General features: G+C 36.1%; 3 protein-coding genes and 1 long non-coding RNA gene across 6 annotated transcripts; 3 read left to right on the forward strand and 1 right to left on the reverse strand.

The window, feature by feature from the left end:
• Window positions 1-8,354: 8,354 nt before the first annotated feature.
• On the forward strand, window positions 8,355-9,089 carry LOC133285790 (secreted RxLR effector protein 161-like). The gene has a single exon (XM_061483073.1). The coding sequence runs from the start codon at window positions 8,355-8,357 to the stop codon at window positions 9,087-9,089; it is 735 nt and encodes a 244-aa protein (XP_061339057.1).
• A 20,315-nt stretch (window positions 9,090-29,404) lies between these two features.
• Window positions 29,405-36,493, forward strand: LOC133285787 (sialyltransferase-like protein 2). 3 transcript variants are annotated; one of them, XM_061483069.1, is made up of 12 exons: window positions 29,405-29,541; window positions 29,647-29,720; window positions 30,817-30,906; window positions 31,124-31,201; window positions 31,751-31,851; window positions 32,515-32,707; window positions 32,832-32,922; window positions 33,009-33,073; window positions 33,293-33,447; window positions 33,550-33,631; window positions 34,475-34,584; window positions 35,721-36,493. In XM_061483069.1, exons 1-12 carry the CDS (start codon window positions 29,442-29,444, stop codon window positions 35,914-35,916), a joined length of 1,335 nt encoding a protein of 444 aa, XP_061339053.1. In that variant the 5' UTR covers window positions 29,405-29,441; the 3' UTR covers window positions 35,917-36,493. The 3 variants fall into 3 exon arrangements, with proteins under 3 accessions (XP_061339053.1, XP_061339055.1, XP_061339054.1); XM_061483070.1 differs by having other exon boundaries at window positions 29,448-29,541; window positions 29,674-29,720; XM_061483071.1 differs by lacking the exon at window positions 34,475-34,584 and having other exon boundaries at window positions 35,721-35,910.
• A 3,399-nt stretch (window positions 36,494-39,892) lies between these two features.
• On the forward strand, window positions 39,893-41,218 carry LOC133285789 (uncharacterized). The gene has a single exon (XM_061483072.1). It carries the CDS (start codon window positions 40,148-40,150, stop codon window positions 41,039-41,041), a length of 894 nt encoding a protein of 297 aa, XP_061339056.1. The 5' UTR covers window positions 39,893-40,147; the 3' UTR covers window positions 41,042-41,218.
• Window positions 41,219-65,685: 24,467 nt separating this feature from the next.
• LOC133285786 (uncharacterized) lies at window positions 65,686-67,525 on the reverse strand. Its single transcript, XR_009748053.1, has 3 exons — window positions 67,457-67,525; window positions 66,721-66,889; window positions 65,686-65,808 (listed from the first exon to the last, which is right to left on the reverse strand). It is a non-coding gene; the product is annotated as an uncharacterized LOC133285786 (long non-coding RNA).
• Window positions 67,526-67,768: the final 243 nt, after the last annotated feature.

Raw genomic sequence — 67,768 nt, forward strand, 5'->3', positions numbered from 1 at the left:
TTTCATGGAAGAGACTAGGGCTAATACCAGAAACATAAGTGCTTCGATCAGAAATCTGGAGAATCAAATTGGCCAGCTGGCCAAGCAAGTTGCTGATAGAACTCCAGGTAATCCAAGGGAGGATTGTATGTTTGTCACCACTAGAAGTGGTAAAGTGGTAGCAGCTCCAGAAAAGCCGAGAATAAATGTGGAAGCTGAAAAGAAGCTGGATACAGCAGGTGAGCCAGAAAAAGAAAAAGAAATTGAAAAACCTGCTGAAGTGGAAAAGCCAGTTGCAAAGAAGAAGTTTGAACTGAAACCAGAATATGTGAGGGCAATGGCACCTTATCCAGAAAAGGTTTAAGAAAGATGCTCAAAAACAGCATTATGAAAGATTTCTGGATATATTCAAGAAATTGCATATCAACATTCCCTTTGCTGAAGCTCTGGCTTGCATGCCCAATTATGCCAAGTTCATGAAGGACTTGTTATCAAAAAAGCATAAGCTGCAGGTATGCCAAACTGTAACACTCACTGAGGAGTGTAGTGCTATCATACAGAAGAAGTTCCCACCCAAACTCAGTGATCCAGGGAGTTTCAAAATTTCTATTGAAATTGGGGACATAAAAATTGGCAGAGCATTATTCGATCTTGGGGCTAGCATTAATTTGATGCCCCTTTCTGTTTGTAAATCCTTGGGGATCACCGAGTTGAAGCCCACTTTGGCATCTCTTCAACTTGCTGATAAGTCTTTGAGGAAGCCTAATGGTATTATTGAAGATGTTCTTGTAAAGGTTGACAAGTTCATCTTTCCTGCTGATTTTGTAGTGTTGGACATGGAAGGGGGAGCTGAGATGCCTCTTTTGCTGGGTAGACCTTTCTTGACCACTGCTCGGGCCATGATTGATGTTGAAAATGGAAAGCTTGAGTTAAGGATGAATGATGAGACCGTTACCATCAACGTCTTTGATTCTCTAAAACAGTCTTCTCACAAAGACGATTGTTTTCGTCTTGAAGTCTTAAAGGAAAAACGAAGTGTAGCGGATGATGCCAAGGAATATGGTGCCATGAAGGTGGATTTGAAGGAGCTTCCTCAACCTCAAAAAAATGTCTTCTTGGGTAATAAGGAGGCGGTGATTGAAGCACTGAAGGAAGAGGAAACTGCATTGAAAAATAAAGATCCATTTTCCCATACCAACAAAATTCTCAATGAAGATGATGACAAACATGGGAGAAAACCCCAAGGGAAGCGTCATCCTATACGGAAGAAGGTACTGAGAAAGGAGGTGATCAAACTCTTTGATACGCGTTGGAAGAGACACCGGGAGCTGAAGTTTGACAAGAGACACCGAGACTCTATCTCTCAGAAAAACCAAAGCTTCAAAGAATTCTTAACATGGCTTCATGGTTTGGAATAAATCTGGGAATTGTGGTCTCATACACCAAGACATCCAGCACCACCAGATCCTCCATTTGCTGAGTCATCCCACGCTGCTGAGGGGGATGACATGGAGGGTTGAGTATATCTCCTTGCTGACGGAGATTTTGTATATTAGTTTATTTTTCTGTTTCGTATTTTTTTTAGTTGCTTTGTGTTAGTATATTTTTCTCTGATGTTTTAATGTGCGCATTATAGTTTCTTCTATATGCCATTGTTTGTTCCATTGTGCAGGTTTTTCGGCCTTCTTGTGGTTTAATTATTGCTGAGGACAATAATTCTCTAAATCTGAGAATGGTAGGCTTGCATCTTAGAACTGCTGCAATCCTTCTATCAGGGGAGATATTCTAACTCTTTTAAATTTCTTAGTTATTTTTTTTTATAGTATTTTGTGTGTTCTTTATTTTTATTTAAAAAAAATAAAAAAATAGTGATTTGTATTTCAAGCAATTCTCAGGTTTAAATGTGCTTATCTAGTTAATGTGCTTGACTGAATTCTTAGAAAACATGTTTTGTATGAACTTCTGGCATGATATTGTATGGGCATGAGTAGACTTCATGATTGCTCGTTTGTCTGAATTTTGTGATTGAATGATTAATGATGCCTGATGTTTCTTGTAGAAGTCTAGCTTGACATCATAGCTAGTGAGGTTTTGTGCTTAAACACTTATTTTATTCTGAGAGACCTCACTGCGATAGCATTTTAGAACTTGATCTGTTTCTTTGTTATGCATGCATTGGTTGATATGATAAAGGCATTTTGTTCTTGTTAGCTATTGGCCAAAATAACCCACCTGTATCAATTTTTCCATTGCTAGCCCCTTGAGCCTGAACTTAGTTTATTGATAATGACCTGTGGCCTGATTGATGGCTTAGCCTATATCCAAGTGACTTACCTTAATTGAGATTGAATTACTGATGTGTTAAAAATAAAATAAAGAAATTGAGGTAAGCTCCACAAAGGTCAAGTAATTAGGGGAGGTAAAATTTCATCTGTGCCCTTAAAACAAAGGGAGAAAAAGAAAAAAAAGAAAAAGAAAAAGGGTGAATGTAAAGAAAAAGTGGCTGAAAGGAATTAATTCCCGAAATTCTGTGGGAATGTTAGTGGAGCAAAATCATTGAGTTGAATGTGTTAAAAATGAAATAATATCAGTTTTTCAGTCTCAGTGTTGTTTGAGCTACTTTCCATATATTCCTACCCATTAACCCGACCAAGTTACGACCTGTGAAGTCTTTTTGATCAATTGATGCATGTGTTTGATTCTTCATTTTTAAGAATTTTTTAGAAAAATGATCAAGCTTATGGTAATGTTATTGTTGTGATGGATTGAGTGATTGTTAATCCCCCAAACACTTGAGTGCTGAGCGTTATATGTTTATCTTGGTGAGGGGTGTTCAAGCTAGATTCTGATATTTTCATGAGAATAGAAGACATTGTTAGGAGTTCTTTGCATTGATTCATTCATGCTTAGCATAGTGATCTATTGATTGTCTGTGTGATGTTATGTTGGATTAATTAACTGTTTCCGGGAATGAGTCTTGTACATTGCTGGGGACAGCAACGTTTAAATCTGGGAATGATTTGATGTGCCTCTGGCAAATGTGGTTTTTCTGTGTTAAAATTGATAAGAATTGAGTCATATGAGAGCAATTTAAATAAATATTTGCTATTTATATTGATTCTTTCTATGTCAATAATATTCACCTTTTGGTTGTGTTTTTATAGGAAAAAGAGGAGTGAAAATTACAAATTATAAAAATCCTCTTAACGCGACTCCACACACAGGAAAGTTCCATGTTGCATAGTACAAAGTCCAGAGAATTGGCGCAAACTAGCGCCACCATGCCAACCAGCGCCCAAGTGAAGCAAAGTGGCTCCAATTCCACCCAAAAGTGGCGCAAGATGGCGCCAAGAAAGTGGCGCCAAGTGGCGCCCAAAAAGTGGAAGGATGGCGCCAACTGGCGCCATGTTACGAAGATTCGATTCCGACTTTGCAATTTTGCACAGAGGCACGGCGCAAACTGGCGCCGTACCGGCGCCAACTGGTGCCGGTTTGCGGGAAATTATACCTTGCTGTGCGAAGGGTATTTTTAGAAGAAGGAAAAGAGGTTTATAAATATATCCTCTTGACAGAACCCTAAAATATATCGCATTCCATTCAGAAAGAGGCCGACGGCAGAGCTCAGGAGGATTCTTCCACAGTTCTTCTTCTTCATCTATTTAACTTTAATTTTATGCTGTTATTGAATATTGAATTTTTAGCCATGATTATGCTTGGCTAGTTATCTTTTATTGTAGTTAGGGTCACGAGCCCTATGTGAACCCTTGTTACGATGGATTGATTTAGTTTTATTCATTTATATAATTATCTTTGTCTCTATCTTGTGTATATGTTCTATTTTCTTTATTAGAACTGATCAATCTGATAGTTAAGAATAGTTTGAGGGTTAGAACCCTAGATAGGAATATTGGGGTTTTGATCTTGAAAGGGGATAGGATAACAATTGGTATGCATGCTAGGAATAGATGTGTATTTAATTGCGGATGCTTAAATTATTGCGTTCATTGCTTAATACCATGAGGAACATTGCAAGGAATTGGGGTTCCAATTGGGGATTAAAGGGTTAACCTTGCAAGGAATTGAGGGTTAACTAATAAATATTCTTATATAATAATTTATCCGAGTAATTATATGAATAAGTATTGTGAATCAATCCAAAGTAAGAAGTGGGGATCATAAGGTGAGTGCGCTCTAGCTACAATGTTTTTCTCATATTTTTAAAATCAATTCTCATTGTTATTGTTTTATTTCTCTTAAATAAAAATTCAAAAACAAGTCTTTACTTTTATTTCTTATTGTTACTCAAAATCAATTCACAATTTTTCCAAACAACAAACCGATTTTTCCAACTTAATGGGACTGGTTATTGTAGTACTTGGTTTACAATCCCTGTGGAGACGATACTCTACTTACTTTCTATATTACTTGTGCGATCGATACACTTGCCGGTGAGAATCAAGTTTTTGGCGCCGTTGCCGGGGATTGTTAATTCCAATATTATACATAACAGTTGATCTTTGAGATTGGATTTTTATTTTTATTTTATCATGTTTTATCTTGTCCTGTGTTCTGCAGGTGCTACTAACATAATTTTCTGAGTTTTATGCGAGGTAGACTTGCTCCTAAAGACTTTGTATTTGATCCTGAAATTACAAGGATTGAGAGGAGACTGAGAAAAGTTGCCAAGCAGTTAATTTGGGAAGATTTCAATAGAGAACCTGTACAACCAGTACAAGAGATGGCGGGTAACAACAATGCAAATAACCCACATCCACGATTGTTGGACACCATTCTGACTCCGGTGTTCAATAGGCCAAATTCAAGTATAATCAGGCCGACGGTGGAGGCAAACAATTTTGAGCTGAAGCCATCCTTGATTACTTTGGTGGAAAGGGTTCAGTTTTCTGGTGCTGAGGAGGAAGATCCTCATGAGTTCATAGATCGATTTCTGATGATCTGTGACACTACCAAGCACAATGGAGTGTCTGCCAGTGCTATCAGGCTTCGATTATTCCTTTTTGCTGTTAAATGGTCTGCCAGTGCCCTGCCTGACAAAGGTGAACTATGAAAACTGGAGCATCCAAATGAAGGCTCTTCTAAGAGCCTATGACAGTTGGGGGTTAGTATAAAATGGGTTCGTAGAACCTGAAACAACAGAAGGATATTCAACAAATCAACTCAAGCAATTGAGTGCGACGAGAACAAAGGATGCAGCAGCACTCTTTATGATGTTTCAAGCTGTTGAAAAAAGCGGTGGTCTTGAAAAGATTGGAGGCGCAACAACGGCAAAGGAGGCCTGGGACATATTGGAGACGGTCTACCAAGGTGCTGACCGTGTGAAGCAGGTCAGGCTTCAAACTCTTCGAGGAGAGTTGGAGGGGATGAAAATGAAGGAGACCGAAGAAGTGTCGGACTTCATCACCCGGGTTCAGACTGTTGTGAACTAGTTGAAGCGGAATGGAGAGGCGTTGGCCGACTCCAGAGTAGTAGAAAAGATTCTGAGGTCATTGATAGACAATTTCGAGAACGTGGAGTGTGCAATCGAGGAGTCCAAGGACTTGTCTACGCTCTCTGTTGACGAGCTAGCAAGTTCCCTTGAGGCGCATGAACAGCGCAAGAAGAAGAAAAATGAGGAGTCTCTTGAGCAAGCACTCCAGACAAAAGAAACCATTAAGGATGAGAAGGCGCTCTATTCTCAGAACGTCCGAGGTAGAGGTCGTGGACGAGCTGGACGTGGAAATGGCCGAGGTGGTTGTGGCCGAGGTCATGAGGTGAAAAATGAAGAAAGAGTTGAGCCGAGTCAGCAAAACTGGAGAGGAAGAGGACGTGGCCGAGGTGGAAGAGGCCGGTGGTCAAATCAAAGTAATGTAGAGTGTTATAAGTGTGGCAAGTATGGCCATTATTCAAAGGATTGCAACTCGGACAGATGCTACAACTGTGGACGAGTTGGGCATTTCGCTAAGGATTGCCGAGATGAAAGGAGAGTTGACGAGACTTCAAACTTTGTTGCAGAAGGAGAAATAAGAGATGGAGGAGTTCTGATTTTAGCACATGGTGAAACTAGCTCGAAGAGTGAGACAAAGTGGTACTTGGATACTGGTGCCAGTAATCACATGTGTGGTTACAAACATTTGTTCAAAGAATTGAGGACGGTGGAAGCCGGACATGTCTCTTTTGGAGACGCGTCCAAAATTGATGTAAAAGGTCGTGGTACGGTCTGTTTTCTACAAAAGGACGGACGGGTTGGAACGATTCAGGACGTGTATTACGTGCCCGAGCTCAAGAGTAACATATTGAGCATTGGACAACTGATGGAGAAGGGTTACTCGGTTCTAATGACAGACCGAGTTCTACTATTGAAAGATAAGCAAGGGCGGTTGATAGCCCGAGTTCAGATGGAGAAGAATAGGATGTACAAACTGAAAGTGAGGAGCGTGGAGGTCGGCTGTCTGCAAGCCGGGGTAGAAGATAAGATGGATTTGTGGCATAGACGGTTTGGACACCTTCACTATGGTGGTCTGACCAAGATGATGAAGAAGAACATGGTGGTGGGACTGCCAAAGATAAACTCTGAAGGAAAGTTTTGTGAGGACAGCGTATTGGGAAAACATGCAAGGAGCCCATTCCAAAAGACGACGAGATACCCGGCTAAGCAGCCTCTGGAACTTATTCATGCCGACCTGTGTGGACCCATAACTCCGGGGTCCTTCAGTGGAAAAAGGTATTTTGTCTCATTTATTGATGACTTTAGTCGTAAGACTTGGGTTTATTTTCTGAAAGAAAAATCCTAGGTGCTGGATACCTTGAAAAGGTTTAAAGTGATGATTGAAAAACAACTGGAAGATACATCAAATCGGTCCGTTCAGACCGAGGTGGGGAGTATGTGTCAATAGCGTTTAAAAGATATTGTGAAGAACACGGGATAATGCGGTTTCTGACCGCGCCATACTCACCCCAGCAAAATGGAGTAGCTGAGAGGAAGAACCAGACTATCATGGATATGGTCTGATCTATGCTGAAAACAAAGAACATGCCAAAGGAGTTCTGGGGAGAAGCCGTACAGTGTGCAGTGTACATGCAGAACCGATGTGCTCATTCGAGTCTGAATGATAAAATGCCGCAGGAAGCGTGGAGTGGTTTGAAGCCCTCAGTGGGTCATTTTTAAATTTTTGGGAGTGTTGCGTATGCACACATACCGGATCAGTTGAGGATGAAGCTTGAAGACAAAAGTAAGAAGTTTGTATTCATTGGTTATGATGAGAAGACGAAGGGGTACAAGTTGCTGGACCCCGTCAGTAAAAGGGTGTTGGTGAGTCGAGATGTGAAAGTAAATGAGGAAGATGGATGGGACTGGAGTAGTCCATCCGGGGTCAATGTGGAACCCGGACACATATCAATTGAGGTCGGACAACATTCGACCCAGATTCTAGAGAATTCGAATGACTCTGATAGTGATGAAGAGCAAAGACAACTGAGATTGAGAAGCCTACAAGATTTGTATGACTCAACCAATGAAGCACACCTAATATTTCTGTTAGCAGATTCTGAGGAGTTGAGCTTCGAGGAAGCTGTCCGAGATGAGAAATGGCAATCTTCCATGGAGAAGGAAATGAAGGCGATAGAAAATAACAAGACGTGGGAGTTAGCCGAGCTACCAAAGGGAAGTCGGCCAATTGGTGTAAAATGGGTCTACAAGAAGAAAATGAATGCTAAAGGGGAGATAGAGAGATTCAAAGCCCGGCTAGTGGCGAAAGGGTATAAGCAGAAGGCTGGAGTAAACTATGACGAGGTGTTTGCACCCGTAGCAAGAATGGAGACAATACGGCTGCTGATTTCTCAAGCAACCCAATTTGGATGGCCAATCTATCAGATGGATGTGAAATCAACATTTTTAAATGGAGTACTCGAGGAAGAGGTGTATCTCGAACAACCTCCGGGGTTCATGAAAGTCGGAGAAGAAAGAAAAATGTTGAGATTAAAGAAAGCCTTATATGGTTTGAAGCAGGCCCCAAGAGCCTGGAACACGAGGATTGATAATTACTTTAAGAATGATGGATTTGAGCAGTGTCCATATGAACATGCTCTCTATATAAAGAAGAAGAAAGGTAAAATTTTACTTGTTGCCTTATATGTTGATGATTTAATTTTTCTGGGTAATGATAAATGAATGATAAAAGACTTCAAGAAGAGAATGACGGAAGAATTCGAGATGACGGATCTCGGTCTGATGAGATACTTTCTTGGTCTAGAAGTAAGACAACACAAATCCGAAATCTTCATATCTCAAGAAGCCTATGTGAAGGACATTCTGAATAAGTTCAAAATGATAGACTGCAACCCGGTTTCAACGCCAATGGAACCCGGTTTCAACGCCAATGGAACCCGGTTTGAAACTCTCGAAGTATGATGGAGGAGAGAGAGTTGATCCGAGTTACTACCGGAGTCTAGTTGGAAGTTTGAGATATTTGACATGTACGAGGCCGAATCTGTGTATGAGTGTTGGAATAATAAGCCGATTTATGGAAGAGCCGAAGTATACTCATTGGAAGGCGGCAAAGAGAATTCTGAGATATGTGAAGGGAACAATCTCACAAGGACTTCATTACTCGAAGTCGGACAAATACAAACTGACGGGTTATTCAGACAGTGATTGGTGCGGAGATGTTGATGATAGGAAGAGCACGGCTGTCTATGTGTTCTTCATGGGAAACACGGCGTTTACTTGGGTGTCAAAGAAGGAACCCATTGTGACCCTGTCTACATGTGAAGCCGAGTATGTTGCGGCATCTTGGTGTGTTTGCCATGCAATATGGCTGAGGAATTTACTAAGCAAGCTGGAGCAAGAGCAAGTCAGCCCAACCGAGATTCGAGTTGACAACAAGTCCGCGATCGAGTTAGCTAAGAACCCGGTCAATCATGAGCGGAGCAAACATATTGATGTCAAATTTCATTTTATCCAGGATCAAGTTAAAGATGGAAAAGTGAAGCTAAATCATGTTGCAAGCCGAGATCAAGTTGGTGACATCTTTACAAAGCCACTGCCGACATTGCTGTTAGAAAATTGTAAGAAAAAGATGGGCATGAAGGACAGTAGAGATATTAAAGATTAAGGGGGAGTTTTGTTAGGTTAATCTTTAATTTAAATAAAAGAAAATAGAAATATGAAGGGTTTTGTTTTGGTTTATGGTGTGTCCCTAGGCATATGTTAGTTGATAATTAATATGTTTAGATTTCCTATGTTAATTATTATTATTCTTAATCATTTGCTGTTGCTTATAAAAAACACATTGTAACTCTTGAAAATGGGCTTGGTAGAATCAGTAATACAATAGAGATATATACAGAAAATTGTGTGTATATCTTGTTTGTGAGAAAAACACCATTAAGAGAACATGTGAAATATCACGGGAATCTTTATCTTTATAACGTGGCAAAATAGTATATGTTTGCCACATATCGTGCAAACAGTGATTATGAAACATGACATTTTGATCCGTACACAAGCCCCGATTACTTAATAATCCGGAAAACCCTTCCAAGTCCATTACTGTAACATAGTACCTTGTTGGGGCAGCGTCCTTTGCTGCTAAAACTGTAAAAAGGAGGGAAAATAAAAAAGTTCTTCCAAAGGAATCTTTTATTTTATGTGACAGTGTCAATTACAGTTTTGCTGTCAAATAACTCTGCAACTGTCTCCCAAGGTTACAACCGATGGAGTTAATTAATATTATTTGAATAAATTTTGAATAAAAAATAATGATAATTCTTTAAGAAGATATTCTTTTTAAGTTCTACAAAATTGAATCCACCCCCCCCCCCCCCCCCCCCCCCTCTGTTTTAAGTTTGATGTAACTATCATATAATGTTTTAAACATGTTCTTAATTACAAATATTAAACTAAAAAAAAAAATGGGTTATTTTCTGCGCGTACAAGGTATGACAAGTCTGCATCTAAACCCCTTCTGACTTGTATACATAAAGTAACAAGGATGATCAGTTTGACACATGCATGTACTCAATGGTGTAATAAAGAAGGTAGAGAAATATTATTTAGGATTTATTTTGAAGAGCCCAACATAAGAAGGAAGAAAGAAAAAAAAGAAAGATTCCAAATTTGATCATCAGCGTATAAATGACGTTTTTAATATCTATGACTATAGTCATGTACTAGATAACCAAGTTATGTGGCATCCCTGAAATTTAATTTAGACTTGTGGTTTGTCACGTAAATATCCCCATGAGCTTTCTCTTTCCTTTTGTTATGGTACGTATAGTATGCATGACAAATTAAAATCTTAAAGGTGAATCACCATTACTAATGCTACTTTACAAACTTATATAGTCTTTAATTATCAATATTGAGGGTGTGCCTCTGCACCATGAATGTTTGGCAACCCCCTAGCACTTTATGGAGGAAAAAAAGAAAAAAACCCTTTACCGTAGCTTAGTGGGGACTATGAGGGGTTAGGGATGGCGATCGTCTCCTTAAATACTTAAAAACTTTATCTTAAATCCCAATCAGATTTAAGAAAAATAATATAGCATGAGACACCCTCCAGCAGTCAAAAATATCTTCAGTAGTAATATTCCTCAGTACATTTTTTACTAAAAAAGAAAAAAAAAATAATACAATTTATTTTACTTATTCTACCCACTTTTTTTATAGTTATGTCATCTAATTTTTTTTTCTATTTTAGTAAAAGAGTAAATACTACAGAAGTATCAAAGATATGATTCCTGCGGTCAAGTTTAGTCTTCCAATTTTCATTTTTATTATTCTTCATACAAGAAACTTGAAAAATTCTTTAAATATTCTATTACATGCATAACTAGTAATTTTACAAACTCGTGTCAACTTTCTTGATTGCTTCATCGAGTTAGTGAGAAATTAAAGTTACAATCATGATATCGGGTTTGGGGCTATAGCTAATCAAGACAGTTATTTTGGTACATAAGGCTTGTACGTGTTGGGAAACTTGGTTCCCTCAGATCGGCTAAGCAGCCTTTGTGCGGAAGTCAATCAACAAGATCCTGATCTCGGATCTCGACAATACCTCGGCCTGAACTTCACTAGGTCAGGCAGCGTAGCAGAAAAATCAAAACGAAAAACAGGAGAGAGAGAGAGAGAGAGAGAAGAAGAACACAACCAGATTTAACGTGGGAAAACCTTCTCCAATGAAGAAGTAAAAACCCACGGGACCTAGTCCAGATCAGAAATCCACTATGAAAATAATGGTTACAAATAATCAAATACACCAATGTGGTGGTTAACTCAACCTCTCCAACAATGGTGATAATCAAACTACCCTAGAGATGTTTCACTCAAACTCTCTCTAGAGATCTCTCAAATGCAAAGCATAAAACTTTGCTCAAACAATCAAATAATTTTTCTCTCAAATTTGTTCTCTCAAATCTAACCTAGCCTCCACCCTCAACTAATGAGTATATATAGAGGAGATGGACATTAGGGTTAGGGTTTTTAGGAAACCCCTCAAATGGGCTTGGGCTTAGCATTGAAGGAGGAAGCCCAACAAATCTCCCCCTTCGACTTCAATGCGTCGGCTTCAGCATCAATCCAGCTCCTTCACAGCAGTCTTCAAATTTTCTTGCTGGAACCGGCTTTGTCATCATGTCGGATTAATTTTGGTCAGTGTGCACCTTGACGAGTTCGAGCTCACCACCTTCCACCACATCCCGGATCCAGTGATACCTCACATCAATATGCTTAGTGCGGGAGTGATAGGTTGAATTCTTCGTAAGATGGATTGCGCTTTGATTGTCACAACCCAGCTCGTACTTGTCTTGATCATGGCCAAGTTCCATGAGGAACTTCTTCATCCACAGCATCTCTTTTCTTGCCTCAGTAGCGGCAATGTACTCAACCTCAGTTGTTGATAGTGCAACACATTTCTGAAGTCTTGATTGCCAAGAGACAGCTCCTCCGGCAAATCTCATCAAATATCCTGTAGTCGACTTCCTCGAGTCGGTGTCTCCCCTTAAATCAGAATCCGAGTAGCCTTGCAACTCGGCTTTGCCTTCTCCAAATCGGAGACATAAGTCGGTCGTGCCTCGGAGGTACTTGAAGATCCACTTCACTGCTTCCCAGTGCTCTTTGCCGGGGTTTGACAAATACCGGCTTACCATTCCAACAGCATATGCCAAGTCGGGTCTAGTGCAAACCATTGCATACATCAAGCTTCCGACGGCGGATTGGTACGGGACCTTCATCATCTCATCTTTGTCTTCATCAGATCTCGGACATTGCTTTTGGTTCAGCTTTATGTGTCCGGCTAGGGGGGTGCTCACTGTTTTGGCTTTGTTCATGCTGAATCTCTTCAGAATCTTCTCAATATATTTTTCTTGACTCAGCCACAGTAGCTTTTTTTGTCTATCTCAGATGATCTTGATTCTGAGAATCTGCTTTGCAGGGCCGAGGTCCTTCATTGCGAAGGACGAGCTCAACGCCTTTTTCAGGGCGGTTATCCTCGATTTATCTTTCCCTACAATAAGCATGTCGTCAACATATAACAACAAAATCAAAAAATCTCTGGCCTCATACCTCTTCACAAATACGCAGTGATCGACATCTGTCTTTTCAAACTTATGATCAGTCATGAATGATTCAAACTTCTTGTACCACTGCCGAGGTGCTTGCTTCAAGCCATAGAGGCTCTTTTTCAAACGACATACCAAGTCTTCTTGGTCTGGAGCTTGGAATCCTTCAGGTTGCTCCATATATATCTCTTCTTCTAAGTCACCGTGAAGAAATGCCGTCTTCACGTCCATTTGTTCTACCTCGAGGTCCATTGAAGCCGCCATGGCTAACACGGTTCGGACCGAGGTCATTTTCACCACAGGAGAAAAAATCTCCTCAAAATCAACTCCTTTCTTCTGATTGCAGCCTTTTACTACAATCCGGGCTTTGTATCTCGGCTTTTGCCCGTTCTCTTCATTCTTAATCTTGTAAACCCATTTATTCTTCAGAGCTCGTCTTCCTTTTGGCAACTCGGTCAGCTCATCAGTCTGATTCTCGTGCAGAGACTTCATCTCGTCTTGCATTGCCTTTTCCCATTCTTCTTTCTCTGAGCTCATTACAGCCTCATCATAACTCTGAGGCTCACCGTCTTCAGCAACAACGGTGTATTTATCGGATGGGTATCTTGTAGAGGGTCTTCTTTCTCGAGTTGGATATCTCGGCTGTTCTTCAGCTTGAGAACCCGGTTCATCATTCTCATCCCAGATCTCATCCTCAACTCGGACCTCAATGTCTTGGTCATCTTCAGCTTGTTGCTGGTCATCAATTTCTTCATTCTCTTGATTTTCTCCCCCTGCTTCAGCTCGGACAGGAGGGATGGGTTCTTCATGTCTGACAGTAACCCGGACTTTGGGCTTCGAGATGTCATGAATGTTCTCATGCTCATGAAAGATCACATCTCGGCTTTTCACGATCTTCTTATTGATTGGATCCCAAAGTCGGAACCCGAACTCACATCTCGGCGAACCAAGATAAATGCATTCTTTAGTCTTTGCATCAAGTTTGGCCCTTTCATCTTTAGGGATATGCACGAAAGCTCGGCATCCAAACACCTTCAATTGATTATAGGCCGCTTTCCGACCTGTCCAGACTTCTTCTGGAATTTCTCCTTCAAGTGGCCGTGATGGTGAGAGGTTGATCAAATCAACAGCTGCTTTGACAGCTTCTCCCCAGAATGATTTCGGCAATCCGGCATTGGATAACATGCTTCGGACCTTCTCTTCAATAGTTTTGTTCATCCGCTCAGCAAGTCCATTCAGCTGAGGTGTCTTGGGGGGCGTCTTCTCTAGTCGAATCCCGGCCGCTCTGCAGTATGCATCAAATGGGCCGCAATACTCACCACCATTGTCAGATCGGACCACCTTCAATTTTTTGCCAGTCTCCCTTTCAACCATTGCATGGAATTCTTTAAAGGATTGGAGTACCTGGTCTTTAGTCTTCAACAAATATACCCACACTTTGCGGGAATGGTCATCAATAAATGAAACAAAGTACTGAGCTCCTCCAAGAGATTTCTCTGACATGGAGCAAACATCAGTATGGACGAGGTCAAGAATATTCCTTCGTCTTCTTGGTTGATCCGGTCTCACAAAGGAAACCCGGTGCTGCTTTCCAGCTAGGCAGTGCGTGCAACTCTTCAACGCTTGGCCTTTCAACCCGGTCAATAATCCTTTCTTGTTCAGGATCTGTAGCCCTTTCTCGCTCATGTGGCCGAGGCGCTTGTGCCATAGCTCCAAGCTAGGTTCATCTCGGACAGAATTGGCTTCTCCGCCATTGATCTTTCCTTGCATCACGTACAAGGAGCCTTCTTTCTTACCTCGGGCCACGACCAAGTTTCCCTTGGCCAGCTTCCATCTCACACTACCGAAGTAGTTCACTAACCCGGCATCATCAAGTTTGCCTACTGAGATTAGGTTCAAACGCATGTCAGGAACATGCCTCACATCTTTCAACACAAGTCGGCATCCGACATCCGTGGTCAGAGTTACATCACCGACACCAACAATCTTGTTGGTCACTTGATTTCCCATCTTCACGACTCCAAAATCACCACCTTGATAAGAGGAGAAAAAACCTTTGTGTGGAGTAACGTGGAAGGAGGCACCAGAGTCAACAATCCAGGTGCAGTCATCATATGCAACATTCAAATAATTATCCTCACCAAGGAGGAATATCTCGGCATCAGTATTGGCAGCCACCGCAGTGGTGCTCTTGTCTTCCCTCTTCTTGGGAACAATCTGATCCGGCTTCACAGAGCCGTTCTTCTCGTCATTCTGCAGTGTCCAGCAGTCTGGCTTCTTATGGCCTGTCTTTCCACAGTAGAAACACTTCAACTCATATTTCGGCTTTGACCGACCTCTGGACTTTTCTCGTCTATCACGACCTCTACCTCGGCTTTTGCTTCTACCGCGGGAGTCGGATTTTCCTTTGTTCTCAGCAACATTGGCCTCAGACGTACTCGAAGTACCTCGTTCTCTTCTCCTGGATTCTTCGCCCAGGAGGCTGTCTGTCACGACATCCATCTTCAATTTTCCATCTGGAGTCGAGTTATTCAGGGTCACCACCAGAGTATCCCAGCTTTCTGGCAGCGAGCTCAACAACAGCAATGCCTGCAGTTCTTCATCAATTTCCATATCAGCCTTTGACAGCTGATTCACAATACCTTTGTAGGTGTTCAGGTGTTCAATCATGCTCATACCGTCCTTGTATTCAAGCTTAACAAGTCGGCGAACCAGGTGTGCTTTGTTCCTGGGAGTCTTCTTCTGAATCATGGACTCTAATTTCGTCCACAACTCATACGCGTTCGTGAATTCAGACACGTGTTCAAAGAGGCTTTTATCAATATATTTCCTGATCGTGGCTACTGCCTTCCGACTCAGGATCTCCCACTCCTTATCTGTCTTGCCTGCTTGTCTCTCATCAAGGATAATGGGCTCATGCAAATCTTTGTAGTAGAGATGATCTTCCATCATCGGTCTCCAATAAGTGAAGTTGTCTGCGGTCAACTTGAACATATCTCCATCATGAGTTATGCCGCTGGTCTCCATCTCTTCTCCCTCAGAACCCGTCGAACTCGGGCTCTGATACCACTGTTGGGAAACTCGGTTCCCTCAGATCGGCTAAGCAGCCTTTGTGCGGAAGTCAATTAACAAGATCCTGATCTCGGATCTCGACAATACCTCGGCCTGAACTTCACCAGGTCAGGCAGCGTAGCGGAAAAATCAAAACGAAAAACAGGAGAGAGAGAGAGAGAAGAAGAACACAACCAGATTTAACGTGGGAAAACCTTCTCCAATGAAGAAGTAAAAACCCACGGGACCTAGTCCAGATCAGAAATCCACTATGAAAATAATGGTTACAAATAATCAAATACACCAATGTGGTGGTTAACTCAATCTCTCCAACAATGGTGATAATCAAACTACCCTAGAGATGTTTCACTCAAACTCTCTCTAGAGATCTCTCAAATGCAAAGCATAAAACTTTGCTCAAACAATCAAATAATTTTTCTCTCAAATTTGTTCTCTCAAATCTAACTTAGCCTCCACCCTCAACTAATGAGTATATATAGAGGAGGTGGACATTAGGGTTAGGGTTTTTAGGAAACACCTCAAATGGGCTTGGACTTAGCATTGAAGGAGGAAGCCCAACAGTACGTACGTAAGGGCGCAACTATTTTTAATTACCCAGTGACTGAATGTATCTACCAAGAGTGGTGTCACAATCTGATGACTCCTTATTTTATTAAAAACTACATCTTAATTGTCTTTTGATTTATTAGGTAAATGACAGGAGACTTGTGAGCGCTAGATCAGCTTGTTTGTCCTGATGACTAGCCGACATTTGTGTATGGATTCACCAATCTCTATGACTTTCAGTCCTAAACAGCATGATTAAGAAGTTTCAATTAACTTGAATTTACACTTGAATATGATGTCTCATCATCGATTATTACAAAGCTTGAGTGGAATAACATGCCACAAGGTCTAATCTTAAAAGTTAACCTACAAAACCCCACATTAAAAGGTAATGACTAATAATAAGTTACAAGGTACATGCTTATCAGGCATCGACCAATCTTCCTAGATGCTAATGATGAGTTTTTGGAGTATGATTGTTTCTTTTTCAGTTTGTGATATCATATATACGTGTCTTGTTTTCTATTATGTCAAATATTAATGATGCTTATTGGGAAGATTGATCCTGCATTAAGGATCTAATTAAGTTCTAACTTTATTGTCGGGTACGGTTTATTTATTATCCAGTTATGTATTAATTTGCTAAGTTGTATGCAGCTGTGACGCTGACACCACAACTTCCCCCAACAAATAAAAACAGCGATTAAAACATAACAGTGCTTAGGTGCATGATTAATATCAATTATAAATTATATAAAGGGTGACCGTAGAGAAAATCAACCGCTCATTTACTTGCCAGAAACATGGCAAAGACGACAGAAAACATCTCCGGGATGTGTCTCCTTGTGCATTTACTGACTAAGATTAGCTAACAAACAAATGTTATAAAGACTGAGACTCTTTTATATATAAACCAAGTGTTTCCGTAATCAATTTGGGTACACTAAAGTAATAACACAACCCTAAGCTAGTTTAGTTGACAACTGAGCTTTCAAGAGTTTGTTTGGATTAGGGGTTCAAATCATGTCTCAAGTAAATTCTTAGAAAAATTTTGGGGTCCAGAGGACATATCTCTCTCCTCGAAGGGGGATTAATCTCATCTTTCCTCCGGATTAATATTTAATTTGTAGGAATTAATTATGTGTTAATATTTATTTTATTGACATAATATATCTAAATTAAGTACATTAACATCTTTGTAAGTGACACTCTTAATTTTAATCATTAATTTTATTTATATATAATGATTTTAATTTATTAATTATATAATCTATTGAATGGAGATGTATGAATGACTAAGAATGAGTATAATTTTTATATTGATGATGAGAATAACCAGTCCCAATTCTAAATATTATAAAAAATTTTACATGGGTCTGTGATGTTGGGGTAATGGATAAGGACATGAGATGAATATCCTATGCCTATTTGCTTCTTCAAGAGTCCCATACAAAGAAGAGTCTTAAATTGGAGGTGGAGGGACCAACCTTCATGAGGTGACAGAGTGAGAGGGTTGAGGAGGGTGGAGACCACGGCAGGAGCCAATGGGTGGTGGAGGCCCACATAGGGTCCCACAAGATGAGGGAGGAGCAAACCTGCCCTCATGGCGTGGCCCTTGGCCCTTAGGACATTGAATGGCCTTGTCCCTTTTGTCTAAAGGAAGAAGAGATGAAGAAGATAGAAGGTGACATTGATTTTATAAGGAGGTATCCATACCTCTTTGCACCTTACAAGACGTGGGGCTGTCCCGACAATGCACTTGCAACATTAGTCTACATAGAACCAACCACTTGTTTTATGTCATCTTTTCTTCTCCCTCTTGAACTCTCCTTGTACATGCATTATTTTAATAATTTTAAGAGAAGATATTAGAGTGTTTTTATAGTTTAAGAAAAAAAAAACATATTGCTCAAAAATAGGGATACTAAGTTTTTTTTGAGACAACTAAATATCGGGATTAAACCATATTGAGATAATATTGTGTCATCCACTCTAGTCTACTACACATTTCCTCACAACAAGTCGTCTATCCGAAGGAGAAAATGTGAATTTTCTAAACCTTTTTATTGTCAACTTTTCCTTAAAAAGTATAAAAACCAAAAAAGTAAAATAAAATAAAAAAACCATATAAGTGTTAGGAGGAAGACAAAATTTGTCAGATTTGGAGCTTGAACCCACGAGGTGGGAACTTGAATGTGTAATACTTATTAGCTCGAGAGGCAGGGAACAAGATCCATTTACAAAAGTTACTCTTTATTACTACGAGGTGGGGAGGCACATTTGTGAATTGTGATAGAGATGGTAATAGTAGGTTGACTGTAATAATGATGGGGAAGAAAATCGTTTATTTATTTTGAGAAAATGTTTATATTTATAAACTATAAATTTTTACAAATTACACTATATATTATGGGTAGTACATATTATTTAAACATGTACTACCCATAATATATAGTGTAGTTTGTAAGAGTTTATAAATTTTGAGTTTGTAAATATAACATATCCCAATAATACAAGATATAAAAGTAATTGCAAACAAGTTTAGATGAAACAAAAGAGTTATTATTTTCCAATTTGATGGAATAATGGACATTCCCTCCCCCCCTAATGAACTAACCTTTTTCTAAAGTTTATCAAGCAAATTTATAGCCCATTCAGGCATTCTTATTTCCTTTTCAATTCCCCACCACCCCATATGTTGAGCCAAACAAGAACAAAAGCTTTACCTAGTGGAAGAATTTACAAAATCAAATCCTTAAAACAATGATTTAATTTTAATTTCCTAATAACATAAAGAATTTTTTTTTTTTTTGGTATGCAACATAAAGAATTTTATACTGTCCATGAATCGTATAATGTTAATTGTTTTAGAAAAAGTAATTAAAAGTTTTTTGCAATGCAAAAAAGTTACTCAGATACTATTACCTGATAAAATTAAAAACAAATTGAAAATCAAATACAAACTCAATTCATAAAATTGAAAAAGTGCTTAAACAGTTTCCTCTTGAAAGTTTATTCTTCCTATTACAATATGTATTATTTTCTTTTTTACCTTTATTCATGTGCTGTAACTAATTGGTAGATATTTTTGTATGCTGTAACTAATTAGTAGCTGAGCTGGACATCATTCTGTTAGGTATTATTTTGTGCGTGTATGTAGTTTTTCATTCTGTTACAAAACCCTCTCTGTAATGGCTAATATAAAAAGCCTCTTGTACTCACTCTAATCAATTAATGAATTCCAAAGATGAATATTCAATTTATATCAGAGTCTCATCCTTTCATAACTAATATGGTATCAGATGAATTTCTTTGATTTTTTCTGCCATTTTTAGATGGCTCGTGGCACCAATCGGCCACCACCAACCGATTCCTCTTCTGCACATTCAGGAACATCCGCTCCCATGGATGATTCCTCCAGTCCCTATTTTTTACATAGCAGTGACCATCCTGGTCTTGTTTTGGTTTCTAATTGTCTTTCTGGATCCAATTATAATTCATGGAATCGAGCAATCTTGCTTGCTTTAACTGCCAAAAACAAGTTAGTTTTTGTTGATGGATCTCTTCTTCGTCCTGCTTCAACTGATATGTTGTTCTCCGTTTGGAATCGTTGCAATTCCATGGTTTTCTCTTGGCTGTTGAACTCGGTCACCAAGGATATTGCAGATAGTTTGCTCTACTTCACTACTACCTATGAAGCTTGGGCTGATTTGAAGACACGATTCTCTCAAGCGAATGGTCCTCGCATCTTCCAACTCAAACAACAGATCTCCTCTCTTTGCCAAGGACCTTTGCACGTCAATGGCTATTACACCAAACTCAAGTCACTTTGGGACGAATTACTTGATTACGCTCCTCTACCACTCTGTACTTGCGGTGCTCTTCGTCTCATCCACAATCATAGAGAGCAGGATCATGTCCTTCAATTTCTCATTGGGCTCAATGATTCCTATGCTTCCTCGCGTGCTCAGATTTTACTCATGGATCCGTTACCTCCTCTTGCCAAGGTGTTTTCGCTGGTTCTTCAAGAGGAGCGCCAACGTCAGTTGTTTGTTTCCTTACCATCGCCTGCCATTCCGGATTCTCCACTTTTGAATTCGATACACACCTCACCGTCGCCGTCTCCGGCTGTTTCTTCCCCTTCTGCTACGGTGGCTGCCGTCCAACGTCGCCGCCCCGTTTGCACTTACTGCCATCTTTCGGGTCATACCCGTGAGAAATGCTTCAAGTTAAATGGGTATCCTCCTGGTTACAAACCCAGGGTACCCAGGCCCAACCCATTATCAAACCCAACCCAACCGTCAGCCCAAGCCTATTCTGTTGTTTCTGTCTCACCTACCTCTCCTAATTTTTCCAATCCTCACCAAGTCACGAACCCTAATCTCCCTGCCTCAGACTCACCGCTTGCTTTTACTCCATCACAATACAATCAGCTGGTTTCTCTTCTACAACAGAGTTCTGCACTTCCCCTTCGGTCACCAACGTCTTCTGTTCCTGACACTCCTCCCTCCGTGGCCAGTTTCAGTGGTAAGACATCTCTCTCTTTCCCTCCGTCTTGTTGGATTTTAGACACCGGTGCTACGCACCATGTTTGTGTCACGCTTAATCTCTTTGTTTCTTCCTCTCCTTCTGCTTCTCTGGTCTCGTTTCCTAATGGTTCCTCTGCTGATGTGTCTTCGGTGGGCTCTGTTAAGATTTCTGATTCTCTTGTTCTTTCAAATGTATTATTTGTTCCAACTTTTTTCTTCAATCGGTTGTCCATCAGTGCTTTGACTCGTGATTCCCCAGTCATTGCTAATTTCTCTTCTTCTTTTTGTTTCCTTCAGGACCGTGCTTCGGGAAGGATGATTGGGATTGCTAGACGTCATGGCGATCTCTACCTTTTGGATAGTAACAACCTTTTTCCCCCTGATCATGTTCCCCATCCCCTTTGTTTTTCCATTTCTGTAAACAATGCTATTCTCTGGCATTCTCGTTTGGGACATCTTTCCCTTTCTGTTTTAAATCCATGAAGCATATTTTGGGTTTTTCTGATGCTTTACATACTGATCATTTGTGTACTGTTTGTCCTTTGGCGAAACAAAAACGCCTCCCTTTTATTTTAAATCCCCACCTTAGTGCATCATCTTTTGATTTGGTCCATTGTGATATATGGGGACCTTTCAGCACTGTATCTGTGGAAGGATCTCGTTATTTTCTAACCTTGGTTGATGATTCAACCAGGTTCACTTGGACCTATTTCCTGAGTAATAAGTCTGATTTCTCTGTTGTTTTTCCTGTTTTTTATAATTTGATATTTACTCAGTATAAAGTTTCCATTAAATCCCTTAGATGTGACAATGCTCCTGAGTTCAAATTGTCCTCCTTTTTTCTGATAAGGGTATTCAAATCTTTCACTCATGTGTTGACTGTCCCCAGCAGAACTCTGTGGTAGAAAGGAAACATCAGCACCTACTCAATGTAGCCCGTGCCCTCCATTTTCAGTCCAAAATCCCTCTCCCATATTGGCAAGACTGTGTTCTTACAGCAGTATATCTTATTAACCGTACCCCATCTCCCCTTCTTGATTCCAAAACTCCTTTTGAATTGTTGTGCCATAAACCCCCCTCCTACACTCACCTACGAGCCTTTGGATGTCTATGCTATAGTTCCACACTTCCAAAGACTCGCCACAAGTTTTCACCACGTGCTCTGCCTGCTGTTTTTCTTGGTTACCCTGCAGGATACAAAGGTTATAAACTCTTGGATTTGGCTTCAAATAAAATATTCATTTCTCGTGATGTTATTTTTTATGAGCACATTTTTCCCTTTACTCTAACCAATATACCCTCTTCTTTCCACACTGAATTTTCCCAATTACCTCCTGCCTTCACTCCTCATACAGATTCCTCCCCTTCTTTTATTTCCACAAGACCTTCACGGGTTAGGCATCCTCCTTCCCATCTTTCTGACTATCTCTGTTCCTCTTCCACAACTCATCCCTTGTCCCAATTTATTTCTTATACCCGACTTTCTCCCTCCCATTATGCATTTGTTAATTCAATTTCATCCATTTTTGAACCTGCCACTTATTCCCAAGCATCCCAACTTCCGGAATGGCAGGCTGCTATGTCTTCTGAGCTGATAGCTCTTGAAGCAAATTCTACTTGGTCTCTTGTCTCTCTCCCTACAGGTAAGCAGGCTGTGGGTTGTAGATGGGTCTATAAAGTTAAATACAATTCAGATGGTTCAGTTGAGCGTTATAAAGCTCGCTTGGTTGCTAAAGGTTTTAGCCAACAAGAAGGGATTGATTTTTTGGAAACCTTTTCTCCTGTTGCTAAAATTTCCACTGTCCGTGTTCTTCTTGCCTTGGCTGCAATTAATAATTGGTCCCTCACTCAATTGGATGTTAATAATGCATCTCTTCATGGTGACTTGCTTGAAGAGGTCTATATGACTCTCCCCCCTGGATATTCTTCTCTGAATCTGCCCACTAATGCTGTTTGTAAGCTGCACAAGTCAATTTATGGTCTTAAACAGGCTTCACGGCAGTGGTTTGCCAAATTTTCTGCCACTTTATTGCATCTTGGTTTTTCACAATCTCACTCTGATAATTCTTTGTTTGTTAGGCATTCTTCTACTGCCTTCATTGCAGTTTTAGTCTATGTGGACGATATTATTATTGCCTCTAATAATATTGCAGAAGTTCAATTGCTGACAGCTATGTTACACAGCAAATTTAAGTTGAAAAATTTGGGCAACTTGAAATATTTTTTGGGGTTAGAAGTTGCACGCAGTACAAAGGGCATCTCTGTTTCTCAAAGACATTATGCTTTGGAAATACTTAAAGACTCTGGGCATTTGGGTTGTAAACCCTGTTCCACTCCTCTTGAGGTTGGTTTAAAGCTTTCTTCTAATGTTGGTGAGTTGCTCTCTGATCCCTCAGTATATAGGCGTCTTATTGGCCGTCTACTTTATCTCACTATTACTCGGCCTGATCTTGCATATGCTGTTAATTCTCTTAGCCAATTTATGGCCAATCCACGTGAACCTCATCTCTAGGCAGCATATCGTCTTCTTGGATATGTTAAAAATACAATTGGTCAAGGTCTATTTTTCTCATCTTCTTCTGCTCTTCAGCTGAATGCTTTCTGTGACTCGGACTGGGCTGCATGTCCTGACAGTAGACGTTCAATTTCTGGTTTTTGTGTTTTTATTGGTGACTCTTTAATTTCTTGGAAATCCAAGAAGCAACAAACTGTTTCCAGATCCTCCACTGAGGCTGAATATCGTTCTATGGCTCATGTCACTTGTGAGCTGTTATGGTTATTTTCTTTATTCAAGGATCTTCATTTTTCACACCAAGGACCTGCTCATCTCTTCTGTGACAACAAGTCTGCCTTGCATTTGGCAGCCAACCCTGTTTTCCATGAACGCACCAAACACATTGAGATTGACTGCCATCTTGTTCGTGAGCACATCATCAAAGGCACCTTGAAGACTTTTCCAGTTCCTTCATCCAAGCAACTTGCTGATATCTTCACCAAGGCTTTGCTGCCATCCAAGTTCATTGCTTTATTATCCAAGATGGGAGTCTTAAATATATACTCTCCATCTTGAGGGGGCCTATTACAATATGTATTATTTTCTTTTTTACCTTTATTCATGTGCTGTAACTAATTGGTAGATATTTTTGTATGCTGTAACTAATTAGTAGCTGAGCTGGACATCATTCTGTTAGGTATTATTTTGTGCGTGTATGTAGTTTTTCATTCTGTTACAAAACCCTCTCTGTAATGGCTAATATAAAAAGCCTCTTGTACTCACTCTAATCAATTAATGAATTCCAAAGATGAATATTCAGTTTATATCAGAGTCTCATCCTTTCATAACTAATACTTCCTTTTACGCCGCGTGTGCTGGATGTTTACCTTCCTGTGGATCCAGGACATTCACATTCTCTTCTCATTTTTCTTTGGATCCCCAATCTCTATTCTATTGACAGAATGATGGGCAATCTACAAAAGTGTGGTTGAGATGTGATTGGGCCAGGTTTCACCAATTGGACTTTTGGATCACATCTATCGGTGGAAACTTGGTCCTGTAGAGGCATTGATCAAAGAGCTTCCTAAGGAGCTGCTACCCATGAAGGACATTCAACATACAGACTCAGAGACAGGTTTTTCATCCCCTAACCTTTTTCAGTACGAGTTGTTGAACTTTGGGATAATGGGGTTGGTCCAACCTAGTATTAGCCCATGTGCTTGTCGTGTAGTAATTGTTGACCTGTGCGCATGTATGTTAATAGTAGGTCATATAAAAATAGGTTAATATTTGCAACTAATTTTTTTTATTCATGTCTGTATATTTAATGGCGGGGCTCGGGAGCAGCACTTCCAAATTTTTTTTAAAAGGAAGTTTGTATCCACACTTGCATGTACTTGCACAACAATAGGTCTACCACTGTTATCATAAAACATCAACAAAGATAAAAAAACATGGGAAAAAGAAGAGAAAGCTATTGTCACCATGCCACGATGCACAGACACGAGATTTCAGGTTCAACATGATATTGCCTTGTGCTAATCATGCCATATTGAGCACTTCAAAAAAATAGATCTGCCAATGTAACAAAGGTTCTCATGTGATTTTCTAGTTTTTTGAAGTCCACCAGTGTACAAAACGTAAACAAAACTTGGCATTTTTTTCTTTCAAAAGTTTTTGTTTGCAAGTGCAGACACTTACCCACAAGTAGGTTCGCCGGTGGTCATGTTATAGGAAACAATTTTTTTTTTCTGCAGGGACAATAAAAAGCCTGGGTCCCACAATATAAGGAGATAAAACAAAATATTAACGGGAGCCACATCATATATTATCTCTGTAGGAACTTTTTTTTGTTTTGTGTAACATTACTTATCTATTACCCATAAAAATATCATCATCAAGTATAGGTTTCTTATTTCTATATATGGGGATATGCTAGATTTAATTACCAACTTTAATTGATTTTCTATGATAGATTTGCATAGTGGTTATCATCAGATTCTGCTTAGACCAAGAGATGAGTGGAAGAACCAATAGATGAATGGCAGATTGTTTTTTAAGACACATGATGTTTATATATACGAGTGATTATTAATGCCTTTTGATATATTTAATTCTCTTTGCACTTTAACGAGGGCCATGAGATAAATATTTTACCTTTTCTTTGGGTAAGTTTCTAGTTGTTTATTTTGATATCTTGTCTATAGCAAGTATAAGTTTGACCACTGGAGTCGTTTACTACTCTTCGAGCTGAACATTTTTATGTCAACATTAAAAAGTGCACGTTTCTTTAGAATCCAGCCGTTTTCTTAAGTTTCATATATCTGCGAATGTATTATTAATTTGCTAGCCCTGAGAAAGTCAAATCTAACAGAGAGTGGGCAATTCCTATAGATTTTTTGAGCTCTTCTTGTGGCTAAGTATTTAATGAAATAAAGAGAAGAATGTTTGAACCCTTTGTCTTAGAACTTCACTAAGGTGTTTGAGGTTTTATTTTAGGGAGAAGTGTTTGTCATTTTAAATGATAGAAAGTTATGTCATTTTAAGAGAGATACAGACACAAAAAATTTGAATTTTAAATTAAAAAAACCACTTACTTTCTCTCTCCCATGATTTGGAATAAGAAGGAGTGCTTTAGATCTTTGCATAAAAGTCCCAGTGCAGAGAACCTGCAAAAGTTTAGATTGGCGAGAAAAAATGCAAAGAAAGCAGTGCGAGAAGCTAGAGGCAAGATTTTCGACGAGTTGTATAAAAATCTTGGGAGCAAGGATGGTGAAAGAGGTATTTATAAACTTGCAAAGATAAGGGATAAGAAAAGTAAAGACCTCACCCAAGTTAGATGCATCAAGGATGAAAATCAAAAACTTCTGGTGAGAGATGAAGATGTAAATGAAAGGTGGTTGAAATACTTCAACAAGCTGTATAATGGGGATGGAGATACAAGCGAGGTGGACTTAGAGGACGCGTGTGATGATATGAATAGAAGATTTGTACGCAGAATTAATACACATGAAGTTAAGGAGGCTTTAAAGAGGATGAAGACTAATAAAGCCTTAGGGCCTGATGGTGTCCCTATTGAAGTGTGGAGAGGCCTGGGGGATGTGGCAATAAAATGGTTGACCAATCTTTTTAATAAGATTCTCCAGACGAATAAGATGCCTGATGTATGGAGGAAAAGTATGATTGTGCCTATCTACAAAAACAAGGGAGATATACAGAATTGTTCAAACTATAGAGGCATTAAGCTAATGAGCCATACTATGAAGTTGTGGGAGAGGGTTATTGAACATCGCTTGAGGAGAGATACCAAGGTTTATGTAAATCAATTTGGATTTATGCCAGGAAGATGTACCATGGAAGCAATTTTCTTGATGCGACAACTAATGGAAAGATACCGAGAAAAGAAAAAGGACTTGCATATGGTGTTCATAGACCTTGAGAAAGCATACGATAGGGTTCCAAGGAAAGTTTTATGGTGGGTCCTAGAGAAGAAAAAGGTTCCATTAAAGTATGTAAAGGCAATCAAGGATATGTATGATGGGGCTACTACATGTGTAAAAGCTTGTAACGGATCATCAAGTTATTTTCCTATCACGGTAGGTGTACACCAAGGGTCGGCTCTAAGTCCTTACCTCTTTGCCTTAGTTATGGATGAACTAACAAAAGATATTCAAGAGGAAGTGCCATGGTGTATGCTTTTTGCAGACGATATTGTGCTTATTGATGAGAGCAAGGAGGGTGTTAATAGAAAACATGAATTGTGGAGAAGCACATTGGAATCCAGAGGATTCACATTAAGTCGAAGCAAGACTGAGTATCTGAAGTGTGAGTTTTCTCTGGTACGAGATGAGGACCAAGAACCTGTGCATCTAAATGGTCAAGAGGTACCCAAAAAAGATGCTTTTAAATACTTGGGCTCCATTTTACAAAACGGTGGAGAGATTGATGAGGATGTAAATCACAGAATCAGAGCAGGGTGGATGAAATGGCGCAGTGCATCTGCATTTTTGTGTGACCGCAAAATCCCCTGAAGTTAAAAGGAAAATTCTATAAAACGGCAGTAAGACCGGCAATGCTATATGGAGCAGAATGCTGGCCAGCACATAGGCAACATGAGCATAAGATGGGAGCAGCAGAGATGAGGATGTTAAGGTGGATGTGTGGTTACACAAGGATGGATAAGATAAGAAATGAAGATATTCGACGAAAGGTCGGAGTAGTACCGGTAGCCGAGAAGATGAGAGAACATAGATTGGGGTGGTTTGGGCACGTGTTGAGAAGACCCATGGATGCTCCTGTAAGAACAGAAGTTTGTTACCAAGAGCTCAACACAAAAAGAGGCAGAGGTAGACCGAAGCTTACTTGGGGGAAAGTAGTAAAACAAGATTTAATGGAGTGGGATATAGATTGGCGGTCAGTATGTCTTAGAACGGAATGGAGAAAAGCTATAAGTATGGTGGAGGGTCTATGTTCCAGATGGTCCCTTTTTAGTCCCTTTCCCCTTCATTTCCCCCACTTCTTCTTGTCCCTTTCTTTTTTACTTTTATTTATTTATATATACATATATTGTTATTTTATTTTATCTTATTTTATATTTTTATTTTATTTGTTTATTTTTATTTATTTATTTTTGGCTTTTTTACTTTTATTTTTTATTTTTTATTTTTTTTAACTGTTTTGTATCTTTCATGTGGGTTCATCTACCACTGACCCCAATTAATTTGGGATAAAGGTGTTGTTGATGTTGATGTTGTTGTATCTTTCTCCTAAAATGACATAACTTATATCATTTAAAATGACAAACACCAAACCCTTTATTTTATTTTATTTTATTTTTTAATGCTACTGAGCCTGGCATATGTGGTATTCTTAGCCAAGAGGGTCATCCTATTGCGTTCTTGGGCTTTTGTTTGTGAGAAAAACTACTGAAAAATTCAATGGGTCTGAACCATTGAATTTTTTTCTGAAGTAACATTGGTGTATGATTTCGTATACCCTATTTAATAACTTTTTATAAAACATACTTTTTATTGATATAATGTTGAATTGCAATTATTTATAATATTTATTGTTTATGTCAATTTTTTTAAAGGAAAAAGAAATTATAGGAATATAGTCAAATAATTTTTTATTTTAATATATTTTAAAAATATGTATTATTTTAATTTTAATGTGTACAAATACAAAAATAAATAATTTTTAATTGATATAAAACTTTTATTAATATTTAAATTATTAAAGTAAATATATATTTCATACGGAGATAGAAAGTGCTTTTATGAAATCGTATCAATATATAACTCGCATGAGTAAAAAAACATAATAAATTAGTAAAAATATAATTTATTATTTAAAAAATAAATAAAGATTATTTTATTACAAAATTATTAGAAAAAATAACTTTTACATTATTTAAAATATAAGGTTACTTTAAAAATATTTATCCAGAATATGAATAAAAAATTTATTCATATATTTGATGAATAATTTCAAAGTGTCAAACTAATTTTTACAACTGATGATATGTCTTAGACTAACTTGAAGTACGAAAAATTAGGCAAGAAATAATTTTTTTTGAATGATACAATTTTTTGTGATTATGTAATATAACTATGTTGTTGTTCTCTTCTTATGTTAAGGGTTAAGCATATTTACATTTTCATTCCAAATATATTTGTTTATTTTTTTTTTTTTATTAATGAATTTTTTTTTATCTTTTTAAAAAATATAACTTTGTGCCATTTTAGATCCTAACCGTTAATTTTCATCAATCAACAGTTAAGATTTATTGAGTCAAATTAATTAATTAATTAGTAATTTACAATAAAACTTAATAAATCCTAACCGTTAATTGATGAAAATAAATGGTTAGGATCTAAAATGACAAAAAATTAAATTCTTTAAAAGAACAAATGTTTTTCTACACAATATTTTTTTTTCTCTGATAAACAATAAGCTCTTCTTTAATATATGAATTACCTTTATCATTGACATTTTCATAACTCCTCCATTTTTATTTTTATTTTTTTGAAAATCAAACTCATCCATTAAACGCGTAATTACCCTGCTTTAAACTCAGAAGTTGATATTAACGAGATTAAAAAAATGCCATTAATCACGGGTTTCTCGTCCACGTGGCTAGATCTTGTCTGGTTGTGATGCATAGCAAAACCCTGTTACATCACAGCAAAAGCCATACACTGTGATTTCGCGTTCGCCATTCAAAATCTAAATTTGTATAAACCCTAATTCCTTTTGTGTATTCCATGTCCATGAGGCTTCTACAATTGGGCTTGTTGCTTGCTTTGGCATCTGGAATTGCAGTCATTTTCATTTACATTGCTGGCATCTCTAATCTCTCCGTATGTATGTATGTATGCGTGTGTATCTGATTTTGTGTATTCGAAGCAAAAACCAAAAGCAAATAAGAAATTGAAATGCCTTGAACCTAATGAGTGTAACGATTGACAGATGGCAGTTACCAGCTCAATCATGAAGACACAGAAGCGTTGCAATCGTTGCAGGACAGTTTCGAGAAGTGTGTGGTGATGTTTCCAACTGGTTCTTTTGTTGTTCATATTGTGGCGTGTTCTGTTCCATTTACCTTCAAATTATAGTTGCTTAGTGACATAAGAGATATGATTGTTTTAAGTAGTGAATTTTGAATTAGGAAGTATGTCTTAAACTTAAATTTTGGTTTTGTTTCAATTAGATGGCAAAGTTGTGTGACAAAAAAAAAAAAAACACTCTGGAGATGGATTAAATGTGAAAACTAAATTGGGATTAGTGATTGGAGGAAAGTATTAACTTTCTAGTTCAAGTTTGGCTAAATCTTCGGTATCTAAGGTTGATAAATTTAATGGTAGAGTATTAATATGTTAATACAATGCTTGGTGATTAAAATAGAAAAAGAAAAAAGAAGAAGAAAGACGAAAAATCTAGCATTGCATTGGAAACTTTGATGATTTTAGAGATCCTTTTCTACTACATTTAAAATACGGGAAAAATGTGTATCATTTTGAAGGACACAAAGTTGTGTCATTTTAAGTGAGAGAAAGAGATAGATCATAGGAGAGAGAGTGGGTGGAAAAAGTTTTAAAAGTGTGAGTCTCACCTCTTTGTAAGAGTGAGAGGACACAAGGTGTGTCATTTAAAATGACACACCTTTTTCCCTTAATATATATATATATATATATAAGGTTTAATGTCTCTCATGTTGTAGAAGATAAAATTATCTCCTACACACACATAAAAGTATGTGTGTGTAGGAAATAATTTTATTTCTTACAACATGAGAAACATCAAACCCATATATATATATATATATATATATATGGAAATATTTTTCTTATGTTCCAAACTTTGTTTTTTATCTGAAGGGCAACGCTGGTAAAACGATTTTTATTTTTATTTTGATTGCACCTTGGTGAGGAATCACCCTTAATATGATGGAATTAACTAAAACTAACTGGCATCAGTCTCATTGTTTCAGTATGAAATTTTTTTATTTATTGCAGTACTTTTGGTTTGGATTTGTTTTGTTGTTAATATCAACATTTTATACGTCTTCTTTTCAAATATTGTATTGCAAGTGTGGATTCTTTAGGTGATTCAACTGAGAGTTGCTAAACTTTGATGCAGAGTGCAAATGGACTTGGCCTCAAAGCCGCTAGGGGTGGAGATTATTGTGAAACCACAATAAAGTTCCCCATTGACACCATTCCCAAATGGGTAAGTATTCTTAATCATTTCATGATTTGTGACCAGATTATTTTTCATGAAAATGATCCTCTAAAATATGCTAATTATGAGAAACCTACAACCTTGGCAAAAATGGGTTCCTCCTCTTCAAAAGAATGGATTGTGATATACTTAATCACACACGATTTACAAGAAGTTAAACAACCATAATCTATTTGTTGACTTATGGAAGTTTCTGTGTTAACAGATAGATCCTAAAACTGGTGAACTTGAAGCTTTGTCTTTTGATTTCAATCTATGTGAAGCTGTGGCTACATGGGAACAGGTAAGCAACATGGTCTGTGTCATGATTGTGATTATCCAAGCTATCATCCTTTGACGTCATGAGATGTGAATCCAGATGCTTTTGAGATTTCTATTTGATATTGCTGTTAGCCACAGTGAAAACACATCTTTTTAATCCACCACAATGCATTTCAATTATTCTTGCCATTCTACAGGCATTAATGTCAACTTTCTTTTAACAATTTTTCTTAACTTGCATTCTAAAAAAATTTATGGGTGTATGGCTTATGAAGGAAAACTCTCATCATATCTTTATGAGGAAGATTGCTATTATTACTGAAAAGAGGATACTGTGAATGAATGAATATCAGAATATGAGTTTCTGATATATATACGGTGAATACAAGCTAGGAAGAGAAGATAACTAACTAACAGAATAACAACTATTCTAACAGACAGAATGCTCATGAACACGTGCTCCATTTCAAGTTTTATCAGCTGCATTAGAGGCACTCGTGCCATCTTTATTTGTTAACTGTAAGAGTATGATTTACATTTTATTATTGTGTATTATGAATTGATTTCTCAGGTGCGGAATAGTACTACTATACTCACCAAGGAATTCATTGATTCTTTACCAAATGGATGGGAGGAATATGCATGGCGTAGAATCAACAAAGGAAAACTTCTGTAAGTAATTGTGTGGCTAAATTTTACTAATCAATTAAGTAATGTTGCAATAATAAAAAAAATCAACCTAAAAGGATGGCAGCCAAGCTAAACTGACATTTAACTCATTTATAGAAATGAGTTAGAGGAGCATGCTTTATATATCTGGTTATAAGTTGCCTGAATGATCATGCAAGTTTCATAACCTCAAATAGGGTGAATTTCTCCCTATAAAAGAATCTAGTAACGTGAGCTTTATATCCAGAAATAATGCATAAGATATCTTACTTGAACTGTGTTACGCTGTCAATTTGTCTGTCCGCACACATTTTTAAATTTTCTGTTAAGAAGCAAACCTCAAAATAGATTTACTAAGGTGAGAAATCAACATTACAAGAAAAATAGATTATATGCCAAGAGACTTACAAGATTCAGCGTATAAGCAAGCATCCAAATCATCTTGCAGAGGTTATAGGACCCTTTCTTACGTTGTCTCTTTCCCACTCAAACACCAGCTGCTACACACAACATAGACTTCTCAATTTATAACACATGCATCATTTTCCATGTTAACATACTTAGAATTTACCTATAGTGGTAAATTCAGGGGGTCCTTATTAAGAAGGAAATTAAAGTTAGTGAACTCGAAAGTACTTCATAGAATAAGATCATTTTTTGCTTCAGCAACCGCTGTGAGAACAAGACTTTGTGCATGGAGAAACTTTCACTGGTGCTCCCTGAAACTCCACCATACTTCCCAAGGCAGTTTGGACACTGTGCTGTTATTGGTAATTCAGGAGATCTCTTGAAAACAAAATTTGGGAAAGAGATAGATGATTATGATGCTGTCATTAGAGAGAATGGTGCTCCAACACAGGTTAGTTTCTAAACAGGGTATCTTGGTTGCTCTCTCTCTCTCTCCCCCCCCCCCCCCCCCCCCTCTCCCTCTCTCCTTTTTGAAATTCTGACCTTTTACACCTCAAATTTATTGATGACTGCAGAATTACACTGATTATGTGGGTAGGAAAAGCACATTTCGTCTTCTAAACCGAGGATCTGCCAAAGCACTTGATAAAGTTGTAGAATTAGATGGTATCACCACTAGTTATTTTGAGTACCACTTGTTATACTGCCTGTTATGAGTAACTGGAACCTTACTAGAAATGCTATTTCTGCAGAACAAAAAAAAGAAGTCTTGATAGTAAAAACAACAATTCATGATATCATGAGCAAAATGCTTCAGGTATGTTTCCTCCTCAACAGAAACACTTCCTTAATCTTTGCATCACATTTTTTATACCACATAGTCTATATGCACTTCGGCAATTTTTTGATGGAGTAGTAAATCCATTGCTTTGGGGTGAATTGTGTTATCAAGCTGTAATATACCCATTTTCTTTTTCTTTTTTTGGGGTAGCCTTTCATGCCCACTTGCATAGCAATTGGCTTTTGTTTTCTGCAGGAAGTTCCCATAAAAAATCCTGTATATCTCATGCTTGGTGCATCCTTTGGTTCAGCGGCAAAAGGAACTGGACTTAAGGCTCTGGAATTTGCGCTCTCTATGTGTGAATCAGTGGATATGTATGGTTTCACTGTGGATCCTGGTTATAAAGAATGGTATAGTATTTTCTATTGACAATTAAGTACTTTGGTTAAAATGATTATTTTCATTTGAGTCTAATAGTTTCCTCATTAGCTAGCATTACATTTTTCTTTTAGGACAAGATATTTCTCCGAATCTCGTCAAGGTCATACCCCATTGCATGGTAGAGCTTATTACCAGATGATGGAGTGCTTGGGAGTAAGTAAACTGCACTCATTACTGAATGTAGAAATCACTTAGAATCCGTTAATTTTTCATCATGAAACATGGCTTAGAGTTTGGTCCTAGGTTTAAGACATACTAATGGCTTCTTTAGGTACCAAAAGAAAGTAGAGTTTCCCCCTCCTATTATTGGCTTTGAAACCAAATCTAACCAAATAACCATGTTGTATATTAAATTTCTGTGTAGATATGTGTAGTTGTGTACACTGTACATCTTAAACCTTTTCTTTATAACTTTATGTCTCTGGGAAGACAATCACCTCATTTTGCCACCTTCACCAATTCACCATGCCTCTCTGTTTCTATTTTGTCCTCTCTGCTAATCAGAATTGATTGCCTTCTGCCCTTCTCCCTTGCCTTCATCTCTTTTTCTCCCTCCTTTCTATTCTTGACTTTCTCTTCTCTAGCCTAACCAAGTGATGCCCTCTACACTAAAATAGATAAATATGAAATAACTCCATCTCTGGTGCTGGCGTGTAAATCTGCATTTTGAACCCCACTGCTGCTATTGCATTTTCAACCACAACTACCTTTCCGTTTATGTTTCAGTGAAACTCTTACAATTTTAAGTTCAATAGATGCAAGGTCTATATTTCTTTTGAAAAACTAAGCTTAGAAGTTGTTTTTGACTTCTCAATCTGACCCATTTTTTTTAATTTTTCCCCTTGAGCGACTGACAAACCTGATTGACCTTACTGTTAATTTTTTACTTGATCCAAGATCATTCTGTGTTGAGTTATTGATATGAGTATGATCATCTTGTTGCTTGTTTTTCTAAATTTTAATTGTGTACTTTCTCTATCTGCTTCCATTGTCAAGCTTATCAAAATCCATTCTCCCATGAGAGCTAATCCAAACCGTGTTGTAAAATGGGTTCCAAGCGACCAAATTATCAGAAATGCTAGGATTGCATCAGAAAAATTATTGAGGTATTTTTTCCATACTCTCCGTGCCTATTGTTTTAACATTTTTATATCAATTTTACCAGGGGACCTGATGTATAATTACAATTGAAATTGTCTTAATATATCATGTCTTGAGCGAGACAAATTTGAAATTGTGATCCTGCGCAAGTTGAGTGTGATATCTAGTAGTTTATGTTACTCCAACAAATACAAAAGCTTTTCCGACTAGTTGAGGTTAGCTATGGACCAAATGACATCATTGTATTCTATAAAAAATTTGGTCTTCAGAGGCCATTAAGATCTAAGTCCTTTCTAATGGTTTCAAGTTTTTCTTGGTCGCACTTTACCTCTAAGTCTCTAACTTTATGGCTATCTTCCATTTGATCATCTACATTGTCGAACCATCTTAGGCGTGACTCTATCGTTCTTTTTCTTAATAGGTGCTTCTCTTACTTTCTCTGCATCATTTTTTATCTTATCAATTCTTGTATGTACATTCATCCATCAGCATTCTCATCTCTACAACATTTAGCTTATTCTCTTGTTGGCACTGACTGCCTAGCATTCGTTATCTCAAACCATCCTTTAAGCTTAAGAGGCATCCTTCGATCACAAATAACACATCAAGAATTCCTCTATATCACCCACCTATCTCCCTATGATTTATACCTCCCTCTATTTCTGTTACTTTGTATGATAGATCCAAGCCTAAACCATGCGACCTGTGATGTGGTATGATCTCCAATCTAGGGCTTTATGTTAACAAAAAAAAAAAAAAACGGTTTAATAGTCAATTATTAGACCCGGCATGTCTATGAGTAAGTTTTTGACCTGTTCCCATTGAAAACTGGCAAATCCCAAAGGTTATGACATTTTTTTATGGTAATACCCAGGTTATAACTTCATTTGGCATCTGTCATGCACCTCTGCTAGGCCTTCAAGTAATATGTCCAACTTTAAAGTCAGAGATATCAAATAGTAAAAGTTTTAGAATGCACGTTGTATTGATCATTAGCCTAATGCAAACACCGCACTTGTCTCGCCCACAGTTGTGGCACGTTGTTAATTGTTGTTTGAAATTAATTGAGCAGTGCATAGTGAATGGAGATTGATTCCATCTGACACTAGTTGAAATTTTCTACATTTTATGATTCTTACAGGAGAGTCGGAGCAGGATCTGGAGATCCACTGGGTGCATGTTCCATTATTGAGAAGCTAGTTAAACGAAATCTAAATGCAGTTTCAAAGCTCCGAAAGTCGGCACTTGATCACATAAAATACGTCAAGAGCACAACCATGTATCCTTTGGAGCATAGTCCTGGACATGGATTGCTTTGCACTGTGTCAACTGAGTGACTATATAGTGATTTATTGAGTTCAGCTCGTGCTGTCAGGAAGCATCTAACCCCCCAAAATTTTACCAAATCTTTTGTTTGTTCATCTTTTACAAAATATATTTGTTTATTGACGCTAAAAAAATAGCGATGAAGCACCCTTCTCCTCAACAATGTGTCAGCAAAGCCCTATATATTTTAACTCATCCCCTTCCTGCAGAGGCACAACAGTTTAGTTTTTTTTTTTTTTTTTTTTTTTTTTTTTAACTACAAATGGGCCACACATAAAAAATTGTGCCTGCAACAGGCGAAGTGATGCCTCCTGTTGCAACTCTAATACCCATATTTTATTCATGCTCATCCCTTTTTTTGTCAATTTTTTTTTTTGTTTTTTGTTTTAAATTGCAGTTGTTTAATGAAATGATGCAGAACAGCTAGGAGAAAGTTTTGTGTCATGTATATTGCTCTGTTGACATACAATGAATTGAGCTGTATTTTTTGCCCTCTTTGAATAGTTTTAGAGCAAGAGTTAGAGCTTGACATGCTCCTGTATGCCTTGCTGTTTTCGTTTTGAACTATGTTGCACTATTTCCTTTGAATCCTACTGGAGTAGTTCTGGATTTCTTAATAACTCACATTAACATACATAGTTTCCATGTTAGAAATCTTAATGAGCAGCACACCTCAAATATGGTAGATGTGTTTTTGTTCAATATGTTTGCTTCAAATCATAATGTTTGGGTGGTGATAACATTTCACATCTCATATAGTATCGCACGCTTCCTTTTAAGTTTTCCAGTTCTTGGTTTTGATCTACTTGAGCCATTATTCCCTCATTGGATGCTTGTAGCATAAAAAGGAATAGTTGAATAAACTTTTGAAAGATTTGCAGGATAGTATGAGTTTTATCCAAGAATGAGCTACGCTATTGATGTATAACTTTTAAAATGGACTAAACTATCAACTTTTAAAAATTAAGAAGAGCATAGGTGATTAAAAGTAGAATAGAGTTAATCTCTCTGAAGAAAATATGTTATAATTTATTATAAAAGGGTGGTTATTTTTTTTTGATAGCCTGTGGGTTTTTATTATAACAAAAAAATTATAAATAAATCTACAACTTGATTTTAAAAATATATTACTTATTATTATTTAGGTTGCTTAAAGTTTTTTTTTTTTTAATATCTCCATAAAGTTGTCGATTACCCAATAATACACTTCCAATATAGTCAAACTCATTACGCGAAATATATGTCAACTTACTAACAAATCTAATATCAAGGATAAAAATCACACAGGTATGACTATTAAAAAATGCATTTTTTTGACGGAAAAATTCTGTCAAAAATTATAAAAATTCCGTGAAGTTTTCGACAAAATTCAGGCTGTCAAATTTCTTTTTGCTGATAATAATTTTTACGAGGGAATTAGAGATTCCGTCAAAAAAATTTGATAGAATTTATTTTCGTCAAAAATTTTCAACGAAAAATCAGTAGAATTTTGTCGAAAATAGTTGCGATGGTTTTCGACGAAAAATGGATTCCGTCGAAATTTTTCAACGGAAAATCTATGAATTTCCGTCAAAAATTGATGTAAAGATTTTTCACGAAAAATAAATTTCGTCAAAAATTATCCACGGAAAATTAATGAAATTTCGTAAAAAATTTGCAACGAAAAATCAATGAATTTCTGTCGAAAACTGATGTATAAATTTTTGATGGAAAACAAATTCTGTCGAAAATTTTTAGAGATTTTTTTTAAAAGTTTATCTTCAACAAAATCAATACCAATTTTCTATACTGCACTTGATAAAAAAATATAATAATAATAAAATAATGTGTCAAAATCAAATCTCCTTAGTTAATACATTAAATGCATAAAAGTCCATATCATATATTAGGCCAAGTATTACAAAAGGTTTATGCAATTAGGGAGCGGTGTACAATAAATATATATTGTACTCAAATCGAAGAGTGATAAGTTTTGGACTTAGTATCATAAGCCTCTTCTTCATACACATTGATAATGATTTTAAGTGGGTGAACATGAAATATTCCTCCCTGGTGAAGGCTCTCCTTGACTTGAACCCTTCTTGGTCTTTTTTCTCTATCTCTGACCATCTTCTTCTTCATCAGGAGCATCATCTTCCAATTTGGAACTATTCACGGTGGGGAAGTGTCTGATTAATAAAATCACATTATAATGAATCCCTAAGATCATGTTTTAAAATAAATTTAAGAAAAAATAAACACGATATTTTCGGTCAAAAATTTGCTACCGAATCTGATTCCCTTTCGACGGAATCTCAATTTCGTCGAAAAGTCCACAAATATAATTTCTTTTTACATTTATTTATTTTCAAATGTTTTTGACGAATTTCGTTTGCATAAAAAAATTTCGACAAAATCTCAATTAGGTCGAAAAGTCCACAAATACAATTTCTTTTTACATTTATTAATTTGCAAATATTTTAGACGAAATTCGTTTTCCATCAAAAAAATTTGATTGAATTGCAACTCCATCGAAATTTCCACAAATATTATTTTTTTTTACATTTATTTTTTCAAATATTTTCGATGGAATCGCAATTCCATCGAGAAATCCACAAATGTAATTTTTTTCACTTTAATTTTTTTCAAATGTTTTCGATGGAATTCGTTATTTGTCAAAAAATTTCTACGTAATCGCAATTCTGTGGAAAATTTTCGATGAAATATAATTTTCGTCGAAAACTTGGACGAAATTTGTTTTGCGTCGAAATTTCTGTTGTTAATTTTGACGTAATATTTTTCGTCAAAAATTTCTGTCGAAAATTGAGCAATTCGCCTCACCTCATTATTAACTCACCAAAAAATAAATCAGCCCGCCTTTCCCAATTTTTGAAAGTGAATTAAAAAATTTAGCCCTACCTGCCCTATTTGGCAGACAAGGCAGGTTGGCCAACCGAGCCGAACACAATTTGCATTAAAAAAAAAAAGTTAGACAAAGCAAGTTAGACAAGTTGACAATTGTAAAACTTGGCCCATCTCATCCCATTTTTGGGCCCGTTTAGCTTTACGTGTAATATTTTTTTTAAGAATTAAATTTTATATTTATTATAAGGTAATGAATCACATGAAATCTAGCTAATATGCCAACAAACTATATAAAATACATAAATTTAATTGGGTGAATAAAATATCCAATGTTACTTTAAAAAAATTTGTCTAATATTTAACGAAACGACGTTATTTTAAAATTAAAAAATTAGAATGCCAAAAACTATTATAATTCTGGAATAAATTAAAATTATAAACACACCATAATTTTTGCCCTAAAATAATATGGTTCCAGTAAATATGAGATAAAATTTGCTAAAGTAACGTGAGAAAAATTGAACCCTTTAATTAAAACAAAATTCTATAAATCTAAAACAAAAACATTAAAAAACAATTCTGTTCTATTTACCCAAAAAAAAAAACAGTTCATAGGATTATTATTTTATTGAGTAAAGCTCTTTTTCGATAACAAACAAAAAATACGGTTTCCAGTTCCATTCCTTACAAAAAAAATATCCATGTTAATTATTTTTTAGGTACTAAGTTGGGTGTTTACTGAATTTATGAGAACCACATTTTTAAACAAACGAAATAAATTATAGAGGGACCAAAATTTTTTTTTGTAATGATAAAAAATGGGAACCGTATTTTTTGTTAGGATTTTAGGGATTCGCTTTTTTTGCAGTTATTGCAGATAAATTATCTGCAGTAAGCTCAATACGAAGTTATTTTGAGACGAAAATCATGTTATTTTTTATAATTTAAATTTATTTTAAGATTATTTTTGTCTTTATAATTATAATTTTTTATATTTCAATCTTAAAATAAAGTTATTTTGAAAATAAATACAAATAATTTATTCACTTGCAGAAATATTTTTATGATATTTTATTATTATTCCTTGACTTTCAATACAACACAACGCGACGCATACACACTAGTGAGTCCTGCTCCTATCGCTTCATTCACTCACTCCACACTCTGCGCGCTGTGCCCTCTGCCTTTCTTCTTATTCACTCTGGCTCTCACTATTTTATTTTTCTTTTTTTTCTTTTTATTTTTTAAATAATCAAAATCTCATCACACACAAAACCCGAACACCATAATCAAATCCCTCTTCAAAATCCTGAAATCGAACGAAACAGTAACAAGAAGGACTCTGTTTGTTTGCACTATCTCTGTTCTGTTGTTCACCCTCGGCGGAGACGGCAGTAAATGGCAGAGGTTCCGGCGCCGGAGGGGCAGATGAACGGCGGAGCAACGGTGGCGCTGAACCCCTCCGAACCCATCGGATCGAAGCGCCAGCGGAGGCCCAGCGTCCGATTGGGCGACATCGGAGACCAGCCCTACGATTCCCACCCTCGCCGGACTACAAAGCCTTGGAGGCTCGCCGTCGACAACCACCACCACCACCTCCACCGCAAGGACGCCGCCAACGCCTCAGGTAAACCCTCAAAGACTCGACCTTTAACCAATTTGTCATCGGGCAGCGCCGCCGCCGAGTTCGGCGAAACCCTAGAGGGCGAAGAGAGAGAAGGAAACTTGGACAGCGTCGTGATTGGTAGCTGGAAAGTGAAGGATTCTAAGAAGAGGGGTTCCGCCGCCACTAAGAGGGTCAGATCAAATTGGGTTCCGAGAATCGACGAAGAAGGTGGCGGTGGCTGTGGCGGTGAAGGAGAAGATAAATATAGCGGTGGTGAAGATTTGGAAGATGGGTATAGGGATTTTGAGGTGGAGATTTCGGAAAGCCCTATTCATTCTATGGAGAATTTGGGTGTTGATGGTCATGGGAATGAACATTATCATCAGGGGAATAGGAGGTCCATTAGGGGTAGGGAGCATCACGATGGGATTGAGCTTTCTGGGCCTTCTGATACTGATAGGAATGGTAATGAAGGAAGAGGGAGGTTTGGAGAAGATGGGGTCAGGATTTGGCTTAATGGGTTAGGGTTAGGTCGATATGCTCCTGTCTTCGAAATCCATGAGGTTGATGATGAGGTTTTGCCCTTGTTAACTCTAGAGGATCTCAAAGATATGGGGATTAATGCTGTTGGGTCAAGAAGGAAAATGTACTGTGCAATTCAGAAGCTTGGGAAGGGGTTCTCCTGAGTTTTTTTTTTTTTTTTTTTGGGTCTTTTTTACTTCACCTTATGTAGCATGGGAGAATTCTCAGCCATTGCAAATTAAGATGCATGTCTGAACTCTGAGTTGTAGAATATGTTCTCACATAACTTGTTAGGCTTTTGGAATGATTAGGTCCTCCCTCACATGTTCTTATTTTTGTCAATCCAGTGCAGGTACATATATGACTGCTAATTTTCTTGGAGTAGTTCTTTGTTGAATTTCCTGAAGTAATTCCTTGGTGTATCATTGATGAGTCGGAAAGACTAATCATGAGAGGGTGGGAAGGGGGGGGAACTCTTTTAAGGAATTCGGAAAGTTTTTGCTTATAACATAAAGGACGTGCTGTTTGATTTCTCCATTCTATCCATTGGGTAATGAAAGATGAATCTTTGTACTTTTTATGTGTGCATTCGTGGCTATCTTTTCCTCTTTGTACGTATAAATGTGCTATTATTCTTCAAGAGTTACCATACCAGAGGAATCAATAAAAGCCTTTTTTTGTTGATTTAACATATCATTTATGACATTTTTTTGTTAAATCAGTTATTGCAACTGTTTTTGTGCGTCTATTTTGTAGATATCGTTGCTGTTAGGTATGTTTAATACTATTATTGTCCTATCCAAAGTAGTTAATGTACTCTCTATGTTTAGTTACTTTTTTTCGGTGCTGCCTCCGAAGCCTTTTTGTTCTTGGGTGGATGGATGTTCAATGTGGTACGAGAATACATTTCATTTTTTCTCTTTCATAGGGAGTGTATTGTTGGTGTTAATCAGTGAATAATGTTGTTAAACAGAGATGATATAGAGCATGCAGTATTGCAAATCTTCTCGTTGTCTTATATATATAATGGTGGATGTGCCTACTGAAGTGGCAAATTTGGTGGTTAGTTGTTAGTGGATTATTTTGGTAGGGTGAATAAAGTATGTCGTCATCGCTTGAGAGGGTCTTGGTGCTTCTTAAGTTTGAGTACATATTTCCACTGTTTTCTACTATGTCCATGTTTGGATTAACACGATTTTAATTCTCCTGGTGGTGGGATTTACACAGAAAGAAATCTTCAGATGGTGGATCCTCTCATGCCCACACAAAGTGCAGTGTGGGTCCCACTAATCAATTATGGAATTATTGTTTGGGTTTACTGTTTCTTATATTGTAAGGGAGATATATTTATCTTTTATACACACATAAAAGTATGTAGGATTAATTTTTTCTTTTTTTTCTTTTTTCTCCTTACATGAGCTTGATATATTTTTATGTGTGTGTAGGAGATAAAATTTATCTCCTATAATATGAGAAATATTAACCCCATTAGTGATATAAGGAAGTAATGAGGGTTATAATGCCAAGGAGTACCCTTGTGACTTCTGCAATTGGGACCAAAGAATTTTCTCACGCTGAGTCTCGCCAGGCTAATAAAAGAGTGATTAATGGTGAGGAGTGGATTTTAAGTCTTGCAGTCTAGCCAGGCTAATAACTGATTGATTAATGAGGGAAGAATGTGTATTTGATGATTGCATTCAATGAATAGCGAGCACCTGCTTATTAGATGGCATTCAAATCATGTGCTAGTGAGGTCCCTAGAGGGACAAAAGTCAGAAACAAATAATGGCATTCAATATAACAGCCAGACCGGCAAATGTTATGATTCATACGCTAATAATAGTAGTGTTATATATATATATATATATATATATATATATATATATATATATATATATATATGAGATAAATAATTTTATCTATTTTTTTTTTTAGTAAATACCTTTTTAGTTCCTGTCAATATTCACGAAGTTCTTTTCAGTCCCTAGCAATAGAAAAGGGACAAATTGGTCCCTGAAATAACAAAAAAGAGGCCACGTTCATCCTTTCATTAACTTTCACCTAACGGCCCAACTAACGGTGCACAATTGGCACGTCAGTTTGCTGATGCGGCTTGGATGTGGGACACCGTGGAAGACGAGACGACGACGTTTTGGTCCCTGTCAAAACCACGAGGGCCACTTTGGTCCTATCAAAATGCACGATGACGTGTTTAGTCCCTGACAAAAAGCATGGGGCCCTTATTGGTCCCTAACCAGAGAAAAATAGGCATTACTTTTCTATGCAGTCCAATTTTGCAAAACAGAAGTGCATTACATCAGAAACAGGAGTGCAATCCAATTTTGCAAAACAGGAACATGACATTAAATTGGATTTGTATGCAGTCCAATTTGTTAAAACAGAAGACATGGATGTACAAGAATTACAACTACGTATAGTTAAAAAACATCAAAAATGGTAAACTTAAACATTCATCAACCCTGTGAAACATAATAGCTGGAACATGATTTGAGTATCATTATATTTGAAGACATGGATATACAGTAGTGCATTACCAAATAAAGTTAACTGTCAGGAATTAAAAGAAAGGCCTCTAATACAATATGGCCTGAATTTACAAAAAAAAAAAAACATTGACATAATAAGGCCTCCAAATACACAACGACCAGAATTTTCAAAAAAAGTCAGTCACATAATAATAAATCCTTCTTAGTTGGCTCATGCACTACTCCCAGGTCATTTTCTTAATGCAGGCCTTGGTGGCCTAAAACCAGGTGTGCTCACGAAGGCCAATAATCTGCTTCGTGTGCCACTGGTTGCTCCATTCATTGTTTCATTACTCAACAACTCATTTTTCTGTTGTGGATTTGATGGAGGTGGGCTGCTTCCTCTCAAGTTGCCTTCATGTGGATGAGAACTACCAACTGCGGCAGTCCAGTCAACTGCCATGCATTGCAATTATCAACAATCATTTACCTGGTTTCTTCTCTTATTTTTCTCTGTATTTAAATATCAACAATCATACAATTATCTTTTATAGAAAAATAAATAGTATAATTGTAATGTTACACTACTGAAGATATTGTTCGTAAATCGCATAACACTATGTCTTATACAGACTAAGAGAATTAAAGCAGTTCATAGTATTCTAGGGATCGTAAAAGCTGTTTGCAGGAGCCCAGAATCCTTTTTAACAAAGTGGGAAGCTTAATTAGCATTGAAAAAGAAATGAATAATCGTTAATAAGGTCGAAACTTCAGTTAGAAACACAAACTTCATTGAAATAAAATGCCAAGAAGGAGTATTTTACTTTGTGATGAAATTTAGTTTAATTACTTTGTGATGAACAAATGGATTGCACTCCTGTTTTTGATGTAATGCACTTCTGTTTTGCAAAATTGGACTGCATAGAAAAGCAATGAAGTCATGTGCCTATTTCTCTCTGGTTAGGGACCAATAAGGGCCCCGGGCTTTTTGTCAGGGACTAAAAACGTCCTCGTGCATTTTGACAGGGACCAAAATGGCCCTCGTGGTTTTGACAGGGACCAAAACGTCGTCGTCTTGTCTTCCACGGTGTCCCACATCCAAGCCGCGTCAGCAAACTTACGTGCCAACTGTGCACCGTTAGTTGGGCTGTTAGGTGAGAGTTAAAAGAAAGATGATCGTGGCCTCTTTTTGGTTATTTCAGGGACCAATTTGTCCTTTTTTTATTGCTAAGGACTGAAAAGAGCTTCATGGATATTGACAGGGACTAAAAATGGTATTTACTATTTTTTTTCATGCCTATGTTATTTACCACTCTCGAATATCATTAGATCATAATAAAGGTTAGTTGAAATTATGATTTAATAGTGTTGAAGAGTGATAGGTAAGGTAGGCATGGAAGAAAAGGTTGGGATATGTTATCCTACTTTTTTTTATGTCTATTTTATTTATCACTTTCTAATATCGTTAGATCATAATCTTTACAAGGTTAGTTGAGATTTTGATCTAACGGTATTGGAGAGTGGTAGATAAAGTAGACATGAAAAAAATGTAGGTAGAATAACGTATTACTATTCCTATATATATATATATATATATATATATATATATATATATATATATAATTTTGGACCGGTACAAGAATAATAAGTTTTATATCAAATTTTTTTTTTTTTGGTAGTCTGAAGGGGAAAAAACAACCTTAAATAGATCAAGTTACAACAATTGTACAGAAATTACAAACCAAAAAAAAATCAGTCAAATACAAAGGCCAAATACTAGGAGGGGGAGAAGGAAAAACACAAATTATTTTCCATATGATTATCCAAAGGAAATTTAGAGATCCAATCTGCACAACCATTATTCTCTCTGCAGGAATGAACCAGGCAAACTTCCCAATCTTTTTGTAACCATGCTCGAATACGAGTCACCAGGGAAGACTCTGGAGTTGCTCCTCCAGTTTTGGTGAGCAAAGTGATAACTGAACTGGAACCACTTTCAAGAATAATTCGTCTCCAACCACCAGCCCAGGCAATTTCTGTAACGCACGGTTGTTTCAAGAATCAATGACTATCCCCACACACTAACACAGGACTTTTCAGCACGCTTTATCCTCACTCTCACACTTCTCGGGAAAACTTCCCAGGAGGTATCCCATCCCAGAATTGCTTCAAGTCAAGCACGCTTAACTATTGAGTTCTTCCGTTTTTGGCTACCGAAAAGTAAATGCATCTTGTTAGTATATGTAGTACCAATTAATTCTTATAAGTTATCCGTAACTGTGCAGTCTCATTCCTGCATAGTCTTTGGAATCTCTCTCTTTTGGGTGTCGATTCGATTCATTCATGTAACCCCCGTTGGAAGCCTGACAGGAGCCGCTCCTTGTCTGTGCCCTTTCGCACCATGCCCTTTTGCACCGGCGATCATTCCCCGCCCTCGTCAGCGCTCGGGATGTTACATGCCTACCAACTTCTGCCAGGTTCATCCTCGAACCACATCGTACTAGAAGAGAGGCTCTTCTCTGATACCACTTGTAAAGCCCGATTGCTTCAATGATTATCTCCACAACACTAACACGAGACTTTTCAGTGTGCTTTGTACTCACTCACACACTTCCTGGGAAAACTTCCTAGGAGATCACCCATCTTAGAATTGCTCTAAGTCAAACACACTTAACTATATAGTTCTTCCGTTATGGGTTACTGAAAGTAGATGCATCTTATTAGTATAGGTAGTACCAATTAATTCTTATAAGCTATCCCCAACTGTGCAGTCTCATTCCTGAACAGTCTTTGGAATCTCTTTCTTTTGGGTGTCGATTCGATTCATTCATGTAACCCCCCTGGAAGCCTGACAGGAGCCGCTCCTTGTCTGTGCTTTTTCGCACCATGCCCTTTAACACCGACGATTACTCCCCGTCCTCGTTAGCGCTCAGGATGTTACAATTTTTAGGCCTTTAAGGACACCCCATAGTTCAGCTATAAAGGCTGAGCATTGACCAATATGGTAGGAGAACCCTTGGAGCCAACAACTTGTATCATCACGAATATTACCCCCACAAGCAGCTCCACCACCATTACTTATAGCAGCCTCGTCAGTGTTTAATTTAATCCAACCAAACTCTGGCGGAGACCAACAAATATGAATGGTCATACAATCTCTTCTAGTTTTTACACCTTGACCATTTTTTTTTGGATTACATCCGGGTATCCTCACAGCCGATAGCCATGAGACTATTCCCTCGCCCCGGGTCAGCGCACAAAGCGGTAAAGAGCTGGCCACAGAATGCTTTCCATTTACAAGAGTTGGGGTTCGAACCCCCAACCACTTGCTTAAGGGACGAGATGCTGAACCATCACGCCCGCCCACGTGGTTTTACACCTTGACCATTCCCTCATGCTTCAGTATACTCTTTAGCCTTTTGCTCAAATGTGTGAACTTTATAAGCCCTGAAATCATCCTCAGCTACATGGATAATAGAGTTTCTCCAAAACCAAGCCTGTGAAATTGTCACAGCAAAAACCAGGCACCACGGAGCATTAAATTGCACAACAATCAAATTTTTCAGATTATCCAATAACCAACTATCTAGATCAGAGTTGAAAATTTTAGCTATCATGTCAAACGCCAGTAAATTCTGCCAGAGACTTCTAATTTTGGCATAATCTCTAACCACATGGATAATGGTTTCATCTCCTACCTGGAATAATGGGTAGTCAGGCAAAGATATATTCATATTAGCCAGCCATCGACTTGTTGGTAATTTGTGGTGAGCTATCTTCCAAAGAAACAGATTGATACGATTTGGCCCCTTGAGCTTCCAAATGTAAGGCCAAATTTCATTTTCATCAGAGCATAATACATGTGCTTGACCGAGACTCTAGCAAAGTTATTGATATTCCATTTTAATTTATCTGGTCTACTAGAATCGTGAGGGGGAAGAATACTTCTCATACTCTGGATGATATCCATGGGAAGGACATTGGAGAGAGCTATGCAATCACATGAACTATCTTCTGCTACATAATCATTAACCTTCATTCCTGAGTAATACGAACCAGGGATCTACTAGCTAAATTACTCTCATGATCCAACCATTTATCCTCCCAGAATTCCACATTTTTTTTGTCCCCAATATCGCAAACTAACCTGTGTATTAGTTTGTGCCAAACCTCACATATATATTTCCAAAGACGGGAGTTACCAGATTTCCAAAGAAAAGCCTCTTGATTGTCAGAAGAGTGACTATATTTAGCCTTCATTATTTTAACCCACAGCTGATCCGGCTCATACAGGAAACCCTAAACAAGCTTCCCAAGAACACCTTCTTTCATAGTCATTAGTTTTCTTAATCCCAGGCCACCTAATGCTTTCGGTTTTGTAATGGTATCCCACCCCACCAGATGCATGTGTCTTTTATCTAACGAGTCTCCCCATATAAAGGATCTCTGAAGCTGCTCCAACTCATTACAAATGGCTTTGAGAATCATGCTACTCTGCATATGATAAAACAGAATTGTGGACAACACTAACTGTGACAAAACAACTCTACTCGCTTGAGAAAGAGTTTGGGATTTCCAACTGGTTAACCTCTCTTTCACTCTGTCAATAATACCAGCATACAATTTTTTTGTTACTCTACCATGCTGAATCATTACTCCAAGATATCTTCCCATATTTGAGATTCGTTTAAAACCACTCAACTTAGTTATTCTATTGGCAATTGAGTCAGGAGTATTTTTTGTGAAGTATAAACTAGTTTTATGATTACTAACCTTTTTAGGGACACATTGTAAGGGACTCACCCAATGACTATCACAAATTGGATAGATGACACCTACATCTAGCCATTTTATTACCTCCTTTTTAACCACCTCTTTCATGGCTGGATTTAGCCTTCTTTGAGGTTCAATGGAGCTGTTATTTTCATCAATCAACCTTATCTTATGCATACAAAATGAAGGGCTAATTCCTCTAATATCAGTCATGGTCCAACCAATGGCTTTCTTATGCATTTTAAGGATTCTTAGTAGCTGGTCCTTCTCTGTCATGTTCAGTTTAGATGATACAATGACTGGGAGAGTTTTCTCCTCTCCTCGAAAGGCGTACCTAAGGTGATTGGAAGCTTCTTTAGTTTTGGGTGGTTCTTTAATGGATGGTTTTAGAGGTTTAGAGGATCTTTCATGTAGTCTTAAGGATTCAAATTGTTTGTCACCAAAAAACGTTGTTGGTTTAGGTTCTAAAGCTAAGACAAGCTCACTTTCATTTAGATTTTCAGCACTTTGTTCAATGCTGCCCAATCGAAATTTTTAAATTCACTATTCACATGAGAATGATCAACAATAATATGGTCTATAACAGATATGGCAGAACATTCATCCACATCCTCATCAATAAAATTCATTGCTTTTAACACATTAAATGTGATTTTTTCCTCATTGACCTTCATGGTCAGTTCTCCCTTTTTGACATTAATTATGGCACCCCCTGTGGCTAAGAATGGCCTACCCACTATAATAAGCACATTCTCATCAACTTCACAATCTAAGATTATAAAATTAGCTGGAAAAATAAATCTATCAACTTTAACTCAGATGTTTTTTATTTTTCCATCAGGGTATGCAAGAGTCATATCAGGTAATTGGAGAGTAAGTGTGGTTGGAGAGGCTTTCACTCCAAGTGCTTAAAAATAGAAGTTGGCATTAAGTTTATGCTAAAGCCTAAATAACACAAGGCTCTACCAATATATCTATCTTTTATTGTACACGGAATTGTAAAAGAACCTGGATCTTCCAATTTCCTAGGCAATTTGTTGGAGACGTAGTTGCTGCATTCCTTTGTTAATGCCATTGTTTCGTACTCTTTAAGCCTCCTATTCTTTGTGAGAATATCCTTCATGAACTTCACATAGCTAGGCATGTTTTGAAGTGCTTCCACGAAGGGTATATTAATTTATAATTGCTTCAAAATGTCCAGGAATTGCTTGAAGTTCTGCTCTTGGGGTTGTTTTTGGAGTCTTTGGGGAAAAGGAACCTGTTTTGCCTTAGAGAGTGGTTGAGAAGCTTCTTTATTTTGCACAAGCTTATCTGACTCCTTTGATTCGTGCTCTGCCCTTACAGGTTCAGAAGTATTTCCTCTTCATTATCTTTTTCTTGAGGTAGATTGACTGGTTGTCGGTTCAGCCATAGCAGTGTTGTCCACTTGCTGCCCTTCTTTCTCCATCAATTTCTTCAAGGTGGAAGGCCTTACAACCGGTTCTGGTTGGTCAACTTCTTTGTCATTCATCAGTTGGAGGGCTTTACATGTGTCTTTTCCATCTCTCCTTGGTAATTCTGTATCACTGGGGAGTGCCCCCAAAGGTCTGCCACTGAGTGCTGTAGCAAGCTGACCTATTTATGTCTCAATGCTTTTCAACATGGCACACTATGACTTTGGAGTAGAGCTACCTGATTCTGAAGCATTTGCTCATGATTTTGCACAACTTGATCATTCTTTACAGCATAATCTTTCATCCACTACTCAAGAGGTGTATGAGCTTATGCAGTCCCTTGTTTATTTTGGTCTGCAGGAGAAGGTTGATTGAAACCAGGTGGGAATGGCATCTTTGGTTGAAATTGTTGCTGTCTTCCTTGGTAGGTATGACTAGGTGCTTTATTTCCAGCATTGTAATGGTAACCTTGGCCTTAATTTTGGCCAAAATGGCCACCTTGATTCTGCCATCTGGGTTGGTTGAATTAATTGCGATTGTTGTAGTTACGTTTGAACTCTCCCACATAAAGAACTGATGTAGGGTAATTGGGGCATTCCTCAAATGCATGTGGTCCATAGCACAGGGAGCAGATAACTGCTGTACTGCTGGAGTAGGTGCTGGATGCTTAGATTCCATCACCATCTTGGTAAGATTCTTCACTATGTTGTTTAAGGCAAAGAGTTCAACTGCCGTGGAAGTGGTTTCTGTCACTTCATGAAGGCCAGCAGCCCTTTTTGGTTGGTCAACTCTATCAAGCGGCCATTGACAACTGTCTACACTAATTACCTCTAGAATGTTGTAAGCCATGTATTTCTTGAGTAGAAAAGCTCCTCCAGCAGTTGAATCTAAATTGGATCTCCCTTGCAAACTCAGGATCCCTTTGTATCTTGTCTAGGCTTCGTGGAGAGACTCCTCAGCATATTGCCTGAAGCCAGTGATGTTGTCACGTAAATCACAGACCTTTGTAAGAGGTAAGAACCTCATAAGAAAAGATTATCCCAACTCTTTCCACGTAGATATGGATTGAGATGGCAATTTCTTTATCCAATCCTCTCCTGCCCCTCCCAGAGAGTAAGGGAAGTGTTTCATTCTCATGGCCTCATTGGAAACACCATGAACAGAGAAGGTGTCTGAAATCTTCATGAACTTTGTTATGTGTTTATGTGGATCTTCATGCGGTAATCCATGATACTGGGTAATCAATGGAAGGAGTTGCACCATCCCTGCCTTCAAGTCAAAATTTACTTCTAACTCTGGTTGTATTATGCCAGAGACCACCCCATCGAGAGATGGAATTGCATACTCCATTACGGGCAGCTCTTCAATAACTTGGATCATGGCATTTTCATTGTTCCCATGGATTGAGCTATTGTCATTTGCCATAGTGCTTTAATTAGATTTGGCAAAACGTTTACTGCAACAGTGCTCTTTTTCTGTGTTCAGAATTAGTAAACTGCAAGAATTAAAAAAATTCAAAACTTGTCAAGAATTAAAATGTAACAGAAATACAAATTCAAGAAACTAAATGAAAGAACTTCAAAAAGAAATTAAATCAAGCACCACTCCTCGACATTGGCGCCATTTTATTGGTGAATGTAAAAGTATAGAATCCAAAAAGGATTCAAGTATCGTTCACAGGGAGCGAGAAATGCAATCTCTTTTATTTATTCTTTTTCAGTTTTCTTGAAGGTGATGTGATTGCTTTTTCAATGAAAATTGTAATTTCTAAAACGTAAACTAAACCAAGAATGGTCATAACATGTTCACATGAGTAAAAATCAAGATTAAAACTCTAGAATTCTAATTTCAATGACTTCCCTTTTAAAAATTGCATGCCTGCATTTTAACTGCTATAACAAATATCTTAATGGAATCTGATTTTGGTAGAACCTAACTAAACTTTCCCAAATTCAGTTCTGAAATTGATTAATACTAATCCCTTAATCTTGAATCAATCAGTTATGACTTATAATCAAATTATTTCCCAGATTATTCCTAAACTTGGAATCTTGAATTAATGAAATTACAAACTAAAATTTTCCAATAATAGTTCATGTAAGAGATGTTAAGTCCATTTCCATGGAACTCAAACCAACAAAGTTTCACTAATCCAACATCAAGAATATACACAGTAGTTTGAATCAATTAATGGGTACTTGTCATTTTCATCAGAATTTTAGAAAAAGAAATTAGCAATGCATGTTAAAGATTAAAGCAAAAATGAATTCTGAATGTTCTTCATTAACAAAGACAACAAACAGTAAGAGTTAAAGGTACATACCAATTTGGTTCTTCAAATTCAAATTGCTACAACTAAGAAAAACTTAACCACGATGCTACAGATCTAAAAACATGCATGCGAAAATCTCTCCTCTTGAATCCCTTCAAGAATAAAGTTCTTCCTTGTGCATGTATCTCTAAGAATTTACAAAGAAAACTAAAGCGCTCAAAAAATTCAAAATTGACTTCAACGAAATTTTGCTGAGTTCCATTACAAAAACAAAGACTCTGACTTAAACTAAAGCTTCAAGTAAATGTTGTCCCTTAGATCAAACGAACATCCGACAATTCTCACATTGTCATCTAAGCTTCTCTTTTTCTTTTAATCTACCATGTGTCCTTTTCTGCAAGTAAAATGTGAAAATAATAAATGAAAAGTTAAATTGTCTTTTTCTACCCCTTTTACCAACTTGGGCTTACTTCTTTAGGTTTGGCCCAATTTTACCTGCACTTTGACAAATTTCAGCCTAGAAAATATAGGAGAAGACTAACAGAAGGCTCAAATGGTAAAACTAAGTAGATAGTTATGTTCGCAAGGTCCAAGACTTGTAATTTCATGAAGAAATCAAGATGTAAAAGTGATTGTTTCATGAACTAATGAGCTTGGACATCCACTAATGGAGGTCACAGCTTGAAGAAGAAGAAAGGAGGAGAGCGTGAATTGGAATGAATATGTAAAAGAATGGCCAAGTAACCTTAAATTTGACGCTTTGACTTTCTAACTTTAAAATGATTCTTATTGGCTATCAATTTTCAATACTTTGACTCATTTTGATTAATTAATCTAATCATCTTTAGGCTAATCTAAGGCCACTTTAAACCCACTAAATTCACTAAACATTTTTATTATAACATTCAATTCAAGTTTAGACCTCATTTTGCTTATTTGCAAAATGGACCCTAAACTATCACCTAATTGCACTTAAACCCTGTACTTTACTAATATTTTCCTTTGATTCCTAATTGACTTGCTTGTAATGAATCATATCCTTGTGTATCTTATTATCTCAATTTCATGATCAATTGATCATTACTTAACACAACTTATCACAATTTCAATGAAAACACATTACTTGATTCTTTGTAATACTTGCTCACTTATACTCTTGATCTTCTTATATATATAACTTGACTATGTGGGTTGTTATAAATCTATCCTAGCAAGGGAGTTAGTAGCAACATCCACTCTAATGAACTTTCCAAGTCAGTTCCCAATATTCTTAACCAAGTCTGTATTCACATACTCCATTGGGAATTTAGAGAGACGAACCCAAGCCATAACTCGACTAATTGTTGCTTGATAAGGATGAAAATATGGCTCCCAAGACTTAATCGCTAGGTAGTGATAAAAAATTAACCAGGGACTAGTTGTGCAAGCAAAATCCAGATCTTTCTTTTTCTCGAATCTAACTAGGAAATAATCGTTTTCCAGATCAGTCACAAAAATCCTTCCCTCCCTTGCTTACATGTTCTCGAAGCATTTTTTCATGAAAGGTAATGATACTTTCTTCCCCATTAACTTCACAAAAATAGCTTTATGCCAAGGCTTCCAAACTTTCTTTTTGAATCCATTTGAAATGATGGAATTCATTCTACCATTGCTATCCTCCTTACACGTAACATTTGGTATAACATTCGCACCCTCCGTAGTAGGCTCCTCTTGATTCTCTGTCTCGTCTTCACTCATCTGGTTGCTCTCTTCCTCTCATTCACCATTATGCCGCATTAACACGTCCTTAAAGGACATGTTACCTTCCATCTATTCTTCCTTTCTTGGAACCATGGTTTGCTCATTGCTGAAATCGCCATCACCTCTTTTGCTTTCCTTGGTAGTACGCTGGAGGAGATCAACCTCCTTTGATGATCGAGCATGGCTGGCGGCCGTTGACATTTACTTCAAACCAAAACCCTAACAGTGGAATTTTTACAGGCACGACTTAATTTTTTTTTATATCAAATCTTAATCGTTGATTTTTGTGTATCGAACAGTTATAATTTCTTGAGAATTAATAATTAATTAAAGAGTATAACTCAACAAATTATAGTAGTTAGATGGACGAAAATCAACTGTTAAAATTTTGTGTAAAACTTATTATTTTTATATCAGTGTAACTTGATCCAATCTTTTATATATATATATATATATATATATATATATATATATATATATATATATTATTCATTGGTTCATTGATTATTCGACTACTGCGATACATGGGTGGCAAAATTTTTCTTATCAAGTTTTAATACTAGTTAAACTAGAATAATTCCTTAATAGTTGATCCATGTTTTTTTATGGTATTGTACATTCTAACCTCTATTAAAAGTTATATGGAAGTGTATGCTTTTTTTTACCCTCACAAGCAAGTAGACTTGTACAGAAAACAATCATATCAATAGCGTAGAGACAATAATCATCTTTTTGTATACCCTTTCGATTAGCAAAAATAAAATAAAATAATAAATCTAAATTAAGGAGCCAGTTAGCTATCACATAATACAGACTCGTGTGTCTCTCTTGCCGTTGCTTCTTGGTTAGGCTGTTTTAAACCGGCGGATGCTGTATGAGGGATAGAGTCGGCAAAACGGGCTCGGCTCGGCGGGCCAACCTGTCCAACCCGCCAAACGGGGCGGGGCAGGCTGAGTTTTTCAACCCATCTCAAAAGCGGGACGGGGCGGGCTCATTTTTTGGCATGTTGATGGCGGGCATAGGCGGGCCGAGGCAGGTCAGTGTAAAATAGGCTCGGGCTGGCGGGTCAACCCGCCCAACCCGCCAAACAGGACGGGACGAGCTGACTCATTTTTTGGCGGGTTGATGTCGTGGTGGGGCGGGCCGCCCACTTTGCCACCTCTAATGAGGGAGATGCAATTGTTTCAATCCAACAAATTAAACTTTCCTTGAGGACTAACAAAAAAAAAAGGTTAGACAAAGTAGTTTAACCTCCATGGCATTAACTTGTAAGTGAAAGGTGCAAGTCTAACCGCCCATAATGTTGCTAAGCATTAGCACTATTTTCACTCGGAAAAAAGAGAGAGAGGGGCATATATCCAAAATAAAAATAAAAATGAGAGGGGCAACGTTTGTATTATTATTTTTTTGAAAAAGGGTCCCTATAACTTCAAACCAATAATATAAGTTTGTAATTTGTGCTAATATATATTGCAACTATTTTATATTTAAATTTAGAAAAATAGAAGTGTTATGTTACATGATACAACCTTTTTTTTCCTACACACTCATAAATGTATGAGACTCACTCTAATTTTTTTCTCTTTTTCTATGTAGCGGGATCCACAATATGACATGACACAAGAAGTATCATGCAATATTATATTCATACAACCCTTAAATTTATATGTTATGTTTTTTTTTTTAGAAAAAATTAAAGTTAAGACTTTAAAATGCCTTTAAAACTAGGGTTATATGTTTAGGGACATGATATACTTACTACCAATTAAATTTATCACTTCTTACCATCAAATTTTAACTGTTGATTTCTGTCAATCTGACGATTATAATTTATTGGAAATTAATAATTAATTAATAAGTGTCACCTAATAAATTATAACCATCAAATTGATGAAAATCAATGATTATTATTTGATGGTAAATATGGGTAGACTTAAATGGCGGTACGTGTATCACTCCCCATATGTTTATTATGTGCAAAGAAATAAAATTATCTCATATCCATTTTGGGGTTGTGGGAGATTTTTATTTTTATTTTGTAATTTTAAATTATTTTGAGATTATATTAATCTTTATCATCATAAAACTTTTTCCTAACCCCAAAATGATAGGGTTTCATAAGATAAGTTTATCTCCCATTGGAGAAGAAACATTTTACCCCTAAAATTATCCTCACCTTTAAAATTTAGAAGAATCGACAATATCCAACGTATGATTATTATTATTATGTTGTTGTTTAGACTTTATTATTTTTATTATTTTGTTGTTTAGACTTTAGCATTACACCCTTTGGTTGTAATACTAACAGCGATATCATTTGAGAACCCTCATAATGTCTAAAAGATTCCGTTTGGCCTATACGCACCTTACTCGATCTCGTGAGTACATTATCTATATCATTTTTCTCTTTAGCCATAATTTGCTTCTATTTTTTTTTTTTTTTTTTTTTTTTTTTTTTTTTTTTTATAAACAATTTGCTTCTATTCTATGTCTATCTTTATATACACCGTTAATTTGCATTTATGCACACGGTTTTCATTCAGAAGCTCTATATTAAATTTTTTTTAAAAAAAGTCAGAGCAGAGATGCTCTTTAAAAAGAACACATGCACTAGCTGCAAATAGGTTAGAGGGCAATGACGGACATAAGAATTTTATTGAGAGGGGGCAAAAAAATAAAAATATATTTTAATAAATAAAAGTACTTCAAATATAATACAGATCTTATATGCAAAAAATTGAAAGAAAGCTATTACAAAAATTAGGATCACTTCACTTGACTCTTACTTTATGTGTTTTCGTATTATTAAACCTATCTACAATAAAATAGATTCAAAAAATGTTTAAATAAATTATAGATAAATAAATAAATTAAAAAAATGTATGTGGAAATGCATTGTACCTAAATGATGCTTGGACAAGCTGTTGAATTCAGTAAAATTATTCAAATATAATCATCAAGATATATTGTAGAACAACACTCCAGCAAACTAACCAACATTGAAAAGTAAACACTTCTAGATCTCAGAGTCCAAAAAATAAGAAAATACAGACTAAAAAAATATACTAACAGTTTAGTAAATGAAGCATTTGAAAATTTGAAATATTACAAGTCCCCAATAAATATGTTGTTATGCTCTATTGTATTTCACCTTGAGTTTTGATTTTTTTTTTTTAATTTATTGGTTCATCCATGTTTTGAATTTTTTTTAATTTATTTGTCCAACACAATTTATTCTTTCAGTCATAAAGTAATCCTTACTGAAATATTAAAGTATTAAAAAGTATTAACGCACCGAACGTCGGTATAAAAAAATGTTAATCAATGGAAGATAATGAGTCGAAACAAAACATTCAAAACATGGGATGATATGAAATCCGAAACAAAACAATTGAATAATAGCAACATTGTTAATTTCATAAAAAAAAATAGAGATAGTGAGAGACTGAGCTAAGAAGATTTGTTAAAATTGAGAGAGAGAGGAGTTTTTTTCATGAGGATGCAGATGAGGCCATGATTGAGTATAGTATGATATCCTATATATGGTGTCATGGAGAATAATTTTATATTATACAATTTTTAAAACAAATAATTTAATAATATTACTAAATAAATATTATTAAAATTTTATTATATATATATATATATATATTAAAAACAAAATTCTTTAAATTTAGAGAGACAGTGACCCACCCTACCCCCTAAATCCGCCTCTGTTAGAGGGGGAAAAGGTTTTGCGGTTTTGATTGGTATAAGATTAGCATCATAAATGTAAGTTAAAGGATGAATAAATGGCTACACAACCGACTTAAAAATTTGTCTTGCAATTTTACTTTTATTAAGTAGCTAGAAATGGGATACGTACCATGAAATAACTTGGTTCCAATTCAATTCCCAAGGACTGCCATAGCAAGAATAGCATTACACTGAGCAACATATAGATTTCCTGAAATTAAGAGCAGCATTTTATATCTTACGTACAGTGTGCATATGCTAAGAGAAAAACGCATGGCCTTCATTAGCTAGTTGTGTGACTTCTTAAAAGAACAGCAATAGTGTACATTTATCTGATTCATCATATTTATATAGATGATATGGGAAGAGTGAAAAGGTCTAGCATGTAAGACAAGAGACAGTCAACAAGCCAAGGATGCTTGCCAATAAACCAAACATGGGGTTCCATCTTCAAATTAACAAGACAAAAGTCCCATGAATTGGTTTGGCTAGGTAAGTCATCCTTGGCTACCAGACATGACTCTTCATCTACATACAAGACCCCTCTCTTCGATCTTAATTCTTATGCCAAACAGCGAATAACCAAACCCCCTATTTATAGCCACCATCATATATAAATCACAACGTCACATATAATAACAGTACTTTATAGGTAGGTATATGCTGACATATTCCTTGTTATCAAGAACCATTACTTCTCATTAATTAATTGCTTTGTTATCTCATACGTACCAAAACAAACTATGGCGAGAGCAAGAGAAAGAGATCGATAAAAGAATATGTTCTAAAAACTAGGAGGGACCATCCATTCATATACATCGATCCATCAATATTAACATGCTAGGTGTTGCTCTTCTATGCTATCGTCCGTGACAGGTTGAAAATGGCAAGTCAACTGCAGGTATTGCAAGAGTTTGCATGTTGATGAACCAACTTGCAACTGAATCTGTTCGTTTTGACATTCACCCTCTCTTTTTTTTTCTTGTAATATATACATTTTCACTTTTGAATTATTTCCTTGCTACCGAAAAGGGTTCCAGCGTACGTTATCTCTGAATTATTAACTTAAAAAGGAGTATTTGGTGCGAGGAATTCTTTATTCTCAACTAAATTACATTTTTGGAATCTTGTTTCAAGGAATGAGATTGATGAGAAAATTAACAAAATATGTTCGGTTACGGAACATATTTGTATACTTTATCATAATGTGTTGTTGTGTTTGAGTTTTTATGGAGTTGTCAATGACAGTGATGGATGCTCTTCTTGAAGGGGGCTTTGCATATACAAGGCACTTCGACCTCGAGTCAGTCATAATCAAAATGTATAAGCTAAAATATTTAGCTAGTGACTCTTATATATATATATGGTGGCATCAAGAGTCACAAAAGGGATTGAACTTTTTTTTGTTAATTATTGGACTCAATGTTTAATAGATCGACCTGAACAGTTACCAATTAAGCTTAATTTCTGAATGAACATATTGTATTTTAAACTAAACTTTGTTCCCACATTTGGTTCAAGCGAAATATACATATATGTTGCTTTCGTATACGATGTACTGCCTAGTTGGGCTGGTAATCCGATAATCTACATGCATTCCCAATTCTTTGACTGGATTACTACAATCCACCATTTGGTAGTAACTAACTCTTTATTTGTAGGATAAATATTATATGAAATTCAATTTACGAAATCAAGGTAAAATGCAGAAAATATATGTTAATATTTAGTCATATTATGAAACACAAATTTCAATATATCCTTCGATAAATTCGCATGATGGAGACAGTAGGTCCTGATTTTAGAAAAAAATTCTTTAAAAGAAAGGGATCATTGTTGAGCTCATCAAGGTGGACCTGAGCATTATCCACCCTTCAAACACAATAGACTCTCATGTGAGGGGGCGTATTGAGATATATAAAATCATTAATATAACTTCACCCAATAGTTTAAGCTTTTGGGTTGAATTGGTTATTTACAGTCCCCCTCTTCAGTGTGTGAGAGGGGATATTTATAGGTGGGTTTTTACCTTCTACCAAAGAGGGAGAGGATGGAAGGATGAGACAACCAGTACCTACCACAGCTTGGTCTTGCTAAGCAAGACACAATGGCTGTTCGTACATGAGAAAGGAGAGAGACGAGGTATGAGAGATGTTATCTACTTCTCTTGGGTAAGCTCTTCGTAAGCCTTCAAGCATGAGCCTGTCATATTGGGCCTGACCATAGGGTCAACCAATTGGACTGGCCGGAACAATTGTGATTTTAATTCTTAGCTCTCTTTTTTCTTCCATTGCTTTATGAGCTCATATATTATTCTATATCTTAAAGGAATGGTGCGTATATGTCGCGATCCACACACCATAGAAACAAAATGTCAATGCTTTGGAAGTCCAAACTCCAAACAAAAAGTATTTTGAAACAAACAATAAGAGATCAGTCAAACGAACATTGTGTCACAATACTTTGTAATATATGAAGAAACATATGATGCCGCGTGTTATAAGATATATTCACAATCAATTCACCTTATATATTCCTCGATGATTAAGTATACAACATTTTTTTATTATAAAAAAAAAAAAAAGCCAATCAGTTTAGTGGAGTTGGTTCTAAATTGTGGTCACGCACATATTTTTCAACTGTAGGAATGCAACACAGAGCCCCCCTTTTTTTTGTGTGTGTACACAAAAAGCACAGAGCTTTTGATTACGAACTACATGCCCTATTCCAAGCTTCCCCGTTAAGAAAGTATATATAAAGGGATTGACTACTTCTCACGTGTATTCTACTTTATAAAAGTATTTGATGTCAATTTTGTTTCTCTTGGAATGCTATATATTGGATTGGATATACCCTCTGGGTTAATGAGTTAGGGTTAGGTAGAGCGATATGCTCCAGTGTTCGAAATCCATGAGGTTGATGATTAGTTTTTGCCCTTGTTAACGCCAGAGGATCTAAAAGATAAGGGGATAAATGTTAATGGGTCAAGAAGGAAAATGCACTGTTTGACATATGTAATCTATTTACTCCCTGTTTGGGAGTTTTTTTTTTTTTTTTTTTTTAAGCTTCCCTTTTTCTTATAAATAGAAATTAGATCAAGAAGGTTTTTACAAAAACTCTTATAATAAAATAATCTTCTTTCATAATCAAGAAAAACCCAAAAGTCAAAAGCTTCTCGGATTAGTTTTTTTTAAGCTGTATCAACTTATTTTTAATTGAAGCTTTTAAGTTAAAAGATTTACATAATCAATTATCATCAAACAACTTTTAGCTTTATTTTTAAAGTTTTTTTTATTTACTTTATCTTAAAAGTAGCTTTTAGCTTAAAAAATAGAGGTGACAAACAAGCTCAAACTTTCTTTCATTATTTTAAAATATATAGAGTTTGGTGTTTCTCATTTCAAAGAACATATTGTGTCCTTTTAAGTGAAAGAAAGAGAAACACAATGAAAATTATGGAGGGAAAAATGGTGATTTTTTTTAATTTAAATTTTAAATGAAAAACACTAGTTTTAACTAAAATGACCATCATTTAAAATAATAACTTTTTTCATATATATATATATATATATATATATATATATATATATATATAAAAGAGTAGAATTTTGGATATATGAACTCAAAATATAAATTTATAACTCAATTTAAGGTTGTAATTTGATAGGTTGTATTTCAAAATTTGTAGTTCTATATGAAGTGTTTATACTTAAATAATAAAACTCTCAAATCAAAACATATAGCATCAATATCAATATTATCTTTATTCCAAAATCAATAGTCAATAATAAAAAAAACAGGAAAAATGACTAAAAAAGACTATTTACAATATAGAAAAATCTACCCTCCACAATATTAATGGTTTTTCTCCCATTCGTTCTAAAACAAATCGTACGCATTTCTTACTTCTTACTTCATTTTGAGTCTTGTTAAATTAATTTTCATGGCGTAAATTTAGTTCTACATCTTCCTTTTATTGTGTCATGTTTTGTGAAAAATCTTTAGGGGAGAAATTTTTGTTTATCCGCGAATGACGATTCCATGAAATAAAGTGGAAAAATAAATTTCCCTGAAATGTTACTAAAAAATTATTTGGTAGGCTAAAATATTCACGAAAATATTTGGTTAATTTTTTTGATGTTATGTTTGGTTCATTGTAAAATATTGGTAGCAATGTGGATTGAGGTTAATTATGTCCCAAAAAAATTATCAAATATTCTCATCACGTGAGATTCTCAAAATACCACCCATTTGGTGGTATTTTAAGATAGAATTTTTCTTCATAAACATGAATAACGAGAATCTGACATTTTCGGGAAAAATTTTACAACCCTTGTATTAAATGTGAATAAATTGAATTCTCTCAATCTCACTCTCAGAATTTTAAAAATTTTCTTTTGGTAAACATGTCTAACCATCTCAAATTTTATTTTCTTATCTTCCATCCATTACGGTATTGCTCAAACTTTTCACTGAATATCTTCATATTTTATTTTTTTGGTCTTTTATAACTACACATACACCTTAACACCCTAATTTCCGCTACCTTTATTCTATGTTCATGTTGCTTCTATATATGTTGGTCAACATTATGCTCCGTATAACATTTCAAGCTTTATTACAATTCTAAACTTTTTTCTTTTCAACCTAAGAGGAATTTTGTGATAACACAAAAATATTAATGTGTTATGTTATTGAGATAGGATATTTTATCTAACTTTTTTTCTTACATACCTTACCTACTCATCTTCTACACCATTGTATCAGAATCTCACTATTTCTTTCTCCTCTTGAGATTCTGATCCCAATGGTGTTGAAAATGAATAGGTAAGGTAGACAAGAAAAAAATATAAATAGAATAATTTATCCTTATATTATTTCATTTGACCTGCTCCAATTTTATGATTTACATCATTATCAATCTCTGATATTTTTACTATTGATCCCAAATATTTAAATGCATCTTTATAAATACTTTATATTTTAACATGTTCAAGAATTCTTAATCTCCTACTCTTCTCGTGGCGAACTAACACTTGTTTGACTTCATCAAGAAGTAATTTTACTTGGATATTGAGATAGGCAAAGAATCTCCTAACTTATTCTTCCATTCTAGCTAACTTATTCTTCCATTCTCTCTCTCTCTCTCTCTCTCTCTCTCTCTCTCTCTCTCTCTCTCTCTCTCTCTCTCTCTCTCTCTCTCTCTCTCTCTCTCTCTCTCTCTCTCTCTGAACTACGACATCGCCCCTTTCATTTTGGGGTGACGGCAGGATCGTACCATTCGAGCCTTTTTTTTTCATGCTTTTCCTGGGGGTTTGGTCAGGGGGACGCGTAAATAGTACTTCAAGATCCGTTACGTGTCCAAGGTCTCTTATTCTTCTTCGCATCCATTATTTTTGGCACAAATCTTTTTGGTTCTTAAAAAGAAACAATTTTTCTCTCTCTCTCTCTGCGCGCGCGTGCACGTGTGCGTGTCTCATGAGTCATGATGTGTGTGTGTGTCTCGTGATCACTCTCACCTCTCTTTCCTTTTCTTTCTATTTTACACTCTTCCAGCTGGACTCCCTCTCCCCCTATTTTATTATTTTTTCAATTCCTTGATTAAATTAAGCATATATATATTATGGTAATTATCCTATCTTAAGGATGATATATATTTTTAATTAATACACATAATTGATGACTACTACGTACATAACACAGAATCACATTTTGATCTTATTTTATACTTTTAATGATCTAGTCATGACATGCTTACCGAGTTGGTAAATTTTAGTTGGTGTAAATAGGTTAGTTCCATGCATTCCTTAGAATTTTCATGTAAGTTTGAACGAAATATACAATTTCCATAAATAAAGCAGGGATTAGCTTAAAAAATTTCATAGGATCAAACGATAATTTTGAAAACTCCTGAAGTCAAATAAATGGTCTTAATTACCACAAATGCTCTTATATAATTTTATTCTACTTGAAAATAATTCGATAAATATAGTGTTCGAATCAATATCATACATGATATAAGAAATCATATTTTATAGAAATGGTATTATTCAAGATTACCATACCAAGAGGAATTTATAAAAAAACTACTTTTGTTTATTCGACAAATCATTTTGAGATATATATTTTCGTTAATTAATTAGTAATTTTTGCGCCTGTTTTGTGGAAATAATTGCATTTGGTGTGTTTAATAATATTATTATCCTATTTAATAAACATACTCTGCATATTTAGTTACTGTCTCTTGGCTTGGTGCTGCCTCCGTAGCATTTCTGTTCTTTGTGGACAGAAGGATGGATGTTTCTCTAAGAAATCAAAATGTCCTGTTGTAAATAGTAATTATGTAGTCATTTATTAGTAATTATGTAGTCATTTATTTGTATTAAATAGTAATTATGTAGTCATTTATTAGTAATTATGTAGTCATTTATTTGTATTTATTTAGTCCGTTACTTGTATATTGGGCCAAGCCCATTAGGTCAAGAAGTCTCTATAAATAGAGACCCCTATGTACAGATTCAAATACGATTCAATAATATTTCAAATACCTTTTGTTTCAAGTTGGTATCAGATCTCTCGATCCTGAGGGCTCTGCTTCCGCGCCTATTGTCTTTAGAACAAGAAACTTTTATTCTTTTTGTCTCTCGCTGCCATCAGCCGCCACCGGATTTTTTTTTTCCGGGGACCTCTTGGACCGAGAAGATCTCTGTTATACTGGATCTCTGTTACTGTTCATCGTCTCCATTATTCTTCATCACAAGACAGCATCTGTTCATCACAATTGGACCCTTTCCCGGTGGTTTTTCAACTCCGAACAGACCCAGAAAGAACCGCGCTCACCGGACGACGTTGCTCCATAAATTTCAGACCGGACGGCCACCGCACGCGCCGCCCCTTCAACCGCGAGTGAAGCCCACGCGCAACCAATCTCACCGGCGCGTAGGGGTGTAAATGGGCCAGGCTGGCCCAGCCCAGCCTACGGCCCGGCCTACGTTGAGCCCAGCCCAGGTCCGGCCTTTCAGAAAAGTAGAGTAGGCTTAGGCTTATAAAAAAACTTTTTTAATAAATAGGCCATAGGCCAATTTTGTCAAGCCCGGCCTACAGCCTTGTAGGGTGACCTATTTAATTTATTAAAATAATAAAATAATATTTATTTTATGTGACAAAGACACAAAGTACCAAATATCAATATCTCTTACTTTTTGTGCTATTTTATTTTATGAAAGGAAAACTTGTCTAATGTCTCCAAATTTTACATGTTGTTGCAGCTTAATATCATGGAGCAATGGGTACCTTGCACTACTAGAAATATTAATATTTTCAACGGACATTTTCCGTTCAAAGTATGAAAATTCCGTTGAAAAATCATTTTTCCACCGAATTTTCAACGGAATTCTTCTGTTGGATAATCCTTTGTTGTAAGGCAACGGAATTTTTTTTTCCGTTGAAATTTGCAACGGAATATTGTTCCGTTGAAAGATTCGACGGAATGTATTCCGTTGAAAGTCTTACTTTTCCGTCAGTAAATAAAGTCATGACATATTATTAAAATAATAAATTCCGTCGAAAAATTCAACGGAAAATATATCTGTCAAAAAATTCTGTCTCAATTTGCAACGGAATTTTACTATAATTCCGTCGATAATTGCAACAGAAAATATCTCCGTGAAAAAATTCCGTTGTAAAATTCAACGAAATTTATCTATAATTCCGTCTATAATTTCAACGGAAAATGATTCTGTCGAAAAGTTAGTTTGCAACAGAATTTATTTATAATTCCGTTGAAAATTTCATCGGAAAAAAATTCCATCTAAAAGTTTTGTAACAGTTTGCAACAGAATTTATCTATAATTCCGTTGAAAATTTCAACGGAATGAAATTCCATTGAAAATTCTTAACTGTTTGCAACGGAATTTATATAGAATTCCGTCGAAAATAATATTTTTAATTTTTTAAAAAACATTAATTTCATATGTATTTTAATTCAACAAATATTGACGGCATTTTAAACTATCGGCATAAATATTGACGTCATTTTGAAAACTACCTACGTATATGGGGCCACTAAATCCATATGCATGATTTGGAGTCGATTTTCTCAACCAACGGAATAACCAACCATTAAACTTTTTCATTGCACAAAATTAATGGTAGCCGTTAAAAATCGCCGCTGGGCTTTTGCTTAATAATTAAAAAAATAAGTAGCAAAAATAACTTTTATTTTTTAAAAATCATTTAAAATATACTAAATCTTCCTACATACAATCAAAATGATAAAAAATTCTAAATTTTAATTGAAAGAAAATTTTCCTAAATATGAAATATGCTTCTAACAATTAAATATTCTCTCAAAATTATTATAATAATATTCACATGTAAAATTAATATGTATTAACAAGATAACTTAAATTCAAATGAAGTCTAAAGAAAATACATGAAACGGAAGAAAAATGCTAACTAAAGGCTGATGTCTTAACACTTGCCCTAGCCACCTGCAAAAAGAAAAATTGTTATAGGAAATTCACTAGTCACTACAAAAAAATAGTTGTTGAGCCACTAGTCGAGATTTTTTTTTTTATTCTTGATTTCTAGGTTACTTTTTACTTGGTTTGTGAAAAATATGAGCGAGATCATGAGAAATGCAAGTGGGAGCTCTAGTTTTACACACACACACACACATATATATATATATATATATATATATATATATATATATCAAGTGTTGATGTAGCAACCTCCAAAGTGTAACTTTATTAAAAAAAAATTACGTATAATAAAAAATACAAACTAGTTTTACAAATAATTCTCTATTAAACCAAAAAATAAATAAATTGCAAAAAAAAAAAAATCTAACTATAAAAACTATTATATGTGTGTAGCTATTTGAAGTTAAAGTATTATTAACAAAAAAGTAAAATATATATAAAAAAAGTCTACGTATATATGCGTGTTCATATATAGCTACGTATACTTTTTTGCTCTAAACCTTATATATATATATATAAGGCTACGTATATATATATAACGCTACTTATCTATCTATATATAATATAAGGTTACGTGTGTGTATATATATATATATATATATATATATATATATATATATATGTGTATATATATATATATATATATATATATATATATATATATATATATATATATATATATATACAAAAGGCAATCTATATTTAGAGCAAAAAAGCTACGTATCTATCTATATATAAGGCCAATATTTGCATATTCAGAGCCACGTATCTGAGAAATATATAGAGCAAAAAAGAACATAAGAATAAGACCACAATAGGTATCTACATGTTATTGCTTTTTAAATAAACAGACCAACATCATAAAAACTTATAAAAGCTAAGCTCTGACAAGCAAGAAGTTAAGGCAATTTGACTTACACATAACCCTGCCAATGGATCAATGGCAATCACAACTCCATGACAACTGCGCAAGGTATGTTTCTCTGTAAGAAGCAATTTTCCATTCGTTCCACTTGCCACCGGTATTACATATATATATCCTTAATTTCTGAATTTGAAAATGAAATTCCTCAAGGTATTCCAGATTCTGCAAAATTTGAACAAGAAGACCATTTTTTCATATTTTTTAAAAAAACAATTCCACAAACAACTCAAGCTAAATACCAAAACACGTCAATATGCAGACTTAGCAAAATATTACTAAGTTATCATCCTTCCTTTGCTTATTATTTCAGTCTCCATGAGTAGTCTATGTAAAATTAACAAATTTGGGACAGGGTGGGGAGTTGGGGACAACTAAAGTACACTGGAAAAGAGACAAATTTTTAACTTCTAAAGGGTCTGGCAAAAGTAAAAACATCTATAAGAGTAAGAGTTTTTTTGAATAATAAAAATTCAAAATAACAAAGACCCAAACCATCATCCGGCTATCTCCAACAAAAAATTTATAGGAAATACTGCATTCCAAGCTGCTAGCCTACCATTATTTGATGGTTTGATTCAACTACTAGTAAAAATAGATTTCTATCAGTGAAAGATAGGAATACAATATCTTGCAAGTAGCAAGGAAATATGTAACTGCTCATATTTAGGAGTCTTTCTGGTGAACATTATAGATATGAAATTCAAATAATCTTGTGGTGATAAGTATTACCTGAATAACTCGTGAAGACTCTAAATAAAATTCTCTAAACCATAAGAAACCAAGATATGTCAATGTTGCAATAGTCACTGCAAGCATCATCACCCAAGTCAATTACACTGAAGGATGAAAAAAGGCAATGAAGCAAAGCATTCTACATCATTTAACTGTTTCAAATGGTAGAGGACCAAAATCATTCAGAATTAACTTCTATTATTGTAAATCACCTCTGAATTCTTTCCAGATTTTTCTAAAAGAATTAGCGGTATTATGACCTCTCATTTGGTAAGCTTATAGTACAATAATCAGCAGATAAATGGCAAT

This window comes from Gastrolobium bilobum, unplaced genomic scaffold, assembly GCF_033153095.1.
Source record: "Gastrolobium bilobum isolate Gb01-03AN ecotype WA unplaced genomic scaffold, APGP_CSIRO_Gbil_v1 utg39446, whole genome shotgun sequence".
In the NCBI taxonomy this organism is placed as follows: domain Eukaryota; kingdom Viridiplantae; phylum Streptophyta; class Magnoliopsida; order Fabales; family Fabaceae; genus Gastrolobium; species Gastrolobium bilobum.

What these genes read in the sequence shown, in the direction of transcription:
- LOC133285790 (XM_061483073.1), top strand. Translation starts at nt 8,355, where the DNA reads ATGGAACCCGGTTTGAAACTCTCGAAGTATGATGGAGGAGAGAGAGTT.
- LOC133285787 (XM_061483069.1), top strand. Translation starts at nt 29,442, where the DNA reads ATGTCCATGAGGCTTCTACAATTGGGCTTGTTGCTTGCTTTGGCATCT. An exon ending in CATCTCTAATCTCTCCGTAT is followed by an intron (nt 29,542 to 29,646) that starts GTATGTATGTAT and finishes AACGATTGACAG; the next exon opens with ATGGCAGTTACCAGCTCAAT. An exon ending in TTGACACCATTCCCAAATGG is followed by an intron (nt 30,907 to 31,123) that starts GTAAGTATTCTT and finishes CTGTGTTAACAG; the next exon opens with ATAGATCCTAAAACTGGTGA.
- LOC133285789 (XM_061483072.1), top strand. Translation starts at nt 40,148, where the DNA reads ATGGCAGAGGTTCCGGCGCCGGAGGGGCAGATGAACGGCGGAGCAACG.